We start from the raw sequence: 71,513 nt of genomic DNA on the forward strand, positions 1-71,513 counted from the left end.
TGTCATTTATGTCTGCCACAGGTTTGGGGCTTTTACAGTCAGGGACCCTTATTGTACCACAGAAGAGTGCTTCCATTGCTAAGGTGGCCTCTGTCCATGCTTCGGTCACATGTCTCCCCACCCCCACCCAGGAAAAAGACCTGAGAAATGTGTGTCGTTTACTTTAAAGGACACGCACCCAATTTCACCCTCAACTGATGCTCACATCCTATTGGCTGGAACACTTCTTCAGGGCCAAATCTCACTGGAAGAGAAGCTGTGAGAGGGAGAAACAAGGAACCGCACAGCCGCCTGAACCACCGGAAGCTATTACTGGAAAAGAGAAGGGAAATGGTTACCAGAGAAAAAGATACAACCTTTGTCCTCGGAACCAGCATCTATTCTTCTAATGCAGAAGTGAGCCTTGCCTAGCTCTCCAGGGGATGGGTGTGGCCACCAGAAAGCTGGAACTCAGTAACATTAGGACAAAGATCTTGTTAAACCCTGCTGTGGGCCAGTGGGTAATTTGAAATCATAACATGAACACAAATGTCCATTTAAGAGTAGCTGGGAAGGAGAAGAGATCTCGTGTTCCTGTCATGTAAAAGCCAAAATGTTTTTACTTCATACAAATGTTCAGTCACTTACAGGACTTATCTAGTCAAATCTGAGCAGGAAGTGCCTGACTCCAGTCACATTCAAATGACCCCCTTTGTCTGCATCAGGAATGTTCTAGAGATACACATTCCTGGTTCTTCCTCAAAGTCTCCTTAGAAAAAGAAGGGTTTTTGTTTTGTTTTGTTTTTACCCCCAAAGTTCTATGCTAGATTTTCTTGTCATGTTATTGCCTTTTCTAGGATTTCTTAAATATAGCCCGTTTAAAAGTGACCTTATCAGCTGGGCGGTGGTGGTGCACGCCTTTAATCCCAACACTTGGGAGGCAGAGGCAGGCAGATCACTGTGAGTTCGAGGCCAGCCTGGTCTACAAAGTGAGTCCAGGCCAGCCAAGGCTACACAGAGAAACCCTGTCTGGAAAACAAAATAATAAGTGACCTCATCATGTTTCTTCTCAAATCTGCTCTGAGCCGATCCCTCTCCAACTGAATAAAAGACACTAGGTGACCTAAGTTAGGGTTGCCTTTCCTTCCCAGCTCTTCCCATCCAGTGAGTGCATTTGACTTCCCTCTCTGAGGGTTCTCACTGCCAGGGGCAATTCCTCTTTGTTGGCCAGAAGTGGTAGCAGTCCTCAAACTAGGGTCAGCTTCAGGAGTCCTACCCTTTCCTCGGCCACCACTTCTGACATGTCTATAGAATGAGGGCAGCATTCTTTCTTGCCTTTATCTATCTATCTATCTATCTATCTATCTATCTATCTATCTATAATCTATCATCTGTCTATCAGTCTATCTATAAATCATCTATTATCTATCATCTAGCAATCAATCAATCTTAAATTATCTATCTATCTATCTATCTATCTATCTATCTATCTATCTATCTATCATTTATCTCTATCTAGGCAGTCTCCTATAGCCCAGGCAGGCCTTAAACTTGCTATGTGGCAGTGACTTCCCTCAAGCCTCTGATCTTCTTTAGTTTAGAGAGTGCTATTCTGCAGCCCTGAATGGCCTCGACTAGCCCAGCCTAGAATCCCACTAAGATCTGGCCTCTTTGTTCATTCCCAGATAGACTGTTGTGATTTCCAGCCACTCCACCCTCTTCCGCTGAGCCCTCTTGGAGATTCCTCTTGAGCGTGCATTGCTATCTCTTTAGGGAGCTCAAAGAACAGGTCCCTTTCCAGCCAGAAGCCCCGCCCACCATCCTTTTGATGTTCGGCTGCTGAGTGTAGGGTGAGACTGTAGTTCTAGCGAGCCCGTACTGTCGCATTAACGCTAGGAAGGCAGACTTAAAGCCTTCGCATTTGGCACAGCACTTGGCATCTTCTGGCCTGGTAAGGCTCCTATGTTGGGAGTTACAGCACATACGTTTGAATTTTGTATTATTTATTTTGGATTTTTTTCCCCTCATTGGTTCTGTGGGTTGTGCAAGGTTAGCCCATTTAACGGGTGAGCAAAGAGCCAGTTCCATTGGTTCTTCATTTCACAGGCTTTGTCTGCCCAGAGCTCAAACAGACACACAAACAAACACACAAACAACAGAACACCTCACAGGACTCGGCTACACTCCTGGGACTTGCAGAGGACAAGGCTCTCTTTTCAGAGGCGGCTGACCTAAGCAGAGCCAGCCCTCCTCCCAAGCCACAGCTGTGTGCTGCAAAGCTGGCTGGCGGAGGCCCCCTAATAAAGTGCAGACCTCCCAATCGCCTTCCCTCCCCCACCTCTCACATGGCTTTTCAAATTAAAAGTTAACTAAAAACCGAAGGCCTAAGGAGAAGGAGAGGGTAGTGGGGCTGCAGGAGAGGGCTGTAGAAGAAGAAATCAGAAGGCTAGACTCCCCCAGTCCTGGCCAGCCATAGCTATTCAGAGCGGTCCTCCTAGGCTGCGCAACAAGACAAGCTCTTGTCCTCAATTAGGCAGTCGTTGTATTAGGAACCCTAGAGAGAATGCCCGGGGCCATGGACCTAGGGAACTGCTTTCCGACACTCCCTGGAAGTCCCGGAGACCCTAGACAGTTGGAGTAAGGCAGCCGCGGCCGGTAAGGAGGTGGGTGACAAGTCTTGGAGAGAGGGTAACAAGTTACACTAGCCCTTTGGATTCTTCAGAGCACCCTTTCCTCTTCTTGCAAGAGTGGGTTACCCCTCGGCTGGGGCTGCTCTGGGGTTGGGGTAAGGCCCTGCTCCTCTCCCCGCAGGGAAGCGTACATCTGGTTGCGGCGTCTCCAGCCTGCTCCGAACTCCCCCGCCCCGGTAGAAAGCTCCTCCCGATGCACTCAGGAGTTAAAGGGGCAATCAAAGACGTTTTCCTTTTGCTGTAGACCAACCAAATGCCCTTTTATTCTCAAACAAGAAACCAGCCCCCAGTCCCCTGCATCCCGTCCTGGCGGGCAACTTTATTTGAAATAAATTAACAAGTTTGTTTAAATGTGAATTTTCACAGGTGACGGCTTTGATGGCTGTAACTAGTCTCCAACAGAAAGACACGGAAGGTAGTGCTGATGGGCAAAGCAGGCGACCAGTGGGAAAGGCCCAAAGGGCGCCTCTGCGAGACGCGGTGACCAGGGCTGCGGGGCGTGAAGCCGGTCGCTCTGATTCTGGATGCAAGGCAGAATTTATTTCCTGTCAGTGATAAGTGCGATGTGGCTGTCAAAAGTTCACAGGACCCTCTCTTGAAGGTTAAACCATTTATAGAAGGTCTTTATACCTTTGTGCCCCATTTCTAGCGCTCACAGGCCAAGGGGCATAAGGCGAGGGTGCGACCTGAGGCTGCCTTTTCCAGCCGGTGCCCCCAAAGTTCCTGGCCTCGCGCGAGCTGGGCCTTCTCCTGGAAAAACCTCATTCTTAGCTCCAGGGGAAAAGACCCAAGGGTTGGCAGTCCGAATGCAAGTTGGGTTCTTGGTACGGTAACTCGAGTAAGGCCATTCTGCTAGCATCACCGATTGACCTGGTCCCCTCTGGACATCAGGGACGGCGTGGGGGACCTTGGCTAGGCAGTCGCACTGCTCTCTTTGGCTCTGAGACCACCCAGGACCTGGGGCGTCGAGGGAGCAATCTGGAAGGATTTTAGAACAACTTGGCTAGAGCTGGGTTGGCCCCTTCCCCCGACACCGTGGTCTGAGTGACGGGCAGAGATCAGACTTCTCCTACAACCCCAGGGAGTGGAGGGCGGGAAAATCTATTCAAACCCGCCTATGAGCAGTGGGAGGGCGGGGGCAGGACCTAGTTTCAGAAACCAACCGCTTGAGCTCACAGGCCTCCTGCCCCGAGGTTGCTCCAGACCTTTGCGTTTATTTTGCTTTTGCAGGAAAGGCAGATGCTTCATTGGGTCCCCGACTCAGCGAGATCTTCACCCAACCATTTGCTTGCCTGCGCCACCCCCTACTGGGGCACTGTCCCGGAGTCAGCTCTCCGGGCCTTTAAACCTTAGGGAATGTCACACATGGAAACCTTTAGCAAATGTTTGTTAATGATCATAACAAAGGCATCATTTAAATTAGGCAGGTAATTACTACCAGAAGAGCAACTGGGTGCTCAATACTCATCCACGTCTCTACTTTAAACTCCTGAGGAGTCACTACCCAGGATACCCGAGCCAGGCCGCTTTTCGGGCTCCTTTAAAACTGCTCTGAAATGAACTGTGAAGTTACCATTTGTGGGCGGGGAACGCAGGGGCCCTGCCTGAGCGACCCCGATGGTAGGGGAGCGCTCGTAGAGGGTCCCTTGCAAAGCAGGCCCTCCTCTGCTGGATCCTAGCCTCAACCTCTACCCTCCTTGGGTAGCTGCTACAAAAATAAAAATCTCGACTTGGATTAACAGCAACTGACACCCTCCCCGCCGCCACTGCGCTCTCTCTCTCTCTCTCTCCCCCCCTCCCTCCCTCCCTCCCTCCCCCCCCTCTCTCCCTCCCTCCCTCCCTCCCTCCCTCCCTCCCCCCCCCTCTCTCTCTCGTCTGTGTGTGTGTGCGTGCGTGCGTGTGTGTGCAGGAGTCGTTAGCATCCTGTTCATTATCTACAAACATTACGGTATCCTGCTAGCATTCTGAACAAGGGGCTGTTCATACATTTCGCCTTCAATGATTTCCTGGAGGAACATGTGGAAGTAATAGCGAGCAGGGCAGTCACCCGAGCTGAATATACACCAGAGGCGGGTGTGCAGAAGGGCGGAGGAGAACTGGGGCTCCCAGGCCAGCTCCAGGCATCCTCTTCCTGAGCTTGACACCCCCACGGGCCTGTCCCACTTAGGCACAGCACTCCGCTTTTCGGGGGAGACCTTAGTGATTTGCCTCAGCCTTATGCCCACTCTTCTGGTGAAAAGGGCGATCGGTATTCGACGTTTTGTTGTCCACCTGGCCACCTTATCCATTTTTATTTGATGTGTGAGGTGGGGTGGGGGTGGGGGAGATAAAGGACTACTCTCATCCTCCCCCCCTCAACCAAGATAATTCAAAAACAGAACGCAAGTCGAAGGTCCTCCCTTCCCCCACCCGCTCTGGGAAGCCCCGCTTCGCCCAGGTTTGGTTCCTGGAGTGTCAGCGCCCCCTTTCCCTCGTCAGCAGGATCGCCGTGTCCCAACTGTCTCTTCGCTGGGAGTCTTGGGTTCCCCGGTTTGTGGCTCAATCGTCCTGCAAGCTTTCGTAGGGTTCGTCTGTACGTCCGACTTGGAGGAGTGGAATTTAGGAGGGTCAAAATACCTCTGCCATCACGATGCAGAGGGCAGGCGTGTGGTAGTCACGCCTGGCCTGAACTTTTTCGTATGAAGATAGAAGCGAGGACCAGATAACCCGGAAAACAAAGGCAGGACCAGATAAGTTGTTCCAAGGAATAAAGGTCGTTCTTCCGAAAGAACATCCCAAAGGTACGCTGAGCAACCGTTATTTGCACACCACCTCACACTCTAACCTTTCAAAAACCCATCATCTTCCTATTAGACGCCACAGTTTCCTAATCCCATTAGAAGATTAGCAACTACACGGCACTTTCCCTTAAGACCCCCAGTTCAAAATGACGCAGCCGCGTTAGAGTTTCTCCCCAGGGTCATAATTTGAATTCTAGATTTATATTCGTTTTGAAAATTAACAGCAAATTTACGTGTATTTTCTGCTCCGAAGAGAATACAAAACTATAGTACTCCCCCCCAAATGGGACGCCAACTCATTGTGGAAATGAGGGCGGTAGCTTCAGTAACCTCTTTCCCGGCAGAACGTCCACACTACCCCTTTCAGCCACCCCAACCCCATCTGGTTTGCTTCTCCCCGCCCCCCCTCCCCAGTTGTTGTTGAAGTCAGGGGGTTGGGACTAGACCCCCTGATTGCATAAGAGCAAGAAGCAAAGGAGAGGTCTGAGGCCTGGGAGATTCAGAGAGCAAGGAGTCATAGGGAAACTTTTATTTTGAAGAGGCCAAGGAGAGGGGGGGCCACTTCATTTCCTGACAGCTATTTACTTTGAGCAAATGATTAGTTTTAGGAGGATGGACTATAACATTGAATCAATTACAAAATGCGGGGTTTGAGCCCATTACTGTTGGAGCTTGAGGGAGAGAAACAAACAGGAGCTGCGGGCGAGTGCTGGAGGCTTGGGGCTTACTTTTTACTCCGAGCATAGGATTTTCCTTGCCAAGTGACATAGGAGAAGGTAAGGGAGAGGAAACGGTGACTTTTGTTTCTGAAGGAGGTCCCTGATCATGTCTTGGGGCTGGAAGAAGCGAAATAACTTCGAATTTTGGGCAACTAGGGAAAAAAAAACCCAGCCGAATTCCAGTTGTGTGTCCAGACAGTTAATTTATTCTGAATAAACTTCACCAGGATGGGGGCAACCATAGAGTCAGAGAGTCCAAGGATAAAACATTTTTTTCCAGACCTATTTTTAAAAAGAAATGTTTTTCTAACAATCTTATAGCCTCCCAAAGAAATTGTTAGGCTTACATTTTTGAGGTTTTTCTCCAGGGTGGGGGTGGCATTTGTGCATACTGGAACGAACACCAAGTAACATTGGGGGTGGAAGCAGCGGTGTTTGGCTCTTGGCAGTGGGTCCTAGAAAAGGACAGGTTTTAATGAGTATTTTCATTCGTCGCCCGCGGTTTGGCGGGACTGCGCTGTAGCGGGTGGTGTGGCGGGAAGCTTGGGGGAGGGCACAAGGAGAGGTGTGGGGAAAGGGACGCCGAGTAGGGCTCGGGAAAAGGGCCGGGAGAAAGGGAGGTGTGAAGGGCTCGGCTGGAGGAGGTCGGTCCTCGTATAGAGGTCGGGCACATTCGGCGCCAGCCATCCCTCGTAATTACTGGACGGCGCTGCTGCTGGAGAGAGCTGGGGCCAGACTTGTTGCCCTGTCCCTGGGCACCCCCCGCGCGGCGGTGGCGGCTGCAGGACCAGCAGAGGGACGTGGGGGGTGGAGGCGAAGGGTGACGGCTCGGAGGATTTCGGAGAGTTCGGACCGAGTCACTTGGGTGCTAGAAGCCCGTGGGTGGGATCCGCAGTGCGCTCGGATCAAGCGCCTCTCACCCAAGCGGAGGCTGGCGGCGGCGCGGACGAGATATCTGGAATAATGACAAACACATTTGGCCCCGAGTGAAGAAGTCGCCCTGGCCTCGCATTCCAGCAACTGGGATTTGAGGAATTCCGAACTGCACTCCGAGGGGCCCTCACTGTGCTCTGTAATCCCCACCCCCCACTCTGCTTGCCTGCGACTTCAGCGGAGTCTTTCCTGGAGGGCTGGGGGGAACCTGGCTGTTGCTAGTCCTGACTGCAGGCAGTAAAGAGACAGAATCGCCCTTCAGGATTTGGCTTTATTTTTTATTTTATTTTATTTTATTTTATTTTTTGAGGAAGGTAGAAACGACTCGGAAAGGACAGACGTGAGTGCAGGTAAGCAGAAAGGTGAGAGGCCAGCCACCCTTGTCTCTTGCCTACTGAACTCTGGGTGCCTCTGCCTTGGGATGATGGGTGCGTGGCACTGGCCGCCTAAGCGCTGTCTATCCGATGTTTCTCTTTTTTTCTCTCTCTCTCCCAACTCACTATCTTGGGACGCTCAAGAGCGGTCTCCGCGCAGCCCTCCCTCCTTCGCCGTTACCCCCAAGGAAATCGGTTTAAACGCGTGAGAGTAACACCCCAGCCCCCACCCCCAACACGAACTCCGGCAGTGCCGCCGGGGAATCAGGCGGCGATCACTTGGCTTTGAAATGTCTAGGGTCGCTGATTCTTTCTGTTTGGAAAAGGGTGTGGGCAGTCTGCACAGCAAAGCAGTATTGCTTGGCCCCCAGCCTGCAGCAGAACCAAGCTATAGCTTCGCAGCCAGGTGTGCAGGAGTTGCCAGTGACTTGGCGACCGGCCTCGACGAGAAAGGAAGTGCTGGCCTGTTTGTCTGCTCTGGGTCGGTCTGTCCGCCGAAGTGCTGGACCCGCGCTAGGAGCTCCCAGCCTTGCTAAGTAAGACCTCAGGAAGTGAGGAAAAATGCCTGAAAGACTTCGGTCACTCAGTCCACCCTGAGGTTGTGCGTAGGGGAACCTAGGCTGGGGAGGGGGCGTGGGTGGCATTTTTTATGTCTGGGCCGTCCAGCGTCGGACAGAACTGCCTAGAAAAGCCCCAGGCTGGGCGGTGTGGGAAACGGTTTTTTGGCTTCGTGGCGGCGGAATTGCTCAATGTTTTGGACCGAATTGCTTCTCCCGAAAGGCTTCGGATCAGACTTAGACAGCCTTGCGGAGCCGGAGGAGGCCTCTAGTGTAGTGTAAACCTGCACCATAGTCCACAGCGGCACTTCATCAGACTAACGCCCAAACTCGCAGTAGAGGCACCGGGCGGAAGGCGTTCCTTGGGGTGCGCACCTCCACTGCCATCGCATTGGCGTTTATGTAACTTCTCTTATAGTCTGATTTTCCCCGGGCAAGGCTTTCCATCTTCTCTTCCCTCTCGGTTTCTTTTTTGCCACATTCCTCCTGATGAGGACTCCTTATTCTCCCCAACAGGAGTGTGTGTATGTGTGCGTGCGTGTGTGTGTCTGTGTGTGTGTGTTGTATGATTGTTTGTGCCACACCAATTTGTCACCGTGTTCAGCCCCTGCTTCGGAACTCTTGCAGAGGTGCTGTTTTTTGGATTGACTCTAGTAAAGATGGATTAGCTCGCGCGCGCGAGAGGGAAGCAAACACAGCTCAACTCCACTAGTTCTAGTCACGGCTTCCTGTTTCTGCTTTAGTCTGGGAGACCCACAGGGATTAGACCCAGAACCGGGCCTCCTAGCTCTGGGCTGTGGGGCTTCTACTTTCGTCTCTGGGCGCGGGCTAGGGGGAGAGATGCAGGGGGAGGGGCTTTGAGCTGAGCTTTCAGCTGCAAACGCGTCCGGCGCCGAGGCGGGCGAGATTTCTGCCTCCTAGGGACAGGACCTAGGCTGCGCGCGACCTGGGGACGTGGTGACCAGCCTTCTGCTTGCCTACCTCAAAGGGCGGGACCCCTTCTGGCTTTCAGTGAGTTGCATCCAGGTTAAAGGTAGCTGGCGGGAAAGTGGCAGTTCTAGATCGAGGGCTGGAGGCTGGGTAGGTGACTCACAGGTGAAGTCTGACCCTGACTGTTGGGTTGGCCGGAGGCGTCGGCCTTGGGGAGGAGCGGTGGAGGGACTTTTGTAGGGTAGGACTCAGCCTGGGATGCAGAGTCGGGGGAAAAAGCAACTTTTCCTGACTGAATTCTGATCGTGGACCCCATCGGTGCCTTTCCGCCCCCCTCCTCCCGTGAAGTGGTTCAGCGTCTTTTTCTTTTGTTTTAAACCGAAGGGCGAACCAGTTGGGAAATTAGATGGTAGGAGGGGATAAAAGAAAGCCAAGGACGTGGGGAGTCTCATTCCGGGCCTTCTACTTCAATTTCCTCCCTCCCTGGAGGAAGAGAAGCTAGAGGCATGAAGGGGCGCAGGGGGTGCCCAGGGACAGGGCAACAAAGGGGGCAAGGTGGGCACTCAAGACCAAATTCGACAGTGGGCTTGGTCCAGCCTTTAGCGCTGGCGGCTGCGGGCGACGCTGACGGGCCTGCAGGAGGCGCTGTTGCTCCCTTGTAACCCTAAACCTGGTCCCCTCCCTCCACCCTACCCAGTCTCCTCTCAGGTCTCAGTTGAAAACAATGCAAACGCTGAGTATAGAGCCTAGGGTGCGGCGGCCTCGGTTTCCCTGAGCTCCGAGGACTGAGGTTTGGGATCCCCGGACTGACCCGCGTCGTCACGTATCTGGTGGCGATCTTGTGGTGCCCGGCTTGAAGAAGCCAGAGCGAGCGAGGGTGTTCGGTGGTGTGCGTGTGTGTGTGTGTGTGTGTGTGTGTGTGTGTGTGTGTGTGTGTGTGTGTGTGTGTGTGTGTGTGTGTGTGTGTTAGAGAAGGGGGGTTCGCAATCCGGAGCGCTGCGCGAGGAACTTCCCGGAGAACCAGCCGCAGTGCGCGGTGCGCTGTGGGGGACCCGGAGTCTGAATTGCGGGCGACGGCGGAGCCTGTGGGTAAGATCAACGGGGTTGCCGCGCCCTCTAGTGGCTCCCGCAGCGCGACCCCTGTCCCACTAGCCCTGGGCGGTCGAGCGGTCCCTGCGGAGCCGGGTGCGCCAGAATTGGGGCTCACCTGGGTCGCTCTTGAGTTTCCCTGCAGGCAACGCGTTGGCGCAGAGGCTTTTGGTGGAAGAGGGTGGGTTGAGGGTCTGGGTTTGAGTTGGAGAGTTGGGGCGTTATAATTTAGTAGAAGGTGGGTGGTGGGAGGCGGGGATTCCGACCCCAGCACGATCTTGAAGGACAGTCTCCTGCTTGTGCGCTCCAGGTTGGTGCAAGCTCCCTCTGCCTGTTGCTGTTTGTTTTACGACCCTGTGTTACTGAGCAATCGGAATAGTCGTTTCCAACCAGCCAGGCAGCATGGACCCCGCGGGGGTGAGTGTAGTGACCGTGGAGTGCCAAGGAAAGGCATCGTGGTCTCTTTTGGCAGGGTTCAGGTAGCCTTCATGCCTGTAGAGGTGGAAAAGCCAGTGGCCGTCCTGCTAAGTCTTAGAGGCCTGCTCAACACTGCTATCTTCCTGGCCCCCAAGACATGGCTCTTGGTCCCTCTTTGGGCGATGGTGACGGTAATAAGGCTGATGGTGATGATGACGATTACGTTGTTCCTCACGGAATCCTCCTGGGGTCTCTAAGGACATTTAGGCATTTTAGAGAGAAGTTTTGTTATTTCTGTTCCCACGCCTCGGAGTTCAACTGCAAGTCATCTCGAAACCTAAAAGTGCAACCTAAGAGATTGTAAAAGTTGGTACATTTTAGATCAGAATTGGTTCCAGTGCTGCCTGCAGCTCAGAGACTGCCAGGTTGGTTCTTGAACCAACACTGCCATCTGCTGTCTGTTTGGAAGAACTGCATATACCTCTGAGTGGGCTTGGCAAATTTCAGCAGGGAAGCAGTAGGGAAGTTGCTGGTTTGTTTATTTGTTTGTTTTTTTCTCTTTAAAAGTTTAAAATTTTATTCCAGGTGCGTGAGCGTTTTTCCTGCATATATGTACATTAACTATGTTCATGCCTGGTGTCTTCTAAGACCAGAAGAAGGTGTCAGGTTTCTGTGTCTGAACTGCCATTGTGGGTGCTGGGAATTGAATCCAGAGAGCAGTCAGTGACCTCAACCACAGCCTCCGCTTTTTGCTCTTGAGGAGCACGGAGATGATTTTACTGATTTTTCTTCCCTATGAATCTGCAACAACCCTGGAACAGATTTTTCAGGCATTTGTGTAGTCTCTCTCTCTCTCTCTCTCTCTCTCTCTCTCTCTCTCTCTCTGTGTGTGTGTGTGTGTGTGTGTGTGTGGTCTGGAGATCAAATTCAGTCCCTCCAAATGCTAGATAAGCACTATACAGCTCAGCTACACCAAGCCTTAATTGCTAATCTTTTGCACTTACATAATGAACAGTGTTTACGGGAGCAGACCAGTAAGGAAGTGGGCAGGGTTTTTACCCTCTGTAAACCTAGTGTGTGGGCTCATGGACTTCAAGTCCCTGATGTTTTGCTCTATTCATTTAGTGACAGTCTGAAGGAAGAGTGTCCCTGTATTCTTTTGCTGTTAATATCTAGTACAAGGAGACCAGAAAGGCTGATGAACTCAAGCTGTTCCTTAAAATGTCATGGAGTAAAAGCACCCCAGCCCCCACCCATTATTGGAACATCTAATGGTGTGTTCTGGCCGACCAACACACCCGCAGACCCTGGTGGAGTACAGACCCTGGGAGATATAATTTGGGCTAGAAAACATAGAAGTTGCCACCGTTGCAGACCAGTATTTAAGCTGCCTGGGATGAAGTTTTGAGACCGAGTAAAGAGAGAGTGGGAAAACAAAACAAAACAAAACAACAAGACGTGTTATTTTCATACTTAGAATTAACTTAGGAGAGCTGAAATTAACCAAACCTCAGAAATCTGGATCTTGAAGGTTGTCGTCGGTGGCTTTGGGGCTGAGCATCTCCTATGGTGTTTAATTGGGACAGGGTAGGGTAGATGTCAGTGTCCAGTGTTTGAGCGTTGTGCCCTTAATGTCAGGGAAGCTCTGGTCTTGGCAGAATGGCAGGTCTTCTAGAAGAAATACCTTTGTATTACTTGCATCCGGTTTACTTTCTAACTTATGCTGTGGTCCCTGGTCACCTTCAGCAGTCTTCGCTTTTGTCTGCAGTGGGATGACGGAGTGCAACGGTGCAGGCCTACAGCAGGAAGATCTTTAGCTCAAGATCAACGCGCCGCAGTCAACGTCGCTTCTGTGTTTTAGGATGGTATATAGTAGTTAATGTTGCAGAATCGTCGCAGCAAAACCAGCTAGAGGCTCACATCTAGTTCCCCACTAGGCAGAAGGAAACACTGTGGATCCCCTAGGGCTCCACTCTCTTAGTAAGGAGGAGTTAAAGGGCCTGGCGTCATCTAACATTTTAGCAGTCTGCAGGAAGAGAGCCCTTTGACTGAAACTGTGGCCACTGATCTTTTTAGGCCACAGGGAGGCAAGCCGGCAAGCCAGTGATGGATGGTTTCAATGTAGAGATAAGACCTAGGTTCTGAGGGATAGACAGTGTCGGGGCTGGAGTGAGAATTTCCTCTGATGCAATGTGCATCGCGTCTTCTGAGAAGGAAGGAGAACAGTAGGTTGGAGATGAACCGTGGCACCTGCCAGAGAGCGAGCATGGTGGCAATCTTGCTTTCTGGGTTGTTTCTCAAATGGTGACATACTTTTTGAGCTCTGAACATGGAGGCAGGAGGCTGAAGTCCAACATGGAATTGACATGGGATAACGAAACAATATTTATCTATTTATTTATTTATTTGTGATAAAATCTCTTACAGCCCGGGCTAGCCTTGAACTTTGGATCCTTTTGTCTGTATTTCACTATGCCTGACTAATAAGCGATTTAGCTTTTAAAAAACTGCATTTATGTGTATATGATTCGTGTGTGTGTGCGCGCGTGCCACGGTGCACATGTGGATACCAGAGGACAACCTGTGGGGGTTTGCTCTCTCCCTTCATCATTTGAGTCTTGCAGCTCTGACTCAGGTCATCAGGCTTGGTAGCAAGCATCTTTACCTGCTGGACTAGCTCACCAACCCCATTAATGATTTTTGAAATAACATGGGTTATTCCTCCATGCGAATGTGTTTAGTCTCCATTGCACTGGCGTACAGCGCTACAAGCTTCCGATTTTGTAACCTTACTTACTTATTTCTGTATGTCTGACCTGTGGATCTTCCTGGGCTGAGAGGAACTAAGAAATGGCCCTTCCAGGGTGGGAAAGCACCGGTAAAACCAAGACTCCCTTTAGAGTTCTTCAGTATAACAAGCGTGGGGAAGCTCTTTCTCTCCCCTTGGGCTCTGTTTCTCGCTGTGGGGGCAGACATGCTACAGTTATTTGCAGCTGGATTGTCTGGGAGGCAGATGAGTAACGGCATGGCGGCATGGAGCCTCACAAATGCACTGGGCTTTCCTAGCCAGGGAGCTGCTGTTATCAGAGACTGGAGCTTGAAATCTTAAGCAAACACAACACGCGTTGATATTCAGTATTTCCACCATTATCACTCTCTCAGAGGCCCTGTTTTCATTGCCCACTTTGTATGCCAGTAAATCACCCTCTCTGGCAGCAAGTCCACCATATCTGGACACACAGAAGGAAATTTGCTGGAGCCTGGCTGGGACAGAAAGTTCTTCAGTGTGCCGACTCCTTCCCTTGAGCTTAGTGGGGCTTGAGAGATCCATGGCTGCCGAGCTGAGCCTCAGTGGAGAACGACAGGATGCAATGTGATAAAACCCCCAGCCGGCAAGCTGGCGCTGGGAGCTGCTTTGAAGCTGGCCAAGTGGATTATCGGTGGGAGGTTGATATTTGTGTGTACAAACACACAGGCCCTTACTGCTAATTGTGGTAAATCAGGCAACCAGCCTGGCTCTGGGGCCCCCTGTGGCTGTCACCACAGCAGTTTGGAAACCCTACATCCTCCAGCACCTGCCAAGATCCTCAGAGACCATTAAGCCAGAAGGCATCTTTCTAAATATATTTGGTTCACAACCCTGCAATTAGGTTTTCTAATTGTGGCGTTCAGGGAAGGAGCCAGGTCAGGGGCAGGTTGTATTAGGAAAGAGTGGGCACCCAAGGGATGACCTTTCCCTGATCTCAGATCCAGGTTCAGTCGGAGACCTTACTTCAAGAAACAGTATAGAATGATTGATGCTCGCCTCTGGTTTCCACATACACCTGTACACACACGCATGTACGCACACACACTCACTCACTCACTCTCGCATCTGTGTGTTTTTGGATTATTTGCTACACTTCTGTGCCTCACAGCAAGAAACACAGAGGGGACAGATGGAGGATCCCCCTGTGGAGAGATTTCCCAAAAGGAGCCTTTCTATTCCCCAGAATTTGCTCTGTATACACTCTCTGTTCTTACCTTGACAATGAGTGATGCTCTTCCTGGCATCCTGGTGATGGAATGAAAAGTGTACATCAGCCATGCTGGGCCTCTGCCCCCATTCTCTTTCCTGTTCCTTCAAGTGCCTCTCCTGGGCTTTCCAAACTTCTAGTGGCCTGGCTGTATGCCTTGGTCCCATAGGAACACAGTCTGGGGACCCATGTTCTTACGTGATTCCGTGTCACAGAAGCCATCTCTATTCTATGTTGGTTAGAATACACCAAAACAGCCTTTATTGTCAAATTATTTGTTTCAGTCCAAGGGACCATTTTTTTGAAAGTAAGACAATTCAAATTCCCAATGAGCTGTGACATGAAGCAAGTGACAGGCTGTGCGAAGGAGAGACTTCTCCAGCTTAGATGCTGAGAAAGCCCTTAACACATATCCCCACCCCGCCTCCAGTGTTTGCAGACCCTGGCATGACTCTGAGGCTCCACCACTGCTTTTTGGTACTTTCCTCTTAGCTGTCTGACTGAATGAGCTGTCAGCCTGAAGCTGGGACCTGCGTCTGCTGATGGTACTATTCAATATCCGCGCTGCAGAAGAATCATTGGTGGGGTTCCGTTCGGCTAATGGTGTGTATTGCTCTTGCAGGTCTCAGGAGCTATGGGGACCTCCCACCAGGCCTTTGTGGTCCTCAGCTGTCTCCTCACAGGTGCGTATGCTCACGTGCATCCTTCTTCTCTTAACTCACTGTCCCAGGGAGCTAACGCAACTCTTTGTGCTCTATGGGCCTCTCACCTGCACAGAGGCACAAAAGAGGATGAGGAGAAACCAACAATTCTCTAGGGTGACCAGGGACTTTTGGTGCTGTACACTGAATGACAGTGTTTCTGTCAGTACTCTGAGGGCATGAATAATCTTGAGATTGAAATGTTGTCTAAACTTGCCCACTCCGCTCTTCCTCTCCCCGGGATGGGCTTCCAGCAAAGGAGGAGCAGACCGATTTGAGCATATGTTCAAATAGAATAAGAACTTGGGCATCCTTCACCAGGCTTGGTAGCTCAGACCTGTAATCCCAGCCACTTGGGAGGCCGTAGCAGGAAGATCATAAATTCATGGTGAGTCAGGGCTACACAGTGAGACCCTGTGTTTAAAAAAAAAAAAAAAAAAAAAAACCAAACAAACATGAAAAGAGGATAGGGGAGATTCCCAGAGGTGGAGCGCCTGCCTGGCACTTGGTAGATACTACTCTAAAGTTAGGTACTGAGGGAAACTAGAGACCATTAATCAATAATTAAGACATAATGCGTCTCCTTTTTCTCCTTAGACAAGGGAAGCTAGACTGAAATTTGAAGCGCGGAATTACTTCCAAGGCCCTCCATCCCTGGCGTTTATTTATTATTTGTGCATTTAAACCCTTACCTTCGCCGGGCGTGGTGGCGCATGCCTTTAATTCCAGCACTTAGGAGGCAGAGGCAGGCAGATCGTTGTGGGTTCGAGGCCAGCCTGGATTACAAAGTGAGTCTAGGACAGTCAAGACTACACAGAGAGACCCTGTCTCAAACAACAACAACAACAACAACAAAAACAAAACAAAACAAAACAACAACAAAAAAATAAACCCTTACCTTCCTGCTTTGGTTTTTGGGAAGCATTAAGGAGAGATGGCATGCCAGAGGGGCTACAGTTAACAAAAGTGTGTGATTTTCGAGTGAACCCAGATCCGCTCTATGCTTTGTTAGGCCTATCTTCCTGCCCCTCTTCTCACAGCTCCTGTCCACTTTTTCTCTTTCTTTTTTTAAACCAAGGAAAACTTCTGCAGGGCATATGAGCGATAAAGAACCCATATGTGCTGGAGCCCAGGCTGCACTGGGTTATTTTATGGCCACACATAAGAGTGTGAAATATGGAATTGGAATCAGACATCCTTTATCCATTTGAGTGTTTAGAGGGGGTGAATCTGGGGGTGTTGGTGGCACTGTTGAGGCCCTTGGAACACTTGCTACTCTCAGCAGATGCAGCGACTGTTATAAGGGGGGCCTTTCATGGGCATCCAGAGCCACAGAGCTTCACATAGAAATGGCCGTTGTTCATATAAGCTGCCACTGTGGCTCCTCTCAGTGCTCTGACGAAGCTATCCCTTCTGGCTCGTCCCATTCAATGGCTGCTTCTTCTTCCAGGGCCGAGCCTCACCCTCTGCCAGCTCTTATTACCCTCGATCCTTCCGAATGAGAACGAGAAGGTTGTGGCGCTGAATTCGTCCTTTTCTCTGAGATGCTTTGGGGAGAGTGAAGTGAGCTGGCAGCACCCCATGTCTGAAGAAGAGGACCCCAACGTGGAAATCAGAAACGAGGAGAACAACAGTGGCCTCTTTGTGACTGTGCTGGAAGTGGTCAACGCCTCGGCGGCCCACACCGGATGGTACACTTGCTATTACAACCACACTCAGACAGACGAGACCGAGATCGAGGGCAGGCACATTTACATCTACGTGCCAGGTGAGTGGCAGGGCTCTCCTGGACCAAGATGCTTCCTGTCCTGTCTCTGAGTCACTGTGTTACGGGGTCATAGAACATGTAAAATCCATAAATATTCATTGCAGAGAGATTGGAAGATAGAAAACAGTTTCCCCCTTCCTTCACCCTTCCCTCCATCCCTTCCTCCTCTTCTCCCTCTCTGTCTCTCTGCCTCTGTCTGTCTTTCCCTGTTCCCCTCTCTCTGTCTCTCTGTCCCCTCTCTTTGTCTCTGTCTCTCTCCATAACCCAGAAGAGAACACTAGTGCCCTGTTCCCTCACTGTTCCTTATTCCCTGTCTTACTGAAACTCACCTCTTACTGAGGCTGGAACTTGGTCAGCAGCTAGCAAACCCTCCTGCCTCCACCTTCCACAGAGCTAAGGGTGTGTGTGTATACACACACACACACACACACACACACACGTATATATATATACATTATATATATATATATATATATATATATATATATATATATATATATATTTTTTTTTTTTTTTTTTTTTTTTTTTCGAGACAGGGTTTCTCTGCGTAGCCTTGGCCATCCTGGACTCACTTTGTAGACGAGGCTGGCCTCAAACTCACAGCGATCCGCCTGCCTCTGCCTCCCGAGTGCTGGGATTAAAGGCATGCGCCACCACGCCTGGCTTTATTTTTTTACATTAGTATTTGAGATTTGAACTCAGGTCCTCGTGCTTGTACAGAAAGTGCTCTTACTCCCGGAGTCCATCTCCTTGGCTCTGTGTTTGTCTGCCCATCCGTCTTTGAGACTCTCGCTTGTCTTAGACTTTGCTATGTAGCCCAGGCTGGCCTCCAACTCACAGCAATCCTGCAGCTTCAGTCTCCTGAGTGCTATGATTAAAGGCACGTGCTAGCATGCCTAGCTTGCTTTTTTTTTTTTTAAAAAAAAAGTAAGATAGGATCTCTTTATGTAGTCCAGGCTAGCCCTGAATTCATCTTCTTCTCATCTCACCTCCTGAGTCACAGAATTATACACATGCGTTACCATACTCAGTTTTTTTGGATGCTGCCTTTGAGATGAGATCTTGCTATGTTGCCCAGGCTATCTTCAAACTGCCAGACTCAAGCAGTCTTCCTTCCTCAGTCTTGCAAGTAGCTGAGGCTACCCGCATTATGACCAGCAGAAACATAAATTAAATAAAGATCATTTGCACTTTCAAATCAAGAAAAAATGAATGGGAGGCTTGGAGAGATGACTTGGGCTTCGGGAGCATTCCACAGGTCTAGCAGAGGACCTAGGTTTGGGTCTAAGATGCAGGGCTGCATCAAGCTGCTACTTCCAGTCCAAGAGGTTAGCGGCCTCTTCTGGTCTCCACCAGAACTGCACACAAGTGACGCACCTACACACACCCAGCCAAGACACTCACACATAAACAAAAAAACCAGACAAACACATGTTATTAAAAAAAAGAAAGACTCGTAGCTGGGAATATAACCCAGTGGCAGGGTGCTTTCCTTGGATGTGGAAGGCTGGAGACTACATCCAGAGAAGTACTGATTGTCAGCATGTCAGGACTTTATTGACTTTGAAAAGTCTTTACTATGGCATGTCTTTTGCTGGGATGGTGCAGAAACATCAAATGTAGTCATTTTATTTGGTGCGGTCAATGTGAGCCAGCACTTACAAGTGGATCAGGCACCACGCCACACCTCGTGTAGCAGACAGAGTTAACAGGCAGGCCTTGCGTTGGCCACTTACAGTTCAGTAGGGTGGTTTCCAAATGGTCCACCCGTTTCAGCTTTAATACAAACATGCATTTACTTTGGGTGACTTGATTTTTTTTTTTTTTTTTTTTTTTTTTTTTTGGCTTTGTCGTTAACATTTAGGGAAATTTCCATGTTAATGATGTGATCTTGTGTGCTCGGAGAAGTGGGAGCCAAGAGGGAAGTTATACAAGGTTTTTTTTGTTTTTGTTTTTTTTTTATCAGGTGCAAGGCCTAGGAAGGGAGGGGATTTCTGTTAGATGGGTAGATACTATACTGCTGGGAGGGTGGGCCTTCTTGCCCGTGGACCTCAGTTGCCCTCATTGCTGGGGATTGTGACCTTAGGTTATGAGGGCTACGGGGCTAGGCCTTGGACAGTTAAGCCCTCTGTGGTCAGAGGGATGTGCTTTCTCCAGAATCCGGGCTTAGCTGAGAGCTTGACATAGACGCGTTTGGTCTGCCACCCACCTTGCCTTTGTCCTGAGCCGCTGCCAGTCTGTAGCTGTCAGTACCTGTAGGTAGCCTTGTCTCCTGACAGGGACGGCTGTACAAAGAAGGGCCCTGGCATTCCCTGCACACTGTATTGGTAGTGTTCGGTAGCAGAGAAGATTAGCATCGGAAAGGAACCCCAGACTGAGGCGTCGGGCCGTCAGCCCGTCTCTGTGAACCTGAAATTAGTGCACCTCTTTTGTTCAAACTCTTTGCTGACAGGGTTCGAGCGTTTGGAACTCTGAGCACAAATTGAAAGAATGGGAATTTAAGTATGCTGCTGGGGATTGCAAAGAGCCTTGGAATTACAGGCGAGCTGCCACACACGCCCTGCTCACAGCTCACACCGCATGGGCGTGGGTGCCGGGGATCCAAATGCTGGTCCTCAGGTTGGCATGGCAAGCCTGAAATGCCGCCGCCTCCTCCTCCTCCTCCTCCTCCTCCTCCTCCTCCTCTTCTTCTTCTCCTTCTTCTTAAAGATTTATTTACTTATTATTATATATATAGTTTTCCATCTGCATGTACACCTGTGTGCATTAGAAGAGGGCACCAGATCTCATTATAGATGGCTGTGAGCCACCATGTGGCTGCTGGGAATTGAACTCAGGACCTGGAAGAGCAGGCGGTGCTCTTAACCTCTGAGCCATCTCTCCAGACCAAAACGTCTCTTCTAACAATAAACATTTTGTTGTGAAAAGGGTAGATATAGAGAAAGTCACTTTAATGCCACACATTAATGATGACGACGATGATGATGACGACGACAACAACACAGAGGCCCCTTCAGTGAGATTGTTTGATCCTGGGGGGGCTTTCTTCATGCCGTGGACAGAACAGGCTGTGGGGCTTGTTACAAGTGGCTCCTCGATTTTCAGTCTGTCTAAACTAGTCTGGATTTTCCGCCCAGTTCCCACCTCCAGCACAAACACCACCCAGCACTATGCTGTGTTGTACTCCGATGGGACCTTCTCCTAGCAGTTATAACTCTGAGCCACTTCCTGCCACTTGCGCCTGAGATGCTTAGTGTTTCTCACCGTAGGAGCTCAAGTAGACACCCTGCAAAGAAAGGCTCTGGGCTGTGGAATTATCCATGCTGGGGACCAAGCGCCTGCTCTGCCTCTGCTCCCAGCATCCCGCCCCACCCCCAGCCTCAGCTTTTCTGCATTTCCTGAGAGATATCTGTGCTACCTGTCAATGTTACTAGCTTGCTTTTTTTGTTGTTGTGTTTTGAGACAAGTTTCTCTGTGGACCCTTGCCTGTCCTGGACTCACTTTGTACACCAGGCTGGCCTCGAACTCAGAGATCTACCTGCCTCTGCCTCCCTGAGGGCCTGGGCCACTGTGCCTGCCTGGTAGATTCTTATAATCTGGCACTACAAAAGTTGAGCCAGGAGGTCATCATGAGTTCAAGGTCTGTAAGGGTCCCTCTGGGCCACATAGCATGTTCTAGTCCAGACTGGGAAACAGAGCCAGGCTTTGTCTCAAATAAAACCAAACACAACAAGAACGCGACAAACAAACAAACAAACAAACAAACGGACAAGGACTATAACTGGTCTCTTAATGTTCAAAGTTTTGATTTCACTTCCTGGCTGGTATTTCTAATTATCACCAGCATTTAGTTGTTGTTGTTTGATTTTAAAGTTACTTTCTGCTTGTCAAAATAACTAACGTTGGTGGCATAACTCTTGGATGTAAGTGCAACGGTAACATTCATATGTAGCAAGAATAATGCTACTTTGGGGGTGTGATTCAGTGCCAGTGCACTTTTCTAGCATGTGTGAGCCTCTGAGTTGCATTCCTATCACCAACACAATAATGATGATGATGATGATGACCACGACGGTGACAACGATGATGACGACGGTGACAATGATGATGATGATGATGGTGCTGCCAATGAGATATTTTTTTTCTATATATGTGTGTAAAAGTGAATGAGTCCCTGTAGATCCTTCTTTCTCTCTTTAAAAATCACAGACCCGGATATGGCCTTTGTGCCCCTCGGGATGACGGATTCTTTAGTCATCGTGGAGGAGGATGACTCTGCCATCATACCTTGTCGAACCACAGACCCGGAGACCCAAGTAACTTTGCACAATAACGGTAGGCTGGTGCTTGCCTCGTACGACAGCAGGCAGGGCTTCAACGGGACCTTCAGCGTGGGACCGTACATCTGTGAGGCCACTGTCAAGGGGAGGACGTTCAAGACTGGAGAATTCAACGTTTATGCATTGAAAGGTACATTCACCTCTCTAAATGAGAGCAATAGGCAACCGAGGCTCTTTAATGTCATTGTAGCCACTGGCAGTGAAGACCTGGTTTTGGTTTAGGAATTTAAAACTCTTCCTTCGCCATACTGGCTAACCTCTGTAGCTGTAACAATACAGACTTAAAAATCACTACAGGCTGGACTTGCTTCTACGTGTAAGACTGCACGCTCCATGTAAAAATACCGCAAGGAATTCTTTCTTGCATAAGCCTCTTACTGTTTAATCGCCATTCTTGACAACACAGCCCTAAGAAACAAACATCCACCCCAGGGGGTGGAGACCTAGATTAATTTCAGTAACTTAAGAATTAAGCAATTTCAGTTTTGAAGGAAGACTAGTTCGAGAGGCTAAACTTCTTCCCTTTGATGTGAGGGGTCAGTGTGACTGGCAAAGTCTCTCACACGCTGGGGGTGGCAGTGGAAGATTTTAGGGGGGACTTTACATGGACATGGAGCAGAAGCAAAAAAAAAAAAAAAAAAACCTCACTTCCTGTTACAAACTTATTTTGTGCTGGGCTCTGCAGAGGTGCCAGAAGAGCTGAGGGGCAGAGTGGGTGAGTGGCAGTCCATGAGTGCAGTGCCTTAAGGTGACCTGAAAGAGCCCGGGCCTTAGCTTAGGTGTGTGGTGTTCTGGTTAAAAGAGATGGACTTTTACTGTTGTTATTATTTTGTATTTCCCTATTATAACTACACCCCAAGTTGGATAGGACTCAAAGTCAAGGCTTCTTAGATTTTCCAACTTTCGTCTTGATTACAGTCGTTTGCACATGATTTTCTCACCATTTTGAGTGTGCCTGACTCAGCTACAGGCTTACTTCGAGATCCTCACTACACTGCGTTCCCTTTGTCATTTCATTATAGCGACGTCGGAGCTGAATCTGGAGATGGAAGCCCAGCAAACTGTGTACAAGTCAGGGGAGACAATCGTGGTGACCTGTGCTGTCTTTAACAATGAGGTGGTTGACCTTCAGTGGACTTACCCTGGAGAAGTGGTAGGTACCCCCAGATCTGGAGTGCATGGAACCAACACAACAGGAGTGGTGGCACCCACATGCCAGTGTTTCTCAAGGGTGGGCACATCCCTGAGCTGCTCTTGGCCTCAGGGGGACAACAGGCACATTTGACTCCAGGGCCTTTACTGTTTCTCAGTCAGGGAGAGTTTGACAAGACCACAAAGGGACCAGGGTGTTCACAGCACCCAGATTCCCACTGAAAAGCTGAAGAGAAATAGTGATGTTAGTGGCTCCAACACAGCAGTGGAAACACCCGAACAGCAGGAAATGCCTGGATTTCAACTATGATCCGTTTACGGAGACAGTCATGCTTCCTCATGGTCTTGACTCCCATGCCTTGGGGTTTTGAGGCGTCTGGTAGTGTTGCTAGGCATTTGTTATTATAGGCTGCAGGCATGAGCTGCACAATAGTATGACAGAATGCATTCCTCCCATCTTAACTGGAACTTTATATAAGATCACATTTATTTATTTATTTATTTAGATATAAGGTCTCTTTGTGTAGCCTTGGCTGCCCTGGACTCACTTTGTCCATCAGGCTGGCCTCGAACTCACAGCGATCCACCTGCCTCTGCCTCTCGAGTGAGGTCACATTTATTTTTTTATTTTATTTATTTATTTTTTTAAAAGATTTATTTATTTATTTATTTATTATGCGTACAATGCTCTGTCACCATGTACACTGCACTCCGGAAGAGGGTGTTAGATCACATTATAGATGGTTGTGAGCCATCACTTGGTTGCTGGGAGTTGAACTCAGGACCTCTGGAAGATCAGTCAGTGCTCTTAACCTCTGAGCCATCTCTCCAGCCCTGGTCACATTTATTTTGATGGCTGCAGTGAGTCTATAAGATCTGTGTATGAAGAATATAAAAATCTAGTTCAGAAATGGTGTTTAATACTGTGGGTGGGGCCTCACAGAGAACAGAACACACACACAACATACAATAATATTTGGGGAACAAATCCATGTGAGATATATATATATATATATATATATATATATATATATATATATATATATATAAATATATATGTATATATATATATATATATATATATATATAGAGAGAGAGAAATGCATTATATATAATCTATGTATTATATATAATATATCATATATATAATGTATTTTATATATAATGCATTTTTTTCTCCCTACATTTTAAAAGATTTATTTATATATATGAGTGCTTTACTTACATGTGTGTCTACATGGACAGAAGATGGTATCAGAATCCATTATAAATGGTTGTGAGCCACTGTGTGGTTGCTGGGAATTGAAATCAGGGCCTTTGGGAGAACAGCCAGTGTATAAACTCTTAATGCTGAGCCATCTCTCCAGCCCTTCTCCCTACTCCTGACTTGTACATTTCTGTACCCTGTCTTTTTGTCATCAGACAGCTTTGCTTTCTGCTGACCACTTCTCTCCCAAGCTTGTGCTGGCTTTTCTTGCCTCCTGGCTGCTCATTTAAAAGTGTATTTATTATTGGTGTATGTGCGGGGCAGCACACTTGTCACAGCACCGTGTGGCGGTCAGAGGACTACTTTCTTGGAGTCAGTTCTCTCTTTCCGCCTTTAAATAAGTTCCAGGGGCTGAACTCAGGTTTCTAGGCTCCTGTGATGAGTGCTCTCACCCACTGAGCCACCTCGCAGAGCCAAGCCAGTGTTCTTACATCCGGCATTATGAAGTACACGCACTGAGGGACATGCACAGTCCACTGTGTTCCTCCTTGCTTACTATATACTCCGTGCATGATAAAGTTATTTGGTATTTTTCTTCACGCTAGACTGCTTTTAAGAATTAAAACATGGGAGTGGAGAGATGGCTCAGAGGTTAAGAGCACTGGCTGCTCTTCCAAAGGTCCTGAGTTCAATTCCCAGCAACCACAGGGTGGCTCACAGCCTATAATGAGATCTGGCGCCCTCTTCTGGCCTGCAGGTGGAACACTGTGTACACAATAATAAATAAATCTTAAAAAAAAAAAGAATTAAAACATAATTCATTTATGAGGGGCAGATAATTCTTAAGCAGAAACACATGACATTTGGCCCACAAATACATAAAATGCTTTAACATTTTTTTTCACAGAAGTACGGAAAACTTCTTCTTGAATTTTTTTTTTATAATGTGGGAGAACACAAGAAAACCTGCTTCTCAGAGCAGCACATCTCTCAACTTCCAAACAGACAGATCCTTTAGAAATTTTCATACCTAGATAAATATTTACAACTAATCAGTAGTGTTCGTCCATCACACTCTGCATTATCCATCCTCCCCTCCCATCAGTGGACAATACAGACAGTTTACACAGAACATTGATTGTCCTTTTACTTATTTAGTTTTCATTAAAAATAGTTTTGAGCCGGGTGCAGTGGTGCACACCTGTAATTCCAGCACTGAGTGAGGCAGAGGCAGGCTGATCTCTCTGAATTTGAGGCCAGCCTGGTCTACAAAGTGAATTCAAGGCAGCCAAGGCTACACAGAGAAACCCTGTCTCAAAAAACCAAATTTACTTAACATATAATAGTAATATATTTATAATAAATCTAAAAAAAAAAATTGTTTTGTAGTGTTGGCGACTGGCCCAGAGCTTCACAGGTCCTGAACACGGGATTCACTGCTAAGCAACTGCCTCAGCCCAGAGCTTCAATTTCTGCTTGTCTCTGGTTTTGTGGGGCTTACTCGTTAGTCCAGCCTGGCCTAGAACTTTCTATGGAGCTCAAGCTGGCTTCAACCTCAGGGGAGTAGTCCCTGGGGCGCCATGGGTCGGCATTAGCGCTGTGAGCCACCACACCTGCCTCTAGTAGAAACTTGAAGCACAGCATTTTTAAGGATCTAGATTTGGGGGTTATCTCACTTTTTATTATCATATATGAACTGTACTTAATGGGCTTCATTATGGCATTTTCATACACACATTTGATTATAACCATCTACCATTAACTCTCTTCTCTGACCACCCCCACTCTGTCAGAGTCCCTCTTCTTTCGAGCTCATCCCTTTCCTTCCTTTGTGCCCATTTACAGTTTGTATGTGCCCCAATTAGCTTAATTAGAGTGATTTCTAGAAGGATGAACAAGGGGTTCCTGGCAAGAGCACGGGTCATGTACCAGTGGCTATATCACTGGAGAAACTGGCTCTCCTAGCAACCATTAACTGCTTACAAGTCCTCAGGGAGGAGGGGGGGGAGGAGGGGGGGGAGGAGGGGGTGGGGTGGGGTGGGACTTTGTTGGCTCCCCTCCCCCTACATTCTTATTTTAATTTCTATTCTTTAGGTTTATGTTTCAGAGTAGCTTTAGGCTCACAGGGAAAACTACAAAGTAACCCCTGCTCCCACACACGCTTAGCCTGCCAATTGCCAAGTCTCCCGCCGAGTGCCCATCGCTTAGAATTCACAACCCAACATTAGGGCTCACTCTGGGAGGAGGGTTTTAAAGGCCGGTGCTCTTGTGTGCCACTGCAGAGAAACAAAGGCATCACCATGCTGGAAGAGATCAAACGGCCATCCATCAAACTGGTGTATACTCTGACGGTCCCCAAGGCCACTGTGAAAGACAGTGGAGATTATGAATGTGCTGCCCGCCAGGCCACTAAGGAGGTCAAGGAAATGAAGAAAGTCACCATTTCTGTCCACGGTACCTACTGTTTTCTTAGCCGTCAGTCCTCAGTGGTGTTTGGGATCCCTGTGCGGTGGTTACTGTTTAACGGGACCTCTTGCTTGCACAGAGAAAGGCTTTGTTGAGATCAAGCCCACCTTTGGCCAGCTGGAAGCTGTCAACTTACATCAGGTCAGAGAGTTCGTGGTGGAGGTGCAGGCCTACCCGACTCCCAGGATATCCTGGCTGAAGGACAACTTGACTCTGATTGAGAATCTCACTGAGATTACCACTGATGTGCAGAAGAGCCAGGAGACAAGGTAAAGTCACTCCTGTGACGCGTCTCTTCGTGGGCAGAGGTTGGTGTGTATGCCCGAGATGCCAACCCAAACATCAGCACCTGAGCTGAACCACGCTCACGCTCACACTTGAATCACACCTGTCACACTTCTCAGATAACATCAAATAGTGATGATAATATACCAATAAGTATTTAAGGCAAAATGAGAAAGGAGGACTAAACAGTTCTGTTCTATCCCCACCCCCACCCCGTCCTCCGTCCCCTCCCCCCAACCAAACACATTGGATCTGGCTACAGATGAGGGAAAGAAAGTTGGGGAGTCATATGTGCTTGGACTCTACAGAGTCCTAAATGGTCATATTTCAGCAAACACATAATTTACATACAAACCCACGTGTAACAAAAAGCCATCACTGAGAGCACATCTGCCCCACTCCAGGATCCCACTGGAGGCTAGAGTGGGGTCTGATTAAATCTGGACCAGTGAACCATTTGGGTCCTGACTGTGGGGACTGTCCGGGCTGGGCTTTATCTGCCTAATTGTCCTGGCCTGGACTGCTATGGCCCTCAGTCTGGTTCCTGCCTGGACCAGTCTAGGTAGCGGATTGGGTAACCTTGCAGGTTGCGCTCATCTCTTAATTAGCGTTGCTTTCCTGAGCTCCTGGTGCCGTGGATCAGGCCTGGATCTCTTGTGTCCCTTGCACTCTGGGCAAGTGCTCTCCCAGTGGGGACCTTGATTTCTCTCGAAGCTTTTGAGTTATGAGTAGAAATCAGGAGTCAGAGGAAAAATTTTTTTTTCTTGTTTGAGACAGGGTCTCTAGGCTGACCTTAAGCTCTCAACAATCCTCCAGCCTCTAGAATTTTAAGTGGGACCCACTGTACCATTTAAAGTAGTTATTATTATTGTTGTTGTTTTGTTTTGTTTTCCTGAGACAGGGTCTTCCTATGTAGTTATGCCTAGCCTTAGTGATCTTCCTGCCTCAGCTTCTAAGTGCTGGAAGACACAGGGTCATCCTGGCATGGCTGACATTTTGCATGTGTCTGAGCAGGAATTCTAGGCAGTAATAACCAGCACTAGCAAGGCATGCTTGTCAGGGGAGTGGCACTGCAAAGCTGGTCGCTCCTGAGATTGAGAGCCCTTTTCATTCCTGGCCAGGCCAGGCCATGCAAGGTGAGCGCGGGACCCGCCTTCACGGAGCTTAAAAACCAGCAAATGTGCTGACTTTCTTGGCTAAACAAGTGTAGGGTGTGAACGGCCGGATCGTATGGCCATCAGCAGGTGGGTGTGCGTAGGTGGCCTCTAAGGAAGTCTGGTCCTGAAGCCAATCTGGTGGTGGGCAGAGAGGAAAACTAGCGTACCCTGCACTACAGGTCTTGCACTTGTGGAGCCCATGAAATGCTTTCCCGTGTTTAATATCATTTAGTGAACCCCCAGAATGAGTGTTCTATGCGCTCAATTTCATATTTTATATATAAGGACAGAGAAGTGTGGGGAGTCCAAGAATTTCTACAGTTTTGTTCCATCCCAGATGCTTTTTTTTATATTGAGATGTTTTACATAAAGAAATGAAAACCTAAACATGGGAATTCTGTATTTACAAACACACACACACACACACACACACACACACACACCATACATACATACACACAGAGGCACAGAGCACATGCAGGTACACACACCTGTGCACCAGAGGACAATTTGGGGGAGTCAGCTGTTGCCTTGCACCTTGCTGAAGAAGAGTTTCTCTTGTTTCTGCTGCTGTGCTGAATATTCCAGGCTAGCTGTCTTGAGAGCTTTGGGGCAATTCTCCCGTCTCTCCCTCTCATCTCGCAGTAGGAGGGCCTGGGTTGGAGATGGGCGCTAAGGCACCTGACTCCTTGCATGGATTCTGGGGACTGAATTCGGACTAGAGCAACACGCACTTTACTTCATCTTAAGCGTTTTCCTTTTACAAAGGCTCTGTTTATTTTCACTCAGAAATGAAGACTTGCCAGAATCGGTAGCTCTTGCAGATGGCTTGTTCCAAAATACTTTGTTTTCTATTGTGTCTACGAGTGAGATCTCCTTCAACGTGTGGGAGCTAAATTAAGAGTTCTAGGAAAGACATTGAATTGACAAGAAAAAGAGTCTTTTTTTTTTTTCAGAAATAAAATTTCCATCAAAGACTGCAATTGCTTAAACAATTGGTGTTTATTTAGTTCCTACTTATTAAAATGAAGTTATTGTCTCTTAAGGTATCAAAGCAAATTAAAGCTGATCCGGGCTAAGGAAGAAGACAGTGGTCATTATACCATTGTCGTTCAAAATGAAGACGATGTGAAGAGTTACACGTTTGAGCTGTCAACTCTAGGTATGCAAACGTCATGTATAGGTCACGCTCCCCCATGGTGACTGTTCCTCAATGGCGGCTTAGCTCTTCTTTTCAAAGTCTTGGAGGAAAAGCAAGACCTTAGGGTAGAATCAGGAACTGGGCATGACACGTGTCAGGGGTCGTAATGTCGCACCTGCAAATTCAGGTCCAGTTTGAGCATTTCTCATGCAACAGTCTGAAATGCTCCAAGATCTGAAAGTTTATTTATTTTTTTATCAGAGAAAGAATTTAGATGTGGCCTAAGTATGTAGCCCAGGCTAGCTCTGACATAATAATGCTCCTGCCTCAGCCTCCCAAGTGCTAAGACTCCAGACATACTGTCACCACATCTAGCTTAAAATCTGAAGCATTTTCAGTGTTCACATGATGTCACAAGTGGAAAATCCTCACCCGACATCTTGTGACAGGTCAGAAAATATTCAGGCATATAAAAATATTATGTAAAATGACCACCTGGTTATGTGTGTAAGGTGTGTGTGAGATATAAATGAATTACATACTTGGGCTGAGTCCTTCCCTGAGACATCTCACTAGGAGCTAACTTCTGGAAAGGTCTGAAAGCTAAAACACTTCTGGAGAAAAGCAATTTAAAGTATGTATTATTTAGTTTAAATTTTTATTTAAAAATTTAGAATATGTATTATTTAGTTTAGTTTTTAAGCATATTTTAAAAATGGTTAGTCTTATTTAGTTTAAATTATTATTCAAAGTATGTAAAAGTAAGTTAAAGATGTATATTTCCAGCTCACCATCATCATCATAGTTGTTAGATTAAATCCCATTTAAAAGTAAATCAAGACGCTGGATAGATAGATGATGGTTCAGTGGCTAAGAGCACTTGTTTCTCTTTCAGAGGAGTAGGTTTTGGTTTGCAGAACGCGGTGGCCCACAAGCATCCCTAACTCCTGTTTCAGGGGACCCTGTATCCTCTTCTGGCCTGTCTCTAACTTATTTGACTACAAATAGGCAAATGTATCCTTAAAATCTAGTGATGTTCCCACCCCCACCCCCGTGACTTCCGGTGAAGGCTGCTTTACTCGATGTTTATTAGTCCAATCTGAAATGCAAAGATTAGTTAGAGGATCCTCAATGCCCTCCAAACTGAAGGGCCGCAGGCAGTTCTCCCAGATTTAAATGGTGCAGGCACAAAGCCCCCAAACACTGGCCCTGAAGTAGCCGTTAACTGAGTGGGTCTGTTGGAGCTGGAGTGTTTCTTCTTGTCTTACACAAATGGTGCCTTGAGGACCATGTCTGAACCCGTGGGGACGTTTTCCTTGGAGGGCTGTCCCTCCATGGCCGGAGACACGAACCACCCAGCCCTGACTTCTCCCTTCTTCTCACAGTTCCTGCATCCATCCTGGAGCTCGTGGACGACCACCATGGCTCCGGCGGGGGGCAGACTGTGAGGTGCACAGCTGAAGGCACGCCCCTTCCGGACATCGAGTGGATGATCTGCAAGGATATTAAGAAGTATGGAAACCAGATGCTCCCTATTCTTGTGTGGCCAGAATGTTTCTTTCATGACATAAAAGGCCTGGAGTGTATTTTCTTTCTTTGGTTGTGACCCCTTTTGTACTTGTGACTGATTCTTTCTTGACCCAAAGCTCCATTTTACTCACAAACTATACAATAGGTTTCTGAAAGTGGGTCCCATCTTCTGGTGTGTGTGTGTGTGTGTGTGTGTGTGTTCATGCATGTCCTCAAAGGCCCTTTATTTTTTCCCTTTTATTCTTCATTTTTAAAAAATACTTCTCTTTTAAAACTGTCTTTAATGTGAAGACAAGGAGAATTTTATGAACCACTCTTGTTCAAGGATTTAACTGCACTAGCATAAATTGTGTGTGTGTGTGTGTGTGTGTGTGTGTGTGTGTGTGAGAGAGAGAGAGAGAGAGAGAGAGAGAGAGAGAGAGAGAGAGAGAGAGAGAGAGAGAGAGAGACTATGTTTAGCTCAAAGTCTCACTTGCAGCCCCGGTTGACCTCAAACTTAAAATTGTCTTGCTTTGCTTTCTCAACTTTCGGGAGTTACAGGTGTGCACCACCAGCCCTGGCCAGCTCACATTTCTTCTTTCTTTCTTTCTTTATTTTAAGGTTTATTTATTTATTGTGTATGAGTGCTTTATCTGCAGAAGAGGGCATCAGATCACACTATAGATGGCTTTGAGCCACCATGTGGTTTCTGGGAATCGAACTCAGGACCTCTGGAAGAGCAGGTGGCTCTCTTAACCACTGAGCTGTCTCTCCAGCCCCACATTTCTTATTTCTTATGGTGGTCTTTGTTCCAGTGGCTAGTCTGGCAATATGAACAGAAGTGAAAGCAGTACTGTGTGACTGGTCACACTGCTGTTCTTTGGAAGCCAGCAGAGGGCATAGGGTCCCCTGCACACCGGTGGAGTAACAGGTGGTTGGGTGCTTCCCAACAGGGGTGCTGGGAAACCAAGACTGGGCCTTCTACAAGAGCCATATATGAGCTCCTCAGGGCTGAGTCCTATTTCCAGCCCCTCCTCCATCTTCTTAAATGGGTCCATGAACTGTGTATTCACACCTCTCCCCATGGCAACTAGCTGTGTTCGGAGTGCCTTGAGTGTGTCTCTGCTGACAGCTAAGCTCTCTGCTCCTCCTCTCACCCAGGGCTGTGGGGTGACTTGGGTACTTAGACCTCTAGATCAAAGAACTTCATCCAGAAGACCCCTTAGAAGACCCCTTAGGGACCCCTTAGAAGCTCTTCCTGGGGTTTGGGATGAGGAGGGAAGGTTTGCTTTCCTTTTTTGAAGGAGTGGGAAATTTGAGTAGCTAACCATGTTTGATTCTGCCTTCTCAGTTTGCTCACAGGTTCAAGATTTGGCATTGGTAGTTGCATTTTGAAGAGTTTATCTGCCCTCTCCATAAACTATTAACTTTTAGCTATCCGTGTGAGATTATTCCCCTTGAGCAGGTGAAGATGAATTTGAATGTGACTATGCAAAAAAAAAAAAAAAAAAAATGAGAAAGCTAACCTGTGATGACCCTCAAATGTGTGCAAGGTCAGAAACGTAGGAGAGTCACTGGGCTTTGTGACTCCTGGTAATCAGATCTCCGTTTGTGTCACATTCTTTCTCTAGATGTAATAACGACACTTCATGGACAGTTTTGGCCAGCAATGTCTCAAATATCATCACCGAGTCCCATCGCCGAGGCAGGAGTACTGTGGAGGGGCGAGTGTCCTTTGCCAAAGTGGAAGAGACCATCGCAGTTCGATGCCTGGCAAAGAACAACCTTGGCACTGGCAACCGAGAGCTGAAGCTGGTGGCTCCCAGTGAGTTTCTCAGTAGGCAGGGCAGCTCCAGCCAAGCACTCCCTTCCTCAGGCAGGATGTGAAATCCCAGACAGGGCTCACATAGTAGCGAAGGTCCCGAGACAGAAAAGCCAGCCCTGGGTGCACTTGAAACGCTGGTCTTGCTGTCGGGACCTGTCGTTTGCGTTCCTGGACCCAGCAACATTTGCAGAGGCTGCAGACGTTTTTGTTGTCATAAATAGTGTAGCCTCTTTGGTCTGAGGCTTGCTGTGTGGGCGTGGAAAGTGAGGAAGAAGAAGCTTTCGTCTCTTGCTCCTTGGAACAAGAGAGTCAGGTTGGTCTTCCAAAGAAACAAAAGAAGGAATGAAGGCAAAAGAAAGAAGAACATGGGGCTGGAGAGATGGCTCAGCGGTTAAGAGCACTGGCTGCTCTTCCAGAGGTCGTGAGTTCAATTCCCAGCAACCACATGGTGGGTCACAGCCATCTGTAATGTGATCTGCTGCCCTCTTCTGGCCTGAAGGTGTACGTGCAGGCAGAGCACTGTATACATAATAATAAATAAACCTTAAAAAAAAAAAAAAAAGAACAAAGGGCAAAACACCATGCTTCAAATTCACCTTTACTATGAAGCTTAGGAGGCTGATATTTCTGAAATAAAGCCCCTTCCAACTTATTTTCAGTCTCATTGTCTCTTCAAACTGCTCAAGAGGAAAATAGTGAATAATCGCGTTTAATGTCATGGGTTCAAGTGTTTGAGAGATAGTATACGCCTCCCCTAGAGTGAGCTGGGGACCCTGGATACTTTCCCCCACCAGCAGGGAGATGTCCCAGTCAGGCTCAGCCACTTCCTTTCTGCCCCCTCAACCAGCTCCCCGAATAACTGAGGAAATGTTCTGCTGTGTCTCTGTCTTGCACCCCAGCCCTGCGTTCTGAACTCACAGTGGCGGCCGCCGTGCTGGTGCTGTTGGTGATTGTCATCGTCTCTCTCATTGTCCTGGTTGTCATTTGGAAGCAGGTGAGTTTTTGTTGTTGTTTTTATCCATTAGAATGAGAATGGCTGCTTCTTGCAGTGCTTGGCTCAGAGAAGGGGCTTAGTAATTACATGTGTGGTGGACCCCATGAGACCATGCCAGGTACATGTGTTAGATACATATGTGGTGAACCTGTTAACAAGTGGTGTGGTGGACTGTGTTAGGTACATGTGTGGTGGACTGTGTTAGGTACATGTGTGGTGGACCGTGATAGGCCTTCCTGGGTCCAGTCCTTTGGTTTTGCTGTGAAGCTCGGTTGCCTGGAGACTCTGGTATTTACCATTTACCTGCCCTGGTCATTACAGAAGCCACGGTATGAAATCCGTTGGAGAGTCATTGAGTCAATCAGCCCCGATGGGCACGAGTACATTTATGTGGACCCGATGCAGCTGCCTTATGACTCCAGATGGGAGTTCCCGAGGGATGGACTGGTGCTTGGTACGTTTCTGTGAGGGTGACCCCCAGGACTCCAGTATCATCTACATAGCTTATAGTTATAGATCTGGGGGCAGAATTAAGGACTCTAACTCTATTCACTGACTGGGGGTGGTGGCTCACACTCTTCATCCCAGCCCTGGGGATGCTGAAGAAGGAGGATGGTGAGTTTAAGGCCATCCTGGGCTACATAGACATTGTGAACAAGAGCTCATTGGGGCTGAGAAGGGGAAGTCAAAGGTTGAGAAATTGTCTCACCTTTGAAAGGCCCCAGATTCTGTACCCAGAACTGAAAAAGGAGTTAATTAACTGAGCATGGTAGCATATGCCTATGGTTTTGGGGCAAGGGAGGTGGAGACAGAAAGATCATGACTTCAGTGCAAATTAGGATTTCGGGCCAGCCTGGGCTACATAAGACCCTATGTGAAAATACAAATATATATATATATATATATATATATATATATATATATAATTTTATTTTATTTTTTTGGTTTTTTGAGACAGGGTTTCTCTGTGTAGCCTTGACTGTCCTGGACGCGCTTTGTAGACCAGGCTGGCCTCGAATTCACAGAGATCCACCTGCCTCTGCCTCCTGAGTGCTGGGATTAAAGGCGTGCGCCACCACCACCAAGCTGGAAGAAATTCTTAATTGTATCATTGGAATGTTTTTGGCCTTGTAAAGATATCACAATGGAAAAATGAGCTAAGCCTCCATGACTAAAGAGGGCTAGCTGAGAAGTGAGATAATTCAGTGTGCTATAATCCATTCTGAGAATTCATAAAATACTTCTGTACCTATATGCAATGTAAGATGTAAAAACATATGCTGGTGTCATGGTGCATGCCTCTGATCCGAGTGAGGCGGGAGGGTCGGCAGTTCAAGATCATCCTTAGCTACATAGAGTTTGAGACTAGCCTGAGCCTCATGAGATCCTGTCTCAAAAAATCTCCAAGCAACTGACACACACACACACACACACACACACACACACACACACACACACACACACACCTTAAAGCAAAACATAAAAATCCAGACTGTTCGTCACACATTTCTAAGGTTTCAATCCTAGGTTGAGGCCCCAAAATGAAGTTCCAATGAGTTTTAAATCACGTTCTAATAAATAAAAACCAGGCTTTGAGGCAAAAGGAAGCTAGCTCTCGAGGTCACGTCACACAGTCAAGGGGTTCACCAGATGCAGTGTTTAGATATCTGTCTGTCTTACAGAGTCATTCAAGCCCAAGGCAAGCAAAGCTCCCGGCATACACCTGTGCTTCTCTATGTGTTTTTTGCCACTGTTTGCAAAAAAGGCATGCAGAGCCCAGAGAACTTAAAAAGTAACAGAATGGGCTGTGGGAGGTAGCAAAGCCGCTGCTGCCCATCACTTTGTCCCTGTCTCCTTGGCAAGGCCAAGTTGCTGGGCAAACAGCACCTTTCCAGTCATGGCTGCCGGAAGCACAGACTGGAAGAGAGGGCGTGTCCACTCTTGGCGTCTTTCTCTGCTTGGGCTGCCCGTGATCACACTGGCTTCCTGGAAATGGCTCCCTTAGACCACAGTCTCTTTAAAAGTTGGAGACAAAAGTTTTGATTTCTTTGTCCTCCTACACAAAGAAGGGCCGTGCTGGCACGCACGCGCGGTCTCTGGTCCAGGGAACTTCCGTTATGACAAAAGAGACTAGTTTAAGTTTTCGGTTGTGCATTCCTCAGAATCAGTGGCATTTGGGATACTGAAGATTTCCAGTGGTTAAGGGTTTGTTAATGCAAAGGTCGCCTCTGTGTGCATGTGAGAAACAGAAGGATGGAGAACCAGGGGGTTTGGGTGGAAGCCACGGAAGCAAGTGCACAGGAGCCCAGGGCCTGGCAGGAGCCCATGCTCACACCAGGGAGGGCTGTGAGTGCCTCTCTCTCCTCTGTGTTTTCCTTCCCATTGCAAATGTTATTTGACAAAAGCAATTACACTAATTTCCTTCCCTGTGGGCTCAATTCTCTTTTGACGTGATGACTTGGAGGAATAATTAGGCTGACTCAATACAGGAAAAACACCCACCCAGCTGTACAACCTTGTGCACTGGCCTCTGCCCGTACAGCGGAGCAGCGTGGAGCTGGTGGTGATGGCTCTGTTTGCCCGCAGGTCGGATCTTGGGATCTGGTGCATTTGGGAAAGTGGTTGAAGGCACAGCCTACGGATTAAGCCGGTCCCAGCCTGTTATGAAGGTGGCTGTGAAGATGCTCAAACGTGAGTGGTTTTCCCCCAGGGATGCTTTGAACATGGAGATATTAAATAATTTGATAGTAAATTGAAATTTAACAATATATTGTGATTCTTTGGGCTCCTAAGTTTTATGTGGATTCAGGCTTAGTTCCCTGCCACCTCCCATTGGGTTTCTTTTTACTTATTCTTTTTTTTTTTTTTTTTTTTCTTTTGTTTTTTTGTTTGTTTGTTTTTGTTTTTATTTTTTTCAAGTCAGGGTTTCTCTGGGTAGCCTCGGCTGTCCTGGACTCCCTTTATAGACCAGGCTGGCCTCAAACTCAAGAAGATCCACCTGCCTCTGCCTCCCGAGTGCTGGGATTAAAGGCGTGCGCTACCACACCTGGCTCCCATTAATTTTCCTTTTTGCTCATCTTCCTCATTGTTAAAAATCAGATGTTCTTACTAGAGCGGTGGCTCAGAGGTTAAGAACAATGGTTGCTCCTCCTGAGTGGAATTCCAAGCAACCGCATGGTGGCTTACAACCATCTATAATGTGGTCTGATGCCCTCTTCTGTCATGCAGATATATAGGAAGACAGAACATTCATATACATAAAGAAATACATTTTTTTTTTTTTACATCAGATGCTCTCATTTCTAGTGACTTTTTTTTTTTTTTTTTTAAATCCTTAAGACTGGGGACTATGGGGCTTGGAAACAGATCAATGGGTAAAATGCTTTCTGTGCAAACATGAGGACCTGAGTTCCGATGCCCCAGCATCCATACAGGAAGCCTGAAGTGGTGGCGGCGCTCCGATAATCCCAATACTGCAGGGAGGCAGGAAGAGACAGGTGGATACTGGATGTTCACTGGCCAGCTCTTGGGTTCAGTGAGAGACCCTGTCTCAAAATATAAGCTGGGAAAACAGTTGAAGATATCCTGATGCCAACTTCTAGCCTCCATATGAATTTGTGTACAGTCATCAGAGTCTAGGCTGAGGAGACCACCTAGTGTTCTTCCTTTAGAGGTAAATAATTATCACTGACTCTAAAGGTTAGATGCGTTTGTCCGAGAACCAGGGTTTGGTAGTTAAGTTAACTGAAATCTGGTTTACCTCAACAGCCACTGCCAGATCCAGTGAAAAGCAGGCTCTCATGTCTGAGCTGAAGATAATGACTCACTTGGGACCACACTTGAACATTGTGAATTTGCTGGGGGCCTGCACCAAGTCAGGTAGGCTCCCTGACCTGGGGTGAAGGTATGCCGGCAACACTCTTGGTTGTGAAAGCTTTTGAACCAGTCTGGGGTACATGTTCCTCTCTGTGCACCCCAAACATGCTTCATGAGTATAGAGCTAGTAAGTAGAGCCCACTGGTTCCCTTGCGTTTTTGGAAGGCCATTGGCTCTGAGTATCATGGCTTCTTTGTGTTCTCCATTTTTATACCCGGCTATTTGGTCCCTCAGGCCCCATTTACATCATCACTGAGTACTGCTTCTATGGGGATTTGGTCAACTATTTGCATAAGAATAGAGATAGCTTCATGAGCAGACACCCAGAGAAGCCAAAGAAAGACCTGGACATCTTTGGATTGAACCCTGCAGATGAGAGCACAAGGAGGTAAGTAGGAAGGGAGCCTGATGTGTCTTCTCACAAGCCTCGTAGGTGGAGAAAAGCCTGTCCTGGCAGATACCAGGCCTGCAGATGCTAGGCCAGCAGCCGAGATCCTAGGCCTGCCTAGACATCCATGTCTGCAGGTGCTTTGGACTCAATGTTCACATGGAAAGGCTGTACAGATAGGTTTGAATGACATGTAAATGCAGCTGTGTCAAAGGATGCCATTTGTGCCTAGCGAGGAGCTGTTGGAGGATCTCCAGGCTTGAGCTGTTGGTCCCTTGCTGAACCTGGACCAGGGATATTCACTTGTCTTGACTGTTAAAACTTCCAAATGGCTGTAAAGACACCTGAAATTACAAAGGCCTCCTTCACTCTTAAATTATTTAATGGGCTCCAAAGGGGTGTTTCACTGGGTCGGAGGAACTGTCTGCCTGAGCCACAGGGCCATGTAGCTACTGAACTGGCTGGGGACAATAGTCACTGCCTCCCTGTCATAAACTCTTCAATGTAGCTGACCCTAAGCATTTTGTATGTTTGTGGACTGCAACCTCCCGCTTCCCTGTGGCTCTTGGGGATGTCTCTGCTCTTGTGAGGACACGTAGAGGAATGACATGGAAGACGGAGAAGTAAAACACAAAGAGGAACTGTGGCAGCCACCATTTGTGGAGCGCAGTTGACCCTATAGCCTTTCCCTTCTATTTAGGTAGTATTGATTTTTACAGACTCTTTAGGAGTGCTTGCTTCCTCCCAGAAGGACATTTTCCTTCCGTCTTATCATCCTCCCTTCCCAGCAAACCTGGGTTTGAGATGGCCCATGCATTCATGACTGACTAATGCTCATCTGTCTCCTTGGACCATCCCATGTGCAGTGTGCACATGGAGATGATTTATGCTCATCCCTGAGTCAGTGGTCCCTTCCTCAGGTAATGGCATGCTGTAGGTACCCACATTAGGATGCGTTTAGTTATCTACTGAGTGAGTGCATTAGAGGCCACCTGGGGTGAAATTTATTTATCCTTTTTTTTAAATTTTTTTTTTGCAGTTATGTGATTTTATCTTTTGAAAACAATGGTGACTACATGGACATGAAGCAAGCCGACACCACACAGTATGTCCCCATGCTTGAAAGGAAAGAGGTTTCTAAGTACTCCGACATCCAGAGATCGCTGTATGACCGGCCAGCCTCCTACAAGAAGAAATCTATGCTAGGTAAAAATGCCTGCGCTCATTCTGGCAAATACAATCTCTCTGTGGTTTAACGTGCTCCTCGGAGGAGGGGAGCCCAGGATGGGAGGGAGGGAGCCATGCCAAGCTGTGTGATGCCTAAGTGAAGGCCAGCCCAGCTGGGCCTAGACATCGTCTGGTAGATTTGTGGTCTGTGAGTGAGAGGGAGAAAGACAAAGGATTGGTGACATAATTCAATGGTATATTGCTTGCCTGGTGTGTATGCAGTTTATTCTCTGGCACTGAAAAAAAGGTATATAATACTGTAAAAATAATGATAAAGAATAAAGAGAGATATAATGTAATCCATTTCTCAAACTTTAAATGTAGTTGCTTTAAATAAATAATTCATTCTGCTATAATGGTCTTTTCTTGTTAACATGTCTTTTGTTAAAAAAAAACAAAAAGTGGTGGATACTTGGTATTTTCTCAATGGCCAAACTGAAAGTTAGCAGTCTTACAATGTTTCCTGAATGTTTTTCCTGTGAGCTCCATAATCCTTGCTTTTAGCTTTCCTAACATACAATTTGTGATAGTAACTGGCAAGCAGACAGTTTGAGGTTACATTTTGACAAGTGTTTCTATTGACTTTTGTTTGAGAGCAGCCCCTTCTGTTTTGAAAACAGATGCTTATATGGTGGGGGATGAGTTCCTTTGTAAACTGCAGGATGCCACGTGATGATGCCCAGGCAGATGGACCACCTCACGCCTGCGCTGGGGTGGCCTCTCCAGGGCTCTAGCTTAACCACACACTTGAAGTGAGCAGTGTCTAGATAGACCTGTGCTTTTCCTGTGATTTGGCTGTTGGGGGGTGGGGGTTGAGCCTCTCATCAGCTGCTGCAAAACTGTAGAGCTGCCATGGAAATTGTTTTGAAAAAAAATCTCTAATATGTTCTGAATGCTTTCAGAGTTCTTAAGTGAAAGGTACAATCCATTAAAAAAAAAAAACGTGCTTGTTTTGCAAAATTCAGTATGTTATAATAGTTTCCGTATCTACAGCTCCATTCACTTCACATTGCCAAATGGGTGAACTTCCAAACACTTCTTAACGTTTATCCGATGAGAGTTGTTGGAACCAGTGCTTCCTTCCCACTCCCTTATGGTTAAAAATAGTTTACATTGCTTCCCAGGCAGAGCTGGTGGACTTGGCACCAGAGTTAGGGGACCTGAGTCACGCTCGGCCTGAGTCCCGCTGGCAGGCAGACCACAGCTTTCTGGCCTTCCCATTAGCTGGCTGAGAAAAATATGAATGGCCTAAGCCAGTAATCACTGGCCTGAAAGTCATCAAGAAGGACAGAGAACTGCTGGCCTAGATCGCCTTCCTCAAAAACCCTGGGGCCTGTCCAGATGGCATGAATGGGGGAACGTGGACAAGATACAAGGGGAGGTCAAGGGACACTGTCCTTCCGGATGGCTGCCTGGTCTGTCCCGTAGTTGATTTAACTGGCAAGTTATACACAAAGTAAAAGAGAAATGAAGCAAGCTTCAAAAATTTCAGAGTTTAGTGTGTGTGTATGTGCGCGTGCGCATGCACATGTATACATGTAAAATGTGTGTTTGTGTGTGTGTGCATATCCGTGAAGTCTCCAAGATGGCAGAGGTCATATGACTAGGTGGAAAATGGAAATGAGGGCAAACAAAATTCTGAGGAGGTTGAATTGACTAATCATTGTGTGTATAACTATGCCCCTCTCCAGGTATGTGCCTGTGCATGCAGGCTGGGTGTCTCTTATCTGAAATGCTTGGAACTGAATGTGTTTTGAATTTTTTTTTCAGATTTTGGAATATTTGCATATACATAATGAGAGATCTTGGGGTTGGGAGCCAAATCTAAGTACAAATCTATATCTGTTTCATGCACACCTCAGACACTTAGCTGACAGTAATTTTATACAATATTTTTTTTTAGTGTGCTTGTGTTTTGACTATGATCTGTCACATGAAGTCTGGCATGGGGATATCTACTTTTGTCATCACACTGGTGCTAAATAAGTTTTGGATGTCTGAAGCATTTTAGACTTGGGATTTTGGGTCAGGAACGCTCAACCTGTGTGTATTTCTTTTGGAAGAAAGAACTATTATTTCTTCTTTCTACCTTTATAGTACTGGGGGCTGCAATGTGTGCCTCATGCATGCTGGGCAAATGCTATACCACTGAGCCACACCCACGTCTCCTTTGCATAGTTTCTGTACCCTGTGAAGTCTAAAACCTATGATAAAATGCTTTGGGAAGAGATCTTTGGACACGCTTCTGCCACCTGCCATCCCAGGGGGTATTGGCATACTGGGGGACCCCATGCTCTCACCCAGCACCAACAACGTATTTGACTCCTTCCCACAGACTCAGAAGTCAAAAACCTCCTTTCAGATGACGACTCCGAGGGTCTGACCTTGCTGGATTTATTGAGCTTCACCTATCAAGTGGCCCGAGGAATGGAATTTTTGGCTTCGAAAAACGTAAGTTCAAGACACAGAGACCTCTCTAGACCCAGCCATAGCTCCAGAGGGAGGGGACATGGAAAGAGATGCTATGAGGAAGATTTTAGAGCAGCTGCAGGAACCTACATCTGTCACTCCCTAACAGGCTTAGAGTCTGCCTTTCCTTGGGGACCCTTTGTCCCTTAAGAGGAGCCAGGAAGGGGAGGGCAAGCGTTTCCTGCCAGGCACCTTGTAAGTGCCACCATGGAGTGGCCGGTTTTGCAGGAGTGTTGCCACCTGGCTTCAGCTGGAGCCATTCTGACACGGTTTGTTTCTCTCCCATGTAGTGCGTCCACCGGGACCTGGCTGCCCGCAATGTCCTTCTGGCCCAAGGGAAAATCGTGAAGATCTGTGATTTTGGTCTGGCCAGAGACATCATGCATGATTCTAACTACGTGTCAAAAGGCAGCGTATGTCCCCTCCTCCCTCACTGCTTGTCCCCCCTCCTCTCTCCACCTCTTTAATCTCTGAAGTTGTGCTGTTTTTAAATTCAGGAGTCTTTTTCCTCCTCCCCCCCCTCCTCCGCCTGAGACAAGGTTTCTCTGTGTAACAAGCCCTGGCTGCCCTGGACTCTCTTTGTAGACCAGGCTGGCCTCGGACTCAGAGGACCACCTGCCTCTGCCTCCTGAGAGCTGGGATTCTAGGTGTATGCCACTGCTCCTGGCTAATTCAGGAGTCTTGATTCTGAAATTGGTTCACAAGGTTTGCTAGTTGGCTCCAGAGGTTTCAGTGGGGGAAAGTCTAGGCTTAAACATTAGACAGCCTGGGATCAGCCCCACTGGGTACCTACGGCTCGTATTTGGTCAAGTTCATTGTCTGTTTCATGTTTCTCGGTTTGTAGCATCACCCATTTACTAAGGTATGTCACATAAAGTGCTGTAAAATGGTGCTTGGCACATAGACGCACCCTTCAGGAGCTGGAGAGGTGGCCCTGTGGTTAAGATGAGCACTTGCTGCTCTTCCAGAGGATCTGGGTTCAATTCCTGAGCCTCTCGTGGCAGCTCACAACCACCTGTGACTACAGGTATAGGGAACTGATGGCCTTTTTTCGCTTTCATGTGCTCTAGGCAGGCTTTGGTGTGTAGACATTGCACAATGCTGGCAAGACAGCCACATATGTAAAAAAAAAAAAATTGGACACACTCAATAAGTGTTAATTCCTGATAAATAATATACAATATTCAGTATACATGAATATATAAGAGTGTGTTTCCAGACAGATCTTCAGTTTTTAAGCTCTTATCAGATTTCCAACAGGCAAGCTTAACCTTTAGAACATTAAGACTGGTTGGATTTAGAATGCTACAGTTTCTTTAAAGATCGTTTCATTGCTACTTGGGCCCCCATCCCCAACTCCTGACCCTTCAAGCTGTCCGCACACGAGTGGCTTAGGACACATCTGCCACCCGAGGTTCAATCGTGTGTCACTCTGTTCCACTGGTGTAAGACAGCTCTCAGGGCCATGGCATCTGCTTAGGGAGGGACAGTGGCCTCTGTCCATGCTCTGTGGCCCAGGCGCATGCTCGTGAGCATAGCTGTGGCTCTTCCCTGGATAAGTTGCCAGACTTGGGTGGAAATGACTTCTCACCTCAGGTGACGAATGTCTGATGGTTTCTTAGTAATCTGGGGCAGGCGGGGAGGGAACGATATTGACAAGAAGCCTGATGCATCAGGTCTCTGACCACACTTAGTGTTTCACCTGAAGTCTGGACCGTCTTTTCAAAAGAGACACATCTCTGTGTCTTGTCTTTTGGTGGTGGAAAAGTCATCAGCACGTATTTCTTACAGTTTGGAAGCTGTCACTGGTTTCTCGGTTGCTGTATCTGTTCCTGGTTTTGTTCCTATAGTTACCTGAAAACAGGGGGACAGGCCTAGTCAAAGGTCATACTTTCTTGGTAAATTGAAGGTTAAATATTTTTAGTATATTATTCTGTCAGAAGAGATAAGAAGTGATGTTGACCATTCCTTGTTTGTTATTCATGAAGAATCCACCCAGAGCTTCCTGTGTGAGCGTGGGTGCTTGAGCTTGCTCTTCAGAACTCATGCAAAAAGCCAGATGTAGAGGCCCATGCTTGTAATCCCAGTGAGGCAGAGACAGACCCCTGGGGCTCCTGGGCAAGGCAGCCAGTCTGGCTGAATTGGTGAGTCCCAGGCCAGTGAGAGATTGTTCTCAGAGAAAAACAAACAAACAAACAAACAAAAGTGGACTGTGTCCTGAGGAACAACAGCAGAGGGCTTTGGCTACCATATATATTCACACAGGAAACAAACACCTGCACACACACACACACACACACACACACACACACAGAGACACACACACACAAAACCTACCTAGTTTGGGGTGAACTGCAAACACATAAGAGACCAAGATCTTTTTTTTTTAATTTATTCATATTACATCTCAATGGTTATCCCATCCCTTGTATCCTCCCATTCCCCCCTCCCTCCCATTTTCCCCTTACTCCCCTCCCCTATGACTGTGACTGAGGAGGACTTCCTCCCCCTTTATATGCTCATAGGGTATCAAGTCTCTTCTTGGTAGCCTGCTATCCTTCCTCTGAGTGCCACCAAGTCTCCCCATGCAGGGGACGTGGTCAAATATGAGGCACCAGAGTTCATGTGAAAGTCATACCCCACTTTCCACTCAACTGTGGAGAATGGGACAAATGGATTGAACTAGAAATGATCATAATGAGTGAGTTAACCCAGAAGCAGAAAGAGTCAAATGGTATATACTCACTTATATCTGGACACTAGCCCAAGGGGCATGTCCCATGAAAGTCTTCACTTACCAGGAAACTGGGACAGAGGGGAGGACATCCTATTGGGACTCTAGATGAGAGACCAAGATCTTTAATGCATTCCTCCCAGCCCGGGGGAGGACCCCTTTCTGTTTCTACTTCCGCAGACCTCAGAGCACAGTCTGTGGGTTAATGTTCCCCTCTCCTTCCCTGCAGACTTTCCTGCCTGTGAAGTGGATGGCACCCGAGAGCATCTTCGACAACCTCTACACCACGCTGAGTGACGTCTGGTCTTATGGCATTCTGCTCTGGGAAATCTTTTCCCTTGGTACGATCCTGACTGCTCTGTTTGTGTGGCTTATTCTGAGGAGCCCTAGAAGGGACATGTGGCTATTCCACATCCAGGATGATGCGCATTGCATCCGCTTTACTCTACAAGTCTGTCCTTAGCATGTCTGATATAGGCCGAATACATCCAGAAGGGGGTCTCTGTGGTCTCTGTGGGCTGCTTCCTCACCCCTGGCCACTGCTCTTTTTCTCTCCCCTTGGGTGGGGCCAGAGTGATTTTCCATCATGGAAAGTGTCTCTGATGACACCTGCCTTTTCACTTTGACTCCGTTAGACAGTCCACCAACAGTTTCCTCTCTCTTAACTGGCGATACATGATGCTCAGGGGAAAGGCGGTGTGGCAACAAAGGATGTGTAACTCCCCATCTTGAAGAGAGAAATGCTCCTTAACGTCTGGTCACTTGTCACCAGGGCCTGGACAGATCAGGCGCCTGCTGCCAGGGGATGGTCGTAAGCGAAAGATTATGAGGAATGACTGTGACCTTTGGGGACATATGGGTTACATACTTAGAGGTAAACCCTGTAAGCGGAAATGTGGGCTCAGGGGAAGGACACAGGAGTCTTGGAGTGGTTTTGGGAGCTTCAGAGGGAGAATTGTACCTGACCTGACCTTGGCTATAATGTCCATGCACTGCTGTCTGTCCCAGGCTCCTTTTCCTGAAGCCTTGAGCTCCCACAAAACAGCAGACTCTTGACATTTCAGGCCCGAGCTTTGACTTTGGCTATAGTCACATGCACACTTCTGATGAAAATGACATTCTTACCTTTAGTGGCTTAGAACACCTCCCCGCCTTATGAATATGCTCGTATTTGCAGATGCAGGAGCTGGAAACACTATTAAATGTGTTAGTGATTTTTTTTTTTCTAAAGTTGCATACTTTTTGCCACAGATGCTTTAACTTGACCAATCAAGACTGCTATGGCAAGTCTGAGCATCTCTGGAGTCAAGGAGATGATGACGTACCTGTTCTTAGAAAGGAGGAGGACACGAGGGCTGCGGTGTTCAAGGTGTGTGGGACAAGTTGGAACCCTCTGTCACCCAGTTATCTTTCTTGGCTCTTAGGTGGCACTCCCTACCCTGGCATGATGGTCGATTCTACTTTCTACAATAAGATCAAGAGCGGATACAGGATGGCCAAACCCGACCACGCCACCAGTGAAGTGTAAGTTTCCTCCCCACCCACGCACGGGCCATGCCCATGCCCAGGGTCCATGAGGGTGGCTGCCGTCTTACACGCGCTCCCACACTCACTCTGCGCTCTGCCCCTGCAGCTATGAGATCATGGTGCAGTGCTGGAACAGTGAGCCAGAGAAGAGACCCTCCTTCTACCAACTGAGCGAGATCGTGGAGACTCTGCTGCCTGGACAGTATAAAAAGGTCGGTTTGAGCCAGTGAAAGTGGGCGGGAGGAGGCAGACACGGGAGAGAGACTAGCTGGCAGCTACGCCACCAAGCAGTGCTGTTCTGCACTCTTTGAAAGGAACACTTTCAAAGGAGGACACAAAGTGTGTGATCTGGTGACCATGGCTTCGGGGCGGGGAGGGGGCGTGCTCTGCAGGACCTCAGTAGCAATGATGAATGAGGCCCCTCCCTTCCCACAGGGCGCACTTCCGTCTTACCTGCTCACACCCGTAGGTACCTCATTCTCCAGACATTCGGGTATCTGCAGCTACCGTGCAGTTAGAGAGCTCTCCGGACATCTGAGGCCATTAAATTGCTCATTTGGATGTACTTAAATTCATTTGAAACTGGCTCTTACCAGCTGAGTGGCGGGGGCAATCCCAGCTGTTATTTGTGACTCCAGCTGGTTGTCTGTGCCACAGGAAGCATTGTTCAAAGGAGCAAACGTAGCTTCATGGTCGTACGTACGCGGGAGCTGCAAATGAATAGAGCAGCATCCTGCTGACCACTTGAAGAGGGAAGCCACGCACTTTCGGGAGGTGAATCTCATCTCAGAACAAGCACCACAGACTGGCCCGTTTTCTCTTCCTTCTTCAGCGGCAACGTCAGTAGTTTGCCCTGGAGCCTCTGTCTTTTGACCTGAACGTCAGTGTCTCAGTCTTGATTGCTCTTGCACCTGTTGCACCTCTCATAAGTGACACTGGGAACAAGTAGGAATAATTTTCCTACGTCAGTCGAAGATTTTCTGCTGGTGGGATGTGGAGGGCACCACTATTAAGCAGGGGCTTTTCCATTTCTGTCCGTTGTGGACGGTGCCACGCTATACACAGATGGCGAGAATCTTAGAGTTCTTTGGGAGTGTACATCAGAGGGGTATAGCTAGGTCATATGGTAATTCTCCTTTTAGTTTTCTGTCTGTTTTCTTTTCTTTTCTTTTTTTTTTTTTTGAGTCAGGGTCTCTCTATGTAGCTCCGGCTTCTTGGATGTCACTAAGAAAGAGAGTCTGGCTTCGAGTTCCCAAATCCTGGGATTAAAGATGTTTGTTACCATGCCCAACTTACTTTTAGTGGCTTTTTTATTTTTGAGGAATCTAACTTCCATATTGACTTCCCCCTTCATCAATACAACCTTGTCAGTATTTGTTGTCATTTGTTTTCTGGCTGAGACTCACTTAGACTGTGTTAAGTGGCTTTTCTTTTTCTCCAATGGCTAAGGATATTGAGCACTTTTCCAGGTATTTATTGTCTATTTGTATTTATTCTCTTGGAAGTTAAATATTCCATTTATTAGCAAATTTATTGATTTTTTTAAAAATAGTCTACATACGAATCTATTGTGTGATGTGTATTTGGCATAGCTTTTCTGCCCCCATTCTTAAGGCTTTCTTTCCACTTTTGTGATTGTTTCTTTTACTGCACAAAAGCTTTATTCCTTTCTTTATTATTTTTATTATTGTTATTTTGAGCAGGGTCTCACTTTGTATCTCTGGCTGACCTGGAACTTGCTATGTAGAGCTCACAGAGATCCATCCTCCTTCCTCTGCCTTCCTAGCATTGGGATTAAAGGCATAGTCCACCACACCTGGCTATTTATTTATTGTTTTAGACACGGTCCCAATATGCAGCCCTGGATGGCCTAAAACTCTTTAAGTAGACCTTGGTCTTGCAAAGATCTGCTTGCCTCTGCCTTCTCAGTGCTGGGATTAAAGGCATGTGTCACCAAACCCAGCCTTGTGTTGAAGCTTTTACATTTCATTTGATCCCATTTGCCAATTAAAAACAAATATGTATGTGAGACAGGGTCTAACTTTGTAGCCCTGCCTGGCTTGGAACTCACTATGTAGACCAGGCTGGCCTTGAACTCACAGGAATCCTTCTGTCTTTGAATGCTGGGATTGATGGCAAACACCACGTGCCCAGCCCCATTTGCCAATTTTTTTTTTTTTTAAGATTTATTTATTTATTATTGTGTATGTAATGTTCTGCCTACATGTAACTCCTGTTGGCCAGAAGAGGGCACCGATGGTTGTGAGCCACCATGCAGTTGCCAGGAATCGAACTCAGGAGAAAGCAGCCAGAGCTCTTAACCTCTGATCCATGCCTCTGTTTTGTCAATTCTTGGTCATTTCCTCTGCGTTTGGAGTCAGAAAGTTCTTATCTATGTTTATATCTTGAAATGTTTTCAAGTCTCAAGTCTTACATTTAAGTTTTAGATGCATTTTGAACTGAGTTCTTTGTGAGGTGAAAAGTTTATCTATTGCCTATTTTTCTAGTTTTCTCAATTGTTAAGCAGTCTATCATTTCTCCAGTGTAAGCGTTGGCCACAAGATGGCCGTATCTGTGTGCTTATTTCTGGATTCTCTACTCTATTCTGTTGAGATATATAAAATTGTATATATAAAACTATGGCTCTGCAATATAATTTGAGGTTGGGTTGTGTGTTCAATATTATGGTATCTCTAGCATTGCTCTTTTAAACTAAAGATTGCTTTGGCTATTTGGGGTCTTTTATTTTTCCATACGAATTTTAGGATTGTTTTTCTAGTTCTGTAAAAAATACTGTTGGGCCGGGCAGTGGTGGCACATAGTCTTTAATCCCAGCACTTGGGAGGCAGAGGCAGGTGGATCTCTGTGAGTTCGAGGCCAGCCTGATCTACAAAGCCAGTCCAGGACAGCCAAGGCTACACAGAGAAACCCTGTCTTGAAAAACCAAACCCCAAACCACCCGCCCCCCCCAAAATGCTGTTGGAATTTTGATGGGGGTTGTGTTGAATCTATAGAGCACTTCTGGTAAAATGACATCTTCATAAGCAAAAAAGAAAGAAAAGGGGAAAAAGAAAATATCACATTTTCAGGAAAATGTTTAGAACTGGAGATCATTACATTAAGTGAAATATGCCAAGCTCCAAAGGACAAGTACCGTGTTTCTTCTATATGTAGAGACTAATTTAAAATTTTGTATATACATATATACACACATGTGTATATTTATTTATCTAAATATTTTATTTTTACTTATGTATGTGTGCATATGCCTGTTTGTCTACATGTGTGCAGGTGTCTACGGCATCCAGAAGAGGGTGTGGAAATTCCTAGAGCTGGAATTATAGGAGATGGTGAGCCAGCTAATGTGGGTGCTGGGAACTGAACTGTGTCCTCTGTAAGAGCAACAAATGCTCTTGAACACTGAGCCACCTCTCTAGGCCCTATATGTATATTTATACGTGTATGCATGCGTGCGCACGTGTGTAAGCACACATACATACATGTGTAGGTCAGGAAACAGGGCATCGTGAGAAGAGAGGAAGAGACCTTAAAGTATGTGGGGGTAGAGAGAGAGTGATGACATACAGTCATAGGAAAGCAGGAGACCTATCTGAGGAAAGGCAGGCAGGCAGGCAGGAAGCATAAAAGAGGGCAGTGGGGGAGAATAACAAAAGAGAACAAAGGGCAACAACAGATGTGTGAACCCATTATATGTTATATTATAAAATCACCCTGCCCCCCACCCCCCATCTCACACACAATAGGAAAGTAGAATTTTTCATATCAAAAGTCAGACTTCCCCAACACTCAAGAGATCAGGAAGATGCTGGGAATGGTGCTTCTAGTATACGCCCTCTGCTCTTCCTTCAGGTCCTGTGTGAGCTCTGGAGGGACTCAGTGACTTTTCCCCCCTCCCCCACCTGTCTTCACGTTTGTCCTGCGTGGAAGTGCAGGCACCCCACTGCAGCTACAGAGCTAAGAAAAGCCTCTTGGCTCTGAAGTCTTACCAGGAGTTCGGTGGTGCCCACTATCTTTCTTTCATGCCTACATTTCTTTCTGGCTATGGTTAACACATGACTCCCCCCCGCCCCTTAGTTCTTCTTGTGGAAATACATACATGTAGATTGCATGTTATAAATGTCTGCATTCATTTTACAGTTTGTCAGTAACACTCGATTAAATGAATATACTTTCAGAGCTATGAAAAGATTCACCTGGACTTCCTAAAGAGTGACCATCCGGCTGTGTCACGCATGCGTGTGGACCCTGACAATGCATACATTGGCGTCACTTACAAAAATGAAGACGACAAGCTGAAGGACTGGGAAGTCGGCTTGGATGAGCAGAGGCTGAGTGCAGACAGCGGCTACATCATTCCTCTGCCGGACATCGACCCTGTTCCGGAGGAGGAAGACCTGGGCAAGAGGAACAGACACAGGTAACTCTGGGCTCTTGCCCATCTTCCTCCAGGCTAGCCTGAAAGGGAGGGCTCATGGGAGACTGAGGGGAAGGGATAGGAACTGTGCTCTGGCAACAAGGCACAGAGTCCCAAGGTGGGCTGTGAAGTTTTGAAAATACCTCCTACACGGTTCTGAGGCATCTTCTCACTCCCAAGTGAGTGCTTCACTGGTGAACTCTCTCTGATCTGAGTCCTTAGATCATTTGGGCACCAAAGCTGTTATGGTTGACACCTCTCCTCTGAGGCCTTAAATGGCCACAGAGCTGAGGACAACATTGAGAGCAGCCTGGTTGGGATGTCTGATGCTCCATCCATAATCCTCAGCCCTGCACAGAATTCAGAATTACCTGGGGAGGATTTTCAAATTGCTAATTCGCAGGCCTCATCTTGTCTGTCGGTCTGTCTGTCTGTCTGTCTGTCTGTTCCTCTTTCCTCTGGTGGGCTGCCTTCTCATTTTTTTGTGTGTGTGTGTGAAGCACTGGATAGGCATCTCACAATGGGGAAGAAGCCATGGTCCTCTCCACCAGCATATGGTCATGAATTTTGAGTAAAAGGACACACAAGGACAAGGACAAAGCAGGTAGTGACACAAGGCAGAATATGGAAAAGACAGCAAGAATCTTGAGAAGGGAGGCCAAGGTGGAGTGACTTAAGGGCTTGTACACCTAAAATTTTTGTTTAAAAAAATGTTTAGTATGCAGGAATATTGTGAGGCCACGCCTACCAATTAGTAGTGACATCTTACCTCACTCACTTTATCCAGCTTGGGGTCACATATCTCCTCCTTCTCCTCCTCCTCTTCCTCATCATCACTACACACACACACACACACACACACACACACACACACACACACACACACATTTATTTCTCACTCAGTCACTCAAAGATAAGTAGAAAACACCAAGATACTTCATCCCTGGTATTCTGTCATTCACTTCCTAATAATAATAACAACATTCTTGCCATGTCTATCATGAGCACACAGAAGAAAGCCAACTGTTGGAGAAAGTTAGAGTAGGAGATAGAATTCATATTGACCATGTCTGAGGCCATAGATTCAACCCCCAGTACCGAAAGAAGAAAGAAAAGGAAAAAAAAAAAAAAAGGAAACTAACAGCTGATCTAACGTAATAATCAGGCTTTCAAATTCAGATGCCAATTTGAATAATAACTGCGAGTATTTATTGATCTTTTTATATGTTCATGACTGTTATATTGTTATCATATTTAACCATCTCAGCAGGTATAGTGTCATAAATTACTGTCATGCCGTTTTTCGCATTTAGTTTTATTTATGTTCCAGAGAAATCTTTATTTTTTATTATATATTATTTATGTGTTATATATTAATAATATATTATTATTATTTTGAGGTCATAATATATGTATGTGTACAGATGTATACACTCAAGTATGTAACTATAACCTGCTCAGCCTGTATTGTGTTACTTGTATGTGTATGTGTGTTCCCAGGGCTGACCATTGTGTTCTTCCCTGAGCTAGCCCATTTCTCTGGATCTCAACATTCCTTACTTGTCTTTGGTCCTTCATCTAGAGTAGAGGCTGCCTCAGTTTCTCCCTTACACACTAACATGTTCAGGGCTTGTTGGTGAGGCTTCTGGCATGTCATTTTATAGGTGGGAAAACAAAACCTTTTTTCTTCTTTCTTCATCTGGGCCTTTGGGGCACTGGGTGAAGGAGAAGAGGGAAGGGACACTTGGCAGGAGAGTGAGAAAAATGCAGAATGCCACCCTCCTGCTCAGGAAGTCCCAGAGATAGCCTGTGGCTAGTGACTTCCCCTCACAGCCAACTTCATTCCTTTGTTTTTCTTTTTCAGTGCCTTTTGGTTGTCTGTTGCTTATTCTCGCCCCTGATAGGATGACTAGGAAAAGTAGAAACTGTTATATCTTGTTATAAAAAACAAAACAAAACAGAACAAAAAACCCATGGCAGGAAAGAGGGCGAGCTGAGTTGTGAAGGTGGCTGTGTCTTGGTTCTGTGTTGGTTCTGTGCGGCAGTGGCCAAGGCGTGGCTGGCTGGTTCAGTGGCAAACTCCCCGTGCTTGGCTGCACATGCTTCATGAAAGGACCTTATACAAAGAGTCCCTTTACCTCAAGCGGCCACCTGGCAATGCAGCTTCTGTCATCAGTCTGGTCCGTGACCTTTGCCTTTGCTTTTCAATTCCACCAGCTCCCAGACCTCGGAAGAGAGTGCCATCGAGACAGGCTCCAGTAGTTCCACCTTCATCAAGAGAGAGGACGAGACCATTGAGGACATCGACATGATGGATGACATCGGTATAGATTCCTCAGACCTGGTGGAGGACAGCTTCCTGTAACCGGCAGGTTTGGGCCTTATCTTCTACTCCCGGAGCCTCCTTGGGATCCCTTTAAGAAAACCACTTCATTGCAATGCAGAGGTTGACAAGCAGACCTGGGTGATGTGGAAAGAGAAGTTCCCAGCCAAGGGCCTCAGGGGAGCCTCTGTGGATTGAACTTTGTCCGTGTTGCCTCTTGCAATGCGTCAGTAGCATCTCAGCGGTGTGTGAAGTTTGGAGATGGACGGACAGGGCACTAACAGGCCACAGAACACAAGCTTTGTGTTTCCAGGGCATTTGGTGAGACTCCCACATGCGCAAGTTGTACGGCAGCGCAGCTCCAGCATTGTAATTATGTAAATACCTAACCAAGGATGTGTTTGGATTTGTGCTAACTCTCCTCTGGGGACTTTTGAAGAGACCACTCAATCCATCCATGTACTTTCCTCTTGGGATCTGGTACCAGCTGCTGTTGACTTTTCTCATGAAGTACGTGCAAAACCACTTTGAGCTTGGAAAGGTACTGGAACCATGGTGTTGTACTGTCTTATTAGTGTCAAAGAGGCAAAAGGTAAAAACTAACCAACCTTGAGTGATAGACTTGGGTCTTTTAGGAACCCAAGAACACCTCTGTATCTTATAACCTATACTTATAACTCTACTACTGTTAACAGTAATACTAAATGTGTAATCCGTAACGTGTCTTCCCTACCGAGAAAGCACAAGTAAAGCAGAGCCCTGACTGAGTAGGTGACAAATTTGGCAGTTTTTGACATTTATATTAAGTAACATGTTTCTCAATAAAAATATACTAGGTTTAGTGGATTAAAGTTAGCAAATGCTAGAGAGCATCGTATAGGTAGTAGTGTCCAGAAAGGCGAACGTCTTTGATGTTGTGTAGTAGGCAGTCTCCCTAACCCAAGGCACCAGATAACCCTAACCCAAGGCACCAGAAACAGCCAGTCACCCCTGAAGTAGCGGGATTAGAAGCAAGCAGCACCCCCGTGTCCTATATGTTCTCAGTAGAAAGGCTTTAGCTGGGCCCCACGTGACTTCTCATGCTTGCGACCTTGTGGCAATGGCTCGTCCACACAAGGATGCAGATGGGCAGAAGCTTCTCATGACCAGTGACAACTTTGATGGGTCCCACCCATACCTACTTTTAAAATCTATGCCCTTTATGGATGCTTCAACACCAGCACCTCACTTTCCTCTCTTGTCTTAAAGAGAAAGAGCTGGAAACCCCGAAACCACAGTGGTCCCGTTGAATGAAGGCTGTGTGGGCATTCGCTTGGCTCTTTAGCTCCCACCGTTAACTGCAACTGCAGTCACTGGCCTCCAGGTCTCTGCCCCAGAGATTTGGAATTACTGGGTCTGAGGGGAGCAGGAACTATATGTATTTTATTCAAGTCCTTGGCGCTTCTGTTTAGTCAGTGTTCAGAAACACTGGGTTGAGTTACAGCGGGTTGCCATGGGTGGGGTGGGGCAATTTTGAAATTTGGAACTGGACTAGACGTCAACCATGCAGGAAGGCTACTATTTAAGTCCCTGGCTTCATGTCGATAACATTTGATGCTGCGCATCCAGCAAGTCCTACCCTTTAATTTAAGTTTCCAGGCTTAGCTGAGGCTGAGAGAGTTGAGATTAGAGATCTTGGTTTGGGCACATCTTCCAGTTCTAGTCACTGTGGGTACCACTTCCTACTGGATCGGGGACCTGAGCTTGTCCATCTCAAAGCATGTCCACAAATGAGGCGACTCTGTGTGTCAGGTGGAGAAGATGAAAACGTTTTCCTGATTTAGAGGGTTTGGGCAGGAGGGTATCACAACCATCCGAACTGTCAAACTGGTTAGTGTGAGTTCATTGGCATTCTCTGTAACATGTCTAATTGCTGACTCTGTATGAATGAAACATGGGCTGTGATTACCGCAATCACAGTATGTGCTTCCAGCAGGTGACACTTTGGAAACCGCAGAAGCAATAACAAGGTACTTGACTACCTACTGGTATAATCTCAGTGCAAACCCCAACTTTCCCTTTTCACAGTAAGTGTGAAGACTGAGCCAGATTGGCCAATTAAAAAAAAAAAAAAACCCACATACACCAAAAACCTGACAATTAGACTTGAAATACTAGAATTGTAGCTCAAGGGTTCTGTTTATCACCCATTTGCACAGCCTTGTTTTTGTTGGTTTTTTCTTAGTCTGATTTTGCTTGGGGCTTTGCCTGAATCCATGAGGTTGGGTGAGACTTCCCAGACCAACAGTTGCCCATCCTCAGCAGTACTCTCCTCTGAGATTAAGTGGGAATACATTCGCTTTTGTTTTCTGATACAGGGTCTCTCTAGATAGCCCTGGCTGTCTTGGAACTCACTGTGTAAACCAGGCTGGCTTCAAACTCTCAGAGATCCATTGCCTCTGCCTCTCGGGTGCTGAGATTACAGGTGTGCATCACCACACTCAGAAGGAATACATTTTTAATTTTTGAACAGTGTTTTGACTGTATCCCTGACTCATTTCCTCTTTGGCCTCCTGTAGAATCCCTGGAAGAAAATTTAACAATCTTTCTCGCTTTCTGTTTTTATGATGACAATCAGGGCTGGCCCGAGGAACACAATTGGTGACTTTTAAAATGATCAATGATGTCCTTAAAATGAGGTCTGCCAACCTGTACAAAATGGTCCTATATTTGTGAAGAGGGACATAAGATAAAATGATGTTATACATCGATATCTGTATATATGTATTGCTATGTAGACACGGAGAATACTGCCAAAATGTGTACGTCAAGCTGTATCACTGCCTTTGTTTATATTTTTTTAACTGTGATATTCCCCACAGGCACATTAACTGTTGCACTTTTGAATGTCCAAAATTTATATTTTAGAAGTAATAAAGAGAAAAAAAAATACTTACATGTTCCCAAAATTGTGGCGTGGTGAATGTGTGAGAGCAACTAACTCCACAGGGAGGATCTGCCAGTACAAGACGGCTTCCAAAAACCCCTGGTCATGTTTTGTTTTTAAAAGTGTAAATGGAGATCTTTATATTTCAATAAATGATTTATTATATATGATTTAAAGCGATGAAGTCTACCACTTCTTTTGTTTTGCTTTTGGTTTGGCCAGAATCCCATTCAACCCTCTTCCTACAGTCCAGCCTGTGGTTTGTTTGAGGCAGGAGTTGGTACAGCTCAGCTTGGCATTGACTGCTGTGATCTCCTGCTTCAGCCTGCAAAGTGCTGGTATCCTAGTCATAGAGAACATGACTGACTTCCTCCTCCTCCTCCTCCTCCTCTTCTTCCTCATCTTCCTCTTCTTCCTCTTCTTCCTGTTCCTCTTCTTCTTCTTCCTCCTCCTCCTGCTCTTCCTCCTGCTCCTGCTCCTCCTCCTGCTCCTCCTCCTGCTCTTCTGCCTGCTCCTGCTCCTCCGCCTGCTCCTCCTCCTGCTCCTCCTCCTTCTGAATAGACTAGTTGGTAAAGCAGTTTTAGGTTTACAGGACCATTGTGTGGAAGCTGAAGATCTCCCTTATACCAATTGGCATCACTGAAGGAGAGATAAACCTGTTTTTGTTATAATCCCAAGTGTGGGATAGGTTAATCCACTAGAAGACAAACCACCCCGTGTGGGAACTTGATTGTTGCCAGCTGAAAAGATCCGTGAACAGACTCTGGGAGGAGATATATAAATGAGCCCAAAACTGGAGGAGGAGCTTTTGGAGACTTTGGATGGTTTTGGCTGTTCATCACCTCACTTTGAGATGCTCCTAAAGAGAACAGCTCGAGGGAAGACTTCGGGCTCTGGTTCCCACTGAGGTTCCGGGTTCTGGTTACTCCAGGTTCCAGCAGAAGAAATCCTGCTGACTACTCCAGGAGAATCATCCTCAGAACTGATATCCTTATGGTTTTGTTATTCTTTAATCCTTTTTTCCTATTGTTTAGCTTAGTTGGGTTATAGGGGATATACGCTCGGTTAATAAGTTTGTAATAAAATATATTGGTTAAGAAAACTGAACCTACACATCACACACGAGCAGCCTCCCCATCTTTACTGTAACCTATCAGAATGTACAATGTTTGGTACAATGATGCATCTAGGCATCATCACCCATGCTGTGCTTTAGTGTTCTCTGTGAAAGTTACATGTGTATCTACGTCCTTCACATTTTGTCACTTTCCTGGTATCCCATCACTTAATTAGTGCAATTAGGGGAAATTGTTTTTTTAATAATTCGGAAACAGGTCCCTGTGTCAAAATAGCTCCCTATTACCCCAATTCAGACAGCCCACAGAGCCAAGCACAAGGGTGTTCACTGAGTGCTCACTCCACACTGATTCAGGCCAGGAAGTAGACAGATTCCTGGGACTAATAACAGTCCTGTCTGAACAATAGCTACACGATTCCATCCTTTAACAGACAGTCTTGTCTAGCTTATCAGGTCTAGTAATTATTTTTTTAATTAGGAGGGTTAAAAACTTCTAAATGGATCTTTTACATTTCTTTTGATCACAATAAGCTTTTGAAAATTCTAACAGTGACAGGGGAGGCATCTCATAGGCACAGAAACCAAGGTGGCTCAAGACTAGTGATTTTTCTAAAAAACATGTAACTGAGTAATGATAGTACCAGCCTTAGAAATTCCAAATATATAAAGCCCACTATTATTTGCATGATGAGCCAAGGAGAAAGCAAGAGACACTGAGGGTACCAGCATGCGGAAGCAGCCTGCCTGGCTTCTTTGATATTTTCAAAGACAAGTGATGGACAAGTTCAGCACAGAGAACTACTCTGTGTGTTTGTAATCAGAGCCTTTCTTTTCACGCTGAAATACACCACTTCTAATAATGGGCATCGTGATTTTAATAGTGGCGTGCTTCATGAAAAGCAACTCAGGAAAAACGACCTGCTATACCAGAATCCCTCACAAGCTAGGCGATTTCCCTCAGGATAACAGCAACAGAAATGTTTCATCATCTTCAACTCCAAATACATAAAGGCTAAATCCAACAGCATATAACGGTCGTGGTGTTTATAATAGAAACAATGGCGTCATTCCACATTAAAAGGTGTGTGGAAATATGTATGTGTTCTTAATTAGCAGTTCATCTCATTCTGATAAACTGGGCACATAAGCAGTACCCATGTCCTAAAGCACGATGAATGTAATTTCCCAAGTAAATGCATACGTTAGTAGTGCTCCATCACCCACACTTTACAAAGAGACGGCAAGGTGGAGGACACATGGTCTCACATGGCAGGGGCACGTGTTTGCCTCTCCCACCCCAGTTCTGGTTTATAGGCTAATTGGAATTTTTAAAAGGTTTGCCACATTAGCCCGGCAGATGGCATTTTGCTTTATCATTGTTCATGGGTATTAATGACATCCCCCTGGAGCGTGTGTGTCCCGTCTGTTTTGAATTTCATCACATTTCACACGCCGACTGCTCCAAACAGAGCCGGAACCAGGCTTTTCTGCGTGGAGCTTGGGATGTAGATCGGTCTACCAGAGTTGGAGGCCTGAGCGGGGCGAAGCTCTCCGAAAGAAAGAGGCGCTTTTGTGGGCCTGTGCTTGGTGATTCTGTCACATTCCGTGTTTTGTTTCGCTAGCTCTCCCGCGGGACTCCTGGTAGAATAATCAGGTGTGTACAGAGTTGTTTCTGAGTGGATGCATCCTTCATGAGTTTGAGATGATTACACATCTTTTCTTCCTCCCTTGAAAGGCTGGGGTTGCTTTCCCAAGCAGGAAAAAAAAAAAAAAAAAAAAAAAAAAAAAAAAAAAAAAAGCATGAGAGCAGGATGCAATGGGCCAGCCACAGGAAGGAAGGCATTTCTAAAGTCAGCTCCCGTTTAAGAATATTTATCACAGAAGACTTCTCTTTGTGGAGTTGGCCCCTAAAATGTGCAAGCCTAAATGAGGCAGCTGGCAGACTTTATTCCAACCAGCTCAAGATCCAAGGGGACCATTATGTCACATAGAAGAGCAGGGCAGAAAATTGTGGTAGAGGCCACTGGCCTTCCTTGGAGGAATGAAAAATCTAAGAGCGGAGCCCAGAGCCCTTTCACCTGAAGCTTTTCTGCGCGCAGGGGATTTGCGTAGACTGTGCGCTGAGAGCTGGGAGCCGGCAGCCTTGTCTAGTCCAGATTCCATCTTCACTGACGTTCCAGACACTTCCATGGCACCTGCATGTCTCTTTCAAACTTATTCCTCTAGCTTTTAAATTTGCCGAGCTGCGCACTGGTTTGGGCCCTGGGATTCAGCAATTATTACAGAAGATAAAATTGCTGCGTTGTGTACATATTGTCTTCCCATTGCACACGATGGAGCTCTCTGAGGTACAGAGACAGTGGTTCCCTTTGGGGTAGGGGCCGACAGGGTTGCTTGGAGCTCATCATAAAGACTGGGGTTTCTCTTTTTAAAAAGAGTAACTGTGTGTGTGTGTGTGTGTGTGTGTGTGTGTGTGTGTGTGTGTGTGTGTGTGTTTGAGTGTGAGTGTAGTTACCTGTAGAGGTTAGAAGTCTTGGATCTACTCAAGCTGTGGTTAGGAGGCTATTGTAAGCTGTTCAGTGTGCCTGCAACTGAAGTCAGAGGTCACTTTGAACCATCCAACGTGTGTGGTGGGAACTGAACTTGGGTTCTCTGCAGGAGCAGAACACACTCTTACCTGATGAGCCATCTCTTTAGCCCATGATCTGGATTTCTTTGTTTGGTTGGTTTTGTTTTGTTTTGAGACAGGGCTTCTCTATGTAGCCTTGGCTGTCCTTTGTAGACCAGGCTGGTCTCAAACTCACAGAGATCTACCTGCCTCTGCCTCCTCAGTGCTGGAACTAAAGGCTGGGCTTGAATTTCTTAACTTAGTCATCCCCCAGTAGTCACAGAGATCAGCGCCAGGCCCCCATGCAAACACCCACACTGTTCAGTGCCTTACGGAAGATGGTACAACATCTGCATATAACCCATCTTGACCTCCTGCACACTTCCCGTCATAGCTAGTGTGTGCCAGTCACACTTCTGGTCAAAGCTAGTGTGTTCCAGTCACACTTTCGGTCAAAGCTAGTGTGTGCCAGTCACACTTCCGGTCAAAGCTAGTGTTTGCCAGTCACACTTCCGGTCATAGCTAGTGTGTGCCAGTCACACTTCCGGTCATAGCTAGTGTGTGCCAGTCACACTTCCGGTCATAGCTAGTGTGTGCCAGTCACACTTCCGGTCAAAGCTAGTGTGTGCCAGTCACACTTCCGGTCATAGCTAGTGTGTGCCAGTACCCATGCAATGTGAGCCCTATGTAAATGGCTGGAGTTTATTGGTAGAGAATAATGATGACAACGTAGATGTCTATGCATGTTTAGTACAGACACAACCTGCCCGAAGCAAGAGGGACCATGCTCAAACAGTGCTGGGGGGGACTAGTGCCTCGGTGAGGGGTGACGGTAAGGTTACTGTGGGGTACACTGAAGAGATGAGGGGGTCTGTGAAGGACGTAAGGTTACTGTGGGGTACACTGAAGAGAGTAGGGGGTCTGTGAGGGGTAACGGTAAGGTTACTGTGGGGTACACTGAAGAGACAAGGGGGTCTGTGAGGGGTGTAAGGTTACTGTGGGGTACACTGAAGAGATGAGGGGGTCTGTGAGGGGTAACGGTAAAGTTACTGTGGGGTACACTGAAGAGATGAGGGGGGTCTATGAGGGGTAACAATAAGGTTACTGTGGGGTACACTGAAGAGACTAGGGGGTCTCTGAGGGGTAACAGTAAGGTTACCGTGGGGTACACTGAAGAGACTAGGGGGTCTGTGAGGGGTAATGGTAGGTTACTGTGGGGTACAGTGAAGAGACTGGGGGGTCTGTGAGGGGCGTAAGGTTACTGTGCGGCACCCCTGTACGTTACTTCTTTACCTGGATTCCTGGTGTTGCTCAGCAAATCCATTTTACTTTTGGAACATTTCTGGACTTTTTTTTTTTTTTTTTTCTCTAAATATTTTCCAACCATGGTTTGTGAGATCTGCAGGTATGGAAAACTACAGATCCAGAAGCAAACTGTATGTTGTAGGTTTTAACGCATCTGCGTATATTCTGTTAGTTTGTTTACAAATATTTCATGATTTCTTTCTTTCATTTCTGAGCCAGGGTCTCACTGTGTTGCCAAGGTTGGCCTGGAATTCATTAAGTGTCTCAGCTTTCCCAGTGCTGTGAGCATAACTATACCGTCACATCTGGCTAACGGCCTTTGAATGCTTTATTTTTTTTTTCAACTTCTATTTGTTGCTATTTTATAGAAATGCAATTGACCTTATATTCTGACACCTTGCACCATCGTGGTAATATCCTTTTAAATCTTCATTCTGCATATAGATTAAAAACTGGTATTTGTCTTTCTGGATGTGGCTTATTTCACATGGAATGAATTAAAACGTGCAACGAGCTTTTGTTTGCACATATTGAGATAATATGTTTTTCTTTTCCTTTCTTAAAGATTTAATTAATTGTTTTTGTTTTGTTTTCTGACACAAGGTTTCTCTGGAGCCCTGGCTGTCCTGGAACTCACTAGGTAGATCAGGCTGGCCAGATCTACCTGCCTCTGCCTCCTGAGTGCTGGGATTAAAGGTATGTGTCACCACCACCCAGCTAAGGTTTAATTAATTAAATTTATTTATTGTGTGGATGTGTGTAAGCCTGTGAGAGTGAGAGGGTGCCAAATCCCCTTGAACTAGAGTTATAGGTGGTGTGAGCCATTGTGTGGGTCCTGGGGACTGTGCCCAGTGAGCACTCTTAACTACTGAGCCATCTCTTCAGCCCTGTCCCTTTTAATTTATTTGTTTATTTACTTACTTTTTTTTTTTGAGACACACTCTCACTATGTATCTATTCCTGTTCTGGAATTCACTATGTAGATCAGGCCGGCCTAGAGCTCACACAGATCCACCTGCCTCTGACTCCCAAGTGCTGGAAATAATAGCATGAGCCACTATACCAGCCCTGCCCCAATTTTACAATTACATTTTATTTATTCCCCCTGCCTCTCTCTCTCAGTGTATGTGTGTGTGTGACACAACTCACCTGTGGAGGTCACAGGATGACAAGATACCTACATATCTATTCTCCGTCTGCTCTGTGGGTCCTGGGGATTGAACTCATGTCATCTGGCTTGGCAGCAGGAATATTTACCCACTGAAGCACCTCACTAGCCCTTTCCATTCTTGTGTTGTCTCACTACGTAGCCTGCGCTGGCCTGGAACTCACAGCGCTGGCGTACATATTTAATCTAATTCTCCATCGAACCTACTTGGGCTTGGAAGGATTATACGCTGCTAAGGCACAAACGTACATATGGGATTGTCAGTATAATCTTGAGGAAAACTAGGTCATTTGTTTTTTCTTAAAAAAATGGTCCCTGTCTTGTAAATTATTAGATTAATGAGTATTAAATTCCTGAAAACAGTCATTCTTTTCTTCTTTAATACCATGTGGTCTGTGGCAATGTCCTCTGGCCCATTTATAGTATTAATCATTGTGTGCTTTTTTTTTTTTTTTCTGAGACATTGTAGCCCAGGCTAGCCTTGAGCTTATGGCCATCTTCCTGCCTCAGCCTTTCACGTTACTGCATTACAGGCACAAGCCACCATCTTTGTCTTGCTGTCTTTCAGTTTTAAATTGATGATTGTGATTTGAGGTTGGTGAATTTTATTGATAATTTCAGTTTTTGTTTTCACCGTTTCTCTACTCTCAGTTATTTGTCCCATTTCTATCTAACTGATTTCTATTCTTCATCATTTCTTCTGCTGATTTCAGCTTGGATTTGTTCTTTTTTCCCTCAACTTCTTTTTTTTTTTTTTTTTTTTTTTTAATTTATTCAGATTACATATAAATTGTTATCCCATTCCTCCCTCCCTCCCGCTTTCACCCTATTCCTCTCCCATAGGTCTATGACCGAGGGGGACCTCCTCCCCCACTATATGGTCGTAGGCTATCAAGTCTCATCTTGGTAGCCTGCCTATTCTTTCTTTGAGTGCCATCAGGCCTCCCCACCAAGGAGAGGTGGACAAATACGGGGCACCAGAGTTCATGTCAGAGTCAGTCCCCGATCTCCACATAACTGTGGAGAATGTCCTGTTCATTAGCTAGATCAGAGTAGGGGTTTGATGTTTACTATTTGTATTGTCCTTGGTTAGTGCAATAATTTGAGCAGACCCCCCTGGGCCCCGATCCACTCATTGTGATGTTCTTCTTGTAGGTTTCTAGGCCCTTCTGAATCTTTCTATTTTCCCTCCAACTTCTTAAAGTAGAGTTTCATTTATTTAAGATTATCATTCTAATATAGGGATTCCGTTATACAAATTTCCCTCTATAGCATCATTTTACAAATATATTTTACAAATATATCTTACGAATCTCAATTAAATTCAGTATGATAAGTAACCAAAGCATTATCACAGTATAAAGAAAGACAACAGCTTTCAAGCTAAGGGAAAATGGAAAACCAAAACCAAAACCCAAAACTTTAGAACTGGGTGTTACAGGCACAGAAGAAGCCTAAAGAACAGCTAAGGCAGGAGTCACTGGTTGTCCTCCCCCTATAAATTGTACGTGTGAATACTTAGTTGTGAGAGCACACACATAAACATCTGCCACTGCTGGAAACCAAAGGCATAGGGAGCGTGAGCAGCTGTTTGTCATTTCAAAGAGAATGGTGCTGGTTCGACAGGGAGCCCAAAGGAGCAGGGGCCTCTGTGAAATTCCAGCACACGAGCAGAAGGGGGTTCAAATCCAGGAAGTAGGGGAGCGATCTGGTTATATAGGGCTTGCAATGGGTCCAGGGTCCTTTATCAGAGAGACCTTACCTTGGATTCTTCAGTGTCTCAGTCTACTTCCTTGAGAGCCATATTTCCACATATAACTTTTTACCCCAAGTAACAAAGCTCTCTCCCCTTCCTCACCTCCCCATGTGCATGTGTGCAGATTGGCTCTGTCAAGAAACCTACTTTGTTTTACGTACATGTTTGTGCGCACATGTGCGTGCAGGTGCCCATGAAGGTCAGAAAGGGTGCACTGGAGTCCATGGAACTGAAGTTACAGGCATATCTATGAGCTACCTGCTGTGTGGGTACAGGGGTCCCCAGTCTGGTCCTCTGATGCAATCGCTTTTAACCACTCAGCCATCTCTCTAGCTCTGCTTACAGCTTGTAAATGCAGTTTTCATGGCTTTTTCTCCCCTAATACAATGTTGTATGGCAGAAATGTAAAATCTTCAAGCAGAAGAAATTGAATTCCGTTCAGGAAGATATACATGTAATTTCTGGGCTCAACGTCCCTAGTGGCTCCATATTTTCTATCCCTTGACACAAACACGATCGTAAGTGAGACAACTTTTCTGTAATAAGTTAAACAATCGCACCGTGCGCCTGTCATCCCTGTTTGCCTTGTGCGCACTTCACCAGCTCTCCCAGACAGTGGTCTCCTCATGTCTTCTTCTTCATGTCTTCCTCATGTCTTCCTTATGTCTGTTCTTTTCCTCTTCACAACCCGTATTCATGCAGAGCACAGCAGGGCTCAGTCTCTGGTGTCTCCGCACCCCACCTCCGCCAATGACTTCTGTATGCTGTGACCTCCTGACCATGTGTTTTCCACTCCAGCCACAGGCCTCTCTCCTGAATGGCACATTCTAGTGCCAGCCGCTCACTCGACATCTTCCTTAAATGCCACTAAGCTGGCCTTTTAATTTTAATTTTCAGAACACAACTAACCCCCACCCTCAGGATTGATGTGCCTCTGGTCTCCGTCTTCTCAGTTGATGATAAACCTCATCTTCTAAGTTTCAGTCCCCGTTTCAGTCTGTCAAGGTTTCAATTCCACCTTAAAAGCGCATCTGAAGTAAGCCAGAGCCAGGCTCACTCTCATTGTCTCTTCTCCCTGCCACCTCCTCCTTTCTGTTTCCAGGGCACAGGGACACTCATGCTATGGCCTCTGGACCAGTGTCTCCCTGGATTGGCCTGTGCCATTTCTGCTTTTGCTCAGGTAGTTCCTGCCCATGGAACTGAAGTTACAGGCATATATCCAAGTGTCTGCTCAGTGTCACCTTTCCCAGCACAGCTGCTCTATTTACTATTTCCATCAGTCCCGTCCTCACCTGTGCTACCCCAACTTTCCCTGTCCCATTTCCCCATTGTACTCTCTCTTCTCTCCACTTAATGGCTTGTTTACATACTGGATGGCTGATCAGCATGCCTCTTTCAGCTGCCCTTCCCTGTATAATCCAGCCACCCTGATTGCCTGGCCCTTTTCATCTGCCCTTTACCCTCCAGGTCTCCTTGCTTTCCCCTCTCCCCTTCCCGCTCTTCTCACAGGGCCTGGTTCAGGTTCATGTCCACTCTGGACTCTCCCTGATGTCTCTGCCTCTGACTGTGCATTCCCTTTTATCTACAATAAACTTTATCTTCTACCATATACAAAAATTACATTAAAATTTTTATTTACTTATTTGTTTATTTTAGGGGGAAAGGGGCTTCATGCCACTGTGTGTGTGTGTGTGTGTGTGTGTGTGTGTGTGTGTGTGTGTGTGTTGCTACTGTTTGTTCCCTCTGCTAGAGTGTAAGCCGCACAGGGCAGAATTTGTGCCTGCTTTGTTTGTTATTATTCTCCTGGTGCCTAGTACAATGCTGAGGCCAGAGAAAGCATTCAGTAAACATTCATCACAGGGTTGAATGAATCACCCACCCAGAAGGCAACAAACTAGATGACAAAGCTTCAGAGTGGGGAGTGAGAAAGCAATAGGCAAATCTTTGGCAACAACCAATGCCAAACTCAATGTTGACCTCAGAACTTCTGCCCACAGTATCAAAATCCAGAACAGCAACTAGCCAACGGCCCTGTTTGCTTGCTTGTTTGTTTTCATAAGAAAAAGGACAAATCCTGATAGTAAATGGTTTGGGATGCTATTAGTAAGACCAGATCTGAAAACTGCTCCTCACATTTCACAATTGCTTCTCTTGAATCCAGAAAAATAAAGGGTCCCAGGAAAGTAACTAGCATACTTACCACCAAAATATTTGTTTGTTTGAATCAGGGTCTCATGTAGCTAGGCTGGCTGAGGATGGCCTTGTACGCGCAATCTTCCTGCCTTGGCCTCTTCTTATTTTTTGTTTGTTTGTTTTTTCAAGACAGGGTTTCTCTGTGTAGCCTTGGCTGGCCTGGACTCCCTTCATAGACTGGATTGGTCTTGAACTCACAGAGATCCACCTGCCTCTGGCTCTGGAGTGCTGGGATTAAAGGTGAGCACCAGCATACCCAGCATCTGCCTCGGCCTCTTAAGTTCTAGAATCACAGATGTGTACCATCATGCCTGGCTTATGACCAAAAGTAAAAGGAGAACTACATGCCTTGTTTTAAACAAAACATGGAGTGGTTTTACTTGATTTAAAATTTTTGGTATGTAGCAGAGCTCACTGTGTAGTCCAGGCTGGCCTAGAACTTGCTATGTAAATCAAGTCTGCTTTCAGCTGAGTGTTAGGATTGAAGATTGTTGTTTCTTTGTTCTTGTTTCTTCTTCCAACAGGTAAAGAGTTCAAAGTGTTTCCTTTTTCTTATATATGATATTTGAACTTGTTCTTTGAGATGCTCATGCATGCAATGTATTAATAATGATTGCATCGATCCCTATCGCCCCCTCAGCTCTCTTCCTCCTACTCCCCAGGATACTGCCAACATACCCTCTCCAGTATTTCTTGTGTTGGTCTGATAGTTTTTAGGAACGTATTTAACAGTGAAGTTCCCCGTCCCTACGTTTTATTATGAAAAACCTCAAACAGATAGAAAGTTGCAAAACAACCAGATTCTGAGATTGACAAGAACGTAGAACAGTGGCTCTCACCCTTCCTAACGCTGCGGCTATTGAATACGGTTTCTCATGTGCAGTACAAAATTATTTTCATCGTCACTTTATTTTTTTTTTTTTGCTATCGTGAATTGTAATGTAAATATTTTTGGAGTTAGTGGGGTCGAGGCCCTCAGGCTGAGAAACACTGACGTACGGTTTTATTGGCCACTTACCCAAGTCTGCATTGAAGGGGAAAAGGAAAGTGCGGGAGGTGGCACAGCTTCCGGTCCCCGGCACTTCTGGAATGAAGTGCGTGGGTGGTCTTGGGTGGCGGTTGTTTTCATTAGCCTTGTGTGGGTGTAGAGCTTGGAGTAAACTTTCCAGAATCCCCTTGGCCCAGAGGCCAACTTGCTCTTCCACTGGACCCAAAACAGCAAGCCTGTTTAGCTTCAATTCCTCTTCAGACTCTGAGCTCCTGGTAGGTTTTGTCGGGAGCCACTCAGCAATGGAGCCAGTGTGTGCGTAGAGGTGTGGCTCCAGTGCGTAACACAGAGCACAGGGGTCTGTGTTTAGGCCTGCGCCTCGCTCAGGATGCTCTAAGCCAGAAGAGAGGTTATGATGCAAGCTCCTCCTTCCAGCTGTGCTGCAGGGCGGGGCCTCAGGACCAATGGCGGAGCTGGCCCCTGTGGTCCTTCATTTTTGGCCCCGTGACCCTCAGCAGATTCACCCTAGTTGGAGTCCTCTTGATCTGTTACTTTTGGAGGCCAAGTAGAGTTAGCGAAAGTGCTCTAGGAAATCTGGAATTGCCTCAGGTCCCCTCGAGTCCCCAGAATGTGACTGTATTTTGACTGACAGACCATTCCTCTCAGAGTCTTGGAATTGTCTAGGGCTTTCTATGGAAGCTACATTTTTTTGAGTAACAATACAACAACTTTGTAGCCAGAAAAGATCATTTTGTTTTTGTTTCTCTTATTTTTCTAGTTCTGTATTACCTTCCTTTCCAAAACATTTATTCGATTTTGTTTCCCAATAACCGTGCTGGAGGGTTTTCATAAACTGGCAACTGAATTTAATCCATGGGGGAGTAGCTGAGCTAATTAGTCCTCACGCATTCTAGCTAGCAGCACTATAAGTTGAATTTTGTGTGTGTGTGTGTGTGTGTGTGTGTGTGTGTGTGCGCGCGCACACACACACATGTGCCAGGGTGTCCTTTTGACTGACTTTTCTTTTTCCAGTATAAAATTTGTGTAAATTTCAGTAGGCAAGATCCAGCCTGTCTATTCCTTGTAGCTCTTTTGCTATAAAGCAGAGCAGGAGAGTATTCCTGGGTTACAGCATGATGCTTTCCATCTGGGACCGCACTCCATGAATTTGGCCTTCTTGACTCTCCTTCCCTGAGAAGGCCATTTTGTTGGGAGAAATCAGAAACTGATCTGATAGCTAATGACAACAGTGAATATGGTTATTACATGCTTTCACTTTCAAAGGTGCTATTTTATTTATTCTTTGAAAATTCCACTCATTTATACATTATATTTTGATTTATTCATCCACCACTACTATTATGACACAAGAAAAAAAAAAACGGAAAGAAAAATTATGCTGGGGGTGACGGTGAATGCCGTAATCCCAGTGTTTGGGACGCAGATGTTAATGGATCTCTGGTCTACATGGTGAGCACCAGGCAGTTAGAGCCACAGAGTGAGATCCGGTCTCAGAAATATTATTATTATTATTTTTATTTGATTGTGTGTATGCATGTGGGTATGTGAGTAGATGCATGTGATTACAGGTGCCTGTGGAGGCCAGAAAAGCTAAGGTCCCAGGTACCCATGAGTCACCCCCAAAGTCAAGAGCAGTAAGCATTCTTGACCACCGAGCCAATTCCCCAGGGTCCCTGTTGTCCCATGTTACATCAGCTTTATGACACCACATAAAGTAATTCTATTTTATCATTATGTTACTTGTGGTCCTGGGAATCAAACACAGGACTTTGACGGCGAGGGCATGATGTCAGGAGCTGAGGTCACATTGCACAGTCAGAAATCAAAGAATAAACAAGAAGGGAGGCTAGTTCCTAGAACCTTAAGCCTCTCCTCTAGTGACTCACTTTCTCCACTGAGAGTCCACCTGCCCAAACTGGACAGTCTTCCCCAACAACATCACCAGCTGGGACCAAGGGCTCAAGTCCATGCACCTATAGGGAATGCTCTTCTTTCACAGTCAACCACATTGTGTAAATATTAGGAAAAGGAGCTAGCTGTGGCTAGCTCTGGGGAGTGCTTGTAGGGTCTGCAGTATGGTTCTTATGCACCTTGGGTAAACTGGATCGCAGGGTAGATGCAAACAACTTTAAGGGCTAGTTTCACTTTGGGATTGGCAGATGTTGTATGGCTCATGATGGTATTTAAAAAACAAACAAACAAACAAACAAACAAGCAAATTGGAAAAGATGGAGTCAGAGCAGGAGGCCACCTCTAGATGCAAAGCTCTTTCCATGAAAGCATCTATATCCACCAAATCCTTTTCTTCTTCTACCACGACCTTATTCCTGGCTGCTTGAGCTATAGCAGCAGAGGCTATCCACATGGCCAACAGTTCAGTGCCTTAGCGAGAGAGCTGGACCACCCAGTCTGTGAAGCCATCGGTAGCACTGGCAGGATCTTTGAATTGTCCTTCTCTTTCCCTGTGGTTCACACTTTTGCCTTGGTGTCTCAGTTGGGGCTTCTATTGCTGTGACAAAATGCCATGGCCAAAGCAAGCCGGGGAGGAAAGGGTTTACTCAGCTCATGTGGAGAGCTGCGAAGTGCCGCGCCCTAACATGGCGCTGGTTTCCGCCTTCCGCCATCCCGACGGCGAGTGCTCTCTGAGATAAACAAGACCTTATATGGCAGGAGGATGTGCAAGAGTATCTGGTGATTTGATGACGAGCAGCCCTGCTCTGATGTTGACCATTGAGGGATTGACACTTGGCATAAGCTGATTGGTCCTTGTCTGATACTTAAGCCCGGCTCTTCCCTTCTTCGGGGCCATTTTCCTGCTGAACGTAATCCTGAGTAAAGATCTTGAGAAGAAGTCTGGTTGTTGGTGTCTTTTATCCGCTGGACGGTGCGGCGCCGACAAGCTCACAGTTCCACATCACAGTTCATCACCAGAGGAAGTCAGGACAGGAACTCAAGCAGGGCAAGGGGCCTGAAGGCAGGAGCTGACGCAGAGGCCATGGAGGGGTGCAGCTTACAGGCTTTCTACTTACGGCTTACTCTGTTTGCTTTCATAGAGCTCAGGGATGGCACCACTCATAATGCGCTGGGCCGTTCCACATAAGTCACTAATTAAGAAAATACTCTATAAGCATGCCAACAGCTTGATGTTTTTGTTTTTGTTTTCAGGGATTTTTTTTGAGACAGGGTTTCTCTGTATAGCCTTGGCTGTCCTGGACTTGCTTTCAAATTCACAGAGATCCACCAGCCTCTGCCTCCTGAGTGCTGGGATTAAAGGCATGTACCACCATGCCCGGCTAAGCCTGATCTTACAGAAGCATCTTCTCAGCTGAGGGTCTCTCATCCCTAACGACATGAGTCAAGTTGACATAAAACCAGGCAGCATGCTTGGGTAGCTTGCCTTGACTTAGCCTTAATCTGTCGTACTGAGCCGCACCACAACCAACAAAGCTGGTCTTTTGTGTATGGTGGATCGCATTATACTTCCTTCCTTATGTCTATGTCTCTTTGTCTCCTTAACATCTCTCAACAGAACATCAAAGGTCCTTCATGACAGACAGATGGACAGATGGACAGGCGGACAGGCAGATAGACAGGATAGATATTTTAATTCGCTTGGTTCTTAACAGTTGAACTTTCCTAAGGTGCAGAAAATGGTCTCATTGATAATTTTTTTCCATCACTGCGAAGTGGTGGCAAACTATTCTATTCTTGTGCCTAGATCAAGGGCAATGCATCTAGCGTATGAAGGCTTAGACATGAAACCTATAGCTGGGAGTGGATCCTCACAGGTCCTGGGTTGCAAATTGTTGAAAGTTCCACAAGGGGTTGCTAGAGAGCAATGGAAATTCCAAGGATATTGGGGGGGAAAACACAATAAAACAAAAAACAAAAGGTATTGTTTGGCCATATCCTAGTTTCCTTTGTCTTGGTAGGAAGTAGGCATTTTCCTCCTGTTGTGCTAATATTTAATGGACCTGGCCTGTCTCTAATGCAGTATCGCATCAGTCTTGTAAACTCTATTTGTTGTTTGGGGAAGGTCCCTCCAATACTGTCTCAGTCTTCAGGTCCTTGAAGGTCATCAATACAATGCTGTAATACGTGGAGAGGAACAGGGCCGGCGCGTGTACCTCACACTCAGTGAGCACGTCTTCACACCAAGCCTTTGTCAAAGGATGTGGCTATCTGTGAAAAGACTTCAGAAAATGCCACCGCACTCAGGTTGACCAGAACCTCCAGGGACGCTCTGGGAGGGAGATCAGGCTGTAAGTCAGCCTACATTCGTTGCTTTGGGTGAGAATCTGGAAACAAAATTCTAGAAGGCTTAGTAGGCTAAAGGGAACCACAATAACACATCACACATCCACACCCTCCCACACGCATATACAGAGGCACACACATGCACATGTGTGTGCACATGTATGCATGGCCATACATATGTACACATAGATGGATAAATATGCACATGCACATATTTATATATCAATTCTTTCCCCAAAATTTTGTGAAGAAACTTTGTACTAAAATAGGGATGTGTAGCCCACACAGCTGAGAGACGGGTGCTTTCCAAGTTCTGCAATCACTCAATTATCATTACTAGATTGTAATAACAATTGATACTATTTTTGCATTTCTTTTCAATATGTGGAATTAATATTCCCTTGGGATTCAGAGATACTCAGCTGCTAATAGACCCCAAGGGGGGCATCTGGGTATTTACTTTGGTAGTCGCAGCCCTAACTCAAGACACTGAAAGAATGTGGACATTTTCCCTGATTTGTTCTTCTGCATGTTAGCCTGACCTGATGTGTTCTTTTCTGTCCATCCCTGCACAGTTTCATTCTAGAATTCACCATCTTGTTTAATTGTCACATGAATAATCTATCATATATATATATATATATGGTCTTACTGCTTCCATGATATCTGTGGTTGCTTTCCAAATGCCACAGATGCAGAAACCATCTTCCTGTTTGTTCCCCAGCCTTAGAAAGCAGCTTATATTCTCAAGGTTATTTCCTTCGGCCTGAAGATGGCCTTTGAAGTCCCTGTCATCAGGCCCAGGCTCCACGGAGGTAATAAAAACAGGTAGGAAAGTAACAGGGCATATGCATTTGGCTCCTTTAGAAGCTATCTTTTAGAGTCTTAACAACATCCAGTTTCTCATTTGCAAAGGGTGCTGGGAAGTGTAGTTTTCTAGCTGAACACATTGAGACCCTTTCCAACATAGACAGACGTAAGAGAGATGGATATAGAATAGGGTAGGCAGCCAGTAGCTTCTACTATGTGTAATAATTTCATTTCCCGATACCCACAGGAAAACAGACATTGGAGGATGAGAAAGCCCAAGAGTCTCAGGCTTCATAGTGTCTGGCTGGTCACTGGTGATTAGCTAGACTCCGCCAGACCTCCCTTCCCTTGAGGTTTCTAGGTTCCCATCCATCTTCATGCTCGTGGTTTGTAAC

At 46.5% G+C, this 71,513-nt stretch overlaps 1 protein-coding gene across 1 annotated transcript; it reads left to right on the top strand.

Annotated features, from left to right (window-relative positions):
* Positions 1-6,036: 6,036 nt before the first annotated feature.
* On the top strand, positions 6,037-52,340 carry Pdgfra (platelet derived growth factor receptor alpha). The gene is made up of 23 exons (XM_051170279.1): positions 6,037-6,225; positions 15,107-15,167; positions 16,636-16,953; positions 21,163-21,423; positions 22,316-22,446; positions 25,935-26,106; positions 26,198-26,387; positions 28,607-28,722; positions 30,087-30,213; positions 31,842-32,035; positions 32,935-33,029; positions 33,351-33,483; positions 35,616-35,720; positions 36,798-36,908; positions 37,140-37,293; positions 38,333-38,499; positions 40,856-40,971; positions 41,280-41,402; positions 43,953-44,064; positions 45,148-45,247; positions 45,357-45,462; positions 49,447-49,688; positions 51,903-52,340. The coding sequence occupies exons 2-23, from the start codon at positions 15,119-15,121 to the stop codon at positions 52,048-52,050; spliced, it is 3,270 nt and encodes a 1,089-aa protein (XP_051026236.1). The 5' UTR covers positions 6,037-6,225; positions 15,107-15,118; the 3' UTR covers positions 52,051-52,340.
* The last annotated feature ends 19,173 nt before the right edge of the window (positions 52,341-71,513 follow it).

The sequence above is a fragment of the Acomys russatus genome, chromosome 28 (genome assembly GCF_903995435.1).
Source record: "Acomys russatus chromosome 28, mAcoRus1.1, whole genome shotgun sequence".
Taxonomy (NCBI): domain Eukaryota; kingdom Metazoa; phylum Chordata; class Mammalia; order Rodentia; family Muridae; genus Acomys; species Acomys russatus.

Bases quoted from the DNA above. Each gene is read 5' to 3' on its own strand.
- Pdgfra (XM_051170279.1), top strand. From the start codon at position 15,119: ATGGGGACCTCCCACCAGGCCTTTGTGGTCCTCAGCTGTCTCCTCACA. The intron at 22,447-25,934 runs GTAGGTACCCCC...GTGCCACTGCAG, and splicing joins GGACTTACCCTGGAGAAGTG to AGAAACAAAGGCATCACCAT. The intron at 33,484-35,615 runs GTACGTTTCTGT...GTTTGCCCGCAG, and splicing joins GAGGGATGGACTGGTGCTTG to GTCGGATCTTGGGATCTGGT.